Raw genomic sequence first — 62,652 nt, 5'->3', positions numbered from 1 at the left:
GAATGTCAGTTGTTTGAATACAGTGCATGGAAAGGGGTGGGCAAATGATAATTATCCCTTTCTCCCCCAACAGCCTCTCAGTGTTTTTCCCAAGCACTGGCCTGGCACAGGATGAAAAAGAAACCATCCAAATTTAGGAGTCACTTTTCATGAGCACTACTCCTGATGTGTGCACCTTTTGGCACTCTCCTTCTTTTCCATGCTCAGGTCCCCTTGCATTCAGCAGGAAATCTGGGAAGAGATTCCAGGCAGTTTAAGTCTTAGAAGAGACCTTTTCCCAACAGGACACAGTGACCTGAAAAAAAAAAAGGCTTCTCCTAGGACTAACATGGACCAATGGATACAAAAATATGGTGAAGCAGCCTTCCTCATAGGGATGTGGGGGCATTTGTGGTCAAAAGATTTAAATTTTGTAAGTAATGGTAGCAGGGGCTTGGCCTTCCAAGGTTTGTAGGGGGCAATGCAGGCTCCTAATCCCTGACAGTTGCTCACTCTGGACTAGACAAACTAAGGCTGCTGTCCAACTGCTGCTCCCCCCCCCCCCCCCCGGCCTCCTTGGAGCTCAAAGGAATTTGCTGCTAAATGGACATGTATGGGATTATATGATTTTTTTTGTCTCCCAAGATAATGGCTTTTTGTCATTCCTGTTGGCCAGCTGTCATATTTTACCCTTGTTGAATATTTTAATGTCAGTTGTTCTACAGGCTGAAATGATAAGAATGTAATTGAAAGTAAATGTTTGTGTATGATTTTAAATTTTACAGCACACGATCAAGAATGTTGCTAAACCTCTTGAGTAAAAATGTAGTGATAACATTTTATACAAAGTTGTAAGGAAGCCAAGAAAACCCTGTGATAGCTTCGCTTTTGGGTTGCCGTAAATCAGAAATAGCTTGAAGGCACACAACAACAGAAGAGGTCATACCCAAAACATGGACCATATAGAAATTTGTGGAACTCCTGTATTGCTCATGTCTGTATGATCATCCTACTTGTTCTAATGATTTTCAGATAGTCATGCATGACAATCTGCTTTTGTATCATTCATGCTCCTGGAAGTGGTTCTCTTATGTGAAGAGGTCACAAGTTCATTACATCATCTTTTATCACGTCTGCCAGGATAGAACTAAATGTTCTATCAGTTGTTTAATCCCAACTATTCCTAAGAGAATAGGAATGCAGATACTACTTGAAGAGAGAGAACAGTGAGGAGGAAGAGTATGATATATTTATTCCACATCCTGTTTTCTAGGCTATTTTCCCCAGCTGGACTCACTTCAAGCATGTGTGTGTGTGTGTGTGTGATTTAAACCATCCAAGAGAGGGTTTGCATCTGTTGCCTAGAATAAAAAAAGTTTAATAAATCAAATACACTAAATCAAGTTCCACATATTAGCATTAGAAAGCAAACAGGAGGCTGAGAAGCAAGCCTTTTCCTCTGTTGTGTTTACCACTGCCCCAGTTTCAGTTTGCAACATAATTATAAGATATTTCCTGTATAATTTTAAATGTATGCAGGATAGTTTGAATTTAACAAAAGCAAAGCCATACTGTAAAACTTCAAAACTGATAGTACCTCATGTAATCGATGTCCTGAAAAGTCTTGCTACAATAAGCTACTTCTTTGCTTTTTGTTTTTGCCACTATGGATCAAAAGCCAGCTCAGAGGGTGGGTTCCATAACTGTTTAGTGCACAGTGCCCATGGCTTTTAAGTAGATCATATTCATTTCAGCTACGCCACTATACAGTGCATGTTATGAACTGCTTTTGTAAATTCAGTGCAGAGAGCAAAGGAAAGCCCAAACAGACAGGCCAAAATAAAGCTGATTCAGGCTTAGGACTGGAGCATGGCTTTGGTGTGGCTTCCAGACTCTGAGGATGCATGCATCGTATAAATAGCAAACCTCCAAAGTGACCCAAAGCAGCTTTATTTTGGCCTATCTTTTTGGGCCCGGAGTTAACACGCTATTTGTTTGTCCTATAAGATGTTCTTAGCATGTGAACCAGCGTGGCATAGTGGCTTGAGTATTGGATTGCAACTCTGGCGACCAGAGTTTGATTCCCTGCTTGGCCATAAAACACACTGGGTGACTGTAGGCAAGTTACATACTCTCAGCCTCAGAGGAAGGCAATGGTAAACCTCATTTGAACAAAGCTTGCCAAGAATAGGCCGTGATAGGTTTGCCTTAGGGTCACCATAAGTTAGAAATGACTTGAAGGCACACACAAACAATAACATGCCTTTATTATGCATTCAGATCTAATTTGCATCTTATCAAACTACTTGAAAGCAAGCACACTTTTCTAAATGTATGAATTAATCCAAATATGAGTACTAATATGAGTACTGTCTAGGATTGGCACATAAAGGTTGGCATGCTGTTACTGACATATGCAAGCATTAAGTTAACCTTATGCCTCAGCACTGGTATGTCTATTTGGGATCACTGCAGAGGTTAGTATTCTCTTCCCACTCCCATAGCACAGAATGCTCCCCCCCAGCCAACCCCAGACCTAACTGAGCCTCTATGGCCCTAGCCAACATCCATTCTGTGCCTTATGGAAAACTGGAGGGGGGCAAATGTGCAAAAACATCTGGCTGATATCTCAACAACCCCCATGGACCTCAAGAGGATGGTTTAATTGCTTCATATCTGGCTGCAAGGAAATAGCTAGAGGCTTGTGTGATCTTCTTGGCCCCATTCTTCATTCCAAGCACAGAGTGGCCATTGGTGAGGGGGTTTAAGTGGTTCTAGGGAGGTGGCAAATGGCTCTGCATGTCATCGTTCCATACATGCAAAACATATGCTAAAGATACATTGAGTCCTGCAGGATTGAGCCCCGAAATGGTCACAGTCAGGTACTTTCTATGTAATTATAAACAGTCAGAACTGTCTTTTATAGTAATCTGTAATTCTGCAGCCAGCATAGTATAGTGGTTTCAGCATTGGACTATGACTCTGGAGACCAGGGTTCAGATCCTGGCTTGGCCATGTAAACCCACTGGGTGACCTTGGGCAAATCACACTCGCTCAGGCTCAAAAGATGGAGATGGCAAACCCCCTCTGAAGAAATTTGCCAAGAAAAACCCCATGATAGGTTTGCTTTAGGGTCACCCTAAACCAGAAATGACTTGAAAGGAAATTTTGATGCAGATTCTAAAACAAGCAACGCTACTAGCGTGTGGGAATGGTGAAGCATTCTCACAGAAACCAGATATCCTTAAGTCCTGCCTCTCTTACAGCAGCAGGAAGGGAGTAGTGGTGTTATTGCTATGCTTTTTCTTTAGCAGCTGGAGGGGGATTAATGGGAATGAATTAAACAGTTCCAGAGCTGTTGTAGATCTAGACCGTGGATCTAGCATACTTTCAATGCCTCCCAGAACACAGTTCAACATTAAGTCCAGGAGTTAAATGGAGATCAGCTCTACCACTGCCAGGGAGTGGTACGTATTATCCTGAGGCATTATCCTGATACGTATTATCCTGAGGCAGTATGCTGAAAAGGACGAAACTTCAACTCCACCAAATCTGTTGCTGTCAGAAGTATGAACAGCTAGGGCTAATGACATTACATGAAGCAAGCTTTAATCTTTGTCTCTCCTGTGAAAGAACCTGTTTGCAGATACCTGAGGTCCTATGTCTATGTGTTTGTTTCTGTCTCTCTGTTAAAAAAAAATAGTTGAAATGGGTCTAATATGCAAGTGGTGGTTTTAGGGCAGTGTGTTACTTACTGAACCCATGCAATGTCATAGTTTGGGTGTACTAGCATTTGAATCCCCACTCAGTCATGGGAACACATTAGTAGTTGATTAGTAGTCGAGGGGCAAGTCATACTCTCTGAGCTTCAGAAGGAGGCAAAGGAAAAAGTCCTCTGGATAAATCTTGCCAAGAAAACCCCATGATTGGTTGCCTTAGTCATCATAAATTGGCATAAAACAAATTGCTGCTTTTTATCAGAATTACCCCCCCCCCCGATAAATACTTCCAAAACCACCTTAAAATCGAAGCAGCCAATCCAAGACAGAAGTTTGCAGCACTGGCAAGTGGGGTGCTGAAAGATGATGCCTCCAGCTCTTCCCTGTGAGCCATAGTGTGACAAGTTGTAGCAGGATGTCCCTACCTCTGTTCATCACAGCACCACTCACTGGTGGGAGGGGGCTGGACACAGCATCCAAGTCCTGCTTACCAGCACTGCAGAATTATCCCTCACTATGGTTGTCTGGATTTGAAAAGGGTGGGTTGTGGGTCAAATCAGGAGATGGAGTGTAATCACAATGTTGCAGCTGCCTATCTGATGCAGGATCGCAAACAAAATCTTAGCTTCTTCACTCTTGTATTATTCATACTGGATAGTTCCTATGTACCATAACTGGGCACACCAGTTTTGTGTCTCCCAACACTTCTTCCAGAATCAAGATTTTTTTTCAAACATACACATATATGCATGTGTGCACACGCCTGCTTCAGGGCGTTACAGTTCCTCTACAGAGAAAAGATGCGGTGCACTATTATTTCATTATGGCTGCAACCAAAAGTATAAGTCAAATCTCTCAAACACTTTATAAATCGTAACTTTGGGATTAGAATTTTATGGCTCTAAAGTATTATTTTTTTCTTTGTTATCTAGAAAGTATAGAAGCACATTTAGTGGCCATAGTCTTAAATTCAGTGAATCTATACCAAGAGGCAAAAGTCTTGATTTCATTAGATTTTCTAAAGTGCAACAGTGAGTCAAAATTGCAGGAACTGTTTATCTGTGAGGGTCAACTCTAAGGAAAGGACAGGATAAGAAACAGGTATGGGGTGGAAATTGTCCTGGTCAGCAGATGTTGCTGAACTGCAACTCCAGGTGGATCTCGTTAACACATTCAATGGTGAGGAATCAGTTCAATAACATCTAAAGACCACACAATGTCCATCCCTGCAACAGGCCAAGACTGAAAGCCAAGTGTGTATACAGAAATCATAAAACCCATAATAATTTTTCTGGATTAATATTAGAGCTTTAATTGTTAACCCACTTAACAGACCTCTCCTCACCTCAAAAACATCTAATTGTAAGGATTTTTAAAGTCCTGTGTAACAAAAGAAATACAGAGCAGTTCACAGGACACCTGGTGCCTAAGACATAGGTACCAGAAAGGTTGATGTGGGTTGACTGGTATGCATGGAATTAACAGCTCAAAAATTCTTACCTAGGCTTACTATTTCCTTAATGAAAAAGACTCACTGCTGAACATATTGTTCTTATGCATATGTTTCAACCAGACTGTGTACATTTCTATACAGATATATGCCACTGGCATTTAGAAGTACTGGTTGTGTCCATTTGTTTAATAGAATGCATGGGATCTTTCAGTCCTTTAAAAAGCAAGCGGCTGTCTACTGAATGGATGCAAGAGAGTAATTCAAGTTTCAAACTAGGTTAATCTAGTCTGCTCTGGATGTGGACACTATCGTGCAAAGCTCCAAAGAAATATTAACCAAAGTTCTCATTCCACTTCTTAGCACAAATGGTTCGGACAACGTGGTGAGTATCAGTATAGGAAATAAATGTTTTATTATTATTATAGCATGTAATAACAGCTGTCTTTAATCATAATCTCAGAAATCGTAAACAGGTCTTCACTTCATCAAATAAAGAGAGACACATGAGTGTTTCGCAAAAGAAGTTTTTAACAATATGGTTTTGAAGCTGACTGTAGCAGAATTTGTTCCGAGACTGCAGGAGTATTAACAAAGCATTTACTTCGGAGAAGAGTTGAGATCATGATCAGGCATTTTCACTACTGCAGTTTCTGCAGTGGCCGGGGAGAACATCATGTCAAGCTATTTTAAAAAAAGAAAAGAAGAAATAACAGAAATAAAGGCTATCCAAAAACATGTATAGGGCTTCATACCTGCCATATTTTCATGCATGTCCTTTAAAATATCAAGGATGGTCAACTCAAAATCGAAAAACTCTCATAGGCACACAAGCCATTTCTTTGACGTGCAGATTCAGCATAAGCTGGAAGCTGCGTATGGTGCAGGCGCACCATAATTGTAAGCATATAAAAACAGTGGCTAGCTCTGAAAAGAGGAGACAGCCATTCCAAATAAATCAATACTGGAAATCAGACATGCCACATAAATGGATGCAAATCCAACAGTTTCCACTATATTCACTTCCCTTTGACCACTCCCTAAGCCAGCAACAAAATATAAAGTTCTCATACTGATAGCAAATCCAAGCATGGCTGAAGGGTTTCAAAAACTTTCCAGAACACCTTGCAAGAGTCAAGCCACAGAAAACATTGGTTCAAATGGTAACTGTCCAAAAAGGGGAGCAGGTTTGGGGAATATGGTGAAACCTCTTCAAATGATGGAAGTAATACTTGTGCTACCTATACAAAAGTGATGATCTTCTGGAAATGATACCAGTGACTGGAGAAATTTGCCTTTCTTTCAATCAAACCACCATTTTTGGCAGGGAAGCAATATTAAGTAAACTAACAATTTGGCTTATCACTAACCTAGATGCATTTGCTTGATAAATGTAAATGAATGTTTGATTTAAAAGAAAATGAATATTTGATTTGCCCAGGACCTGTACCAGAAGAAGGGCAACACATAAATAAAATAAAATAAATACCTGTCAATCAAAGATTCTCTCATCTTAGTAGCAATGGTACTTGGTTGTGCTTGATTGAGTTTGAAGACACTCTCAATAACAGATAGCTCTGTGCTGGTTGTATCTAGACCACAGAAGGCACACCAGTCATTCACAACCATTCCAGCTGCAATCACCTCACTACCACGGTTAACAGTTCCAGCCTGGTGAGAAAGATAGTCAGAGGCACTGCTTAAGAGGTTTTCTTTCATGCTCATTTGTGAATATAAAGAAAAATACAGTTGGCCCTCCATACCAGATTATGCATCCATACGTTCAACAATCCATGTCGTGAAAAATAAGCATTCACAGATTTTTGTATCCATGGGGTGGTGGTAGTTGTCCTGAAACCAAATGCCAGTGGATACAGAGGGCCTGTACTACTGCTCAAATATATAACTCTCTCTAATGAAGTCTAGATGCACAATGGTGAGGATTAAGTAACCTATTAATAATTGATAATTTAGTGTTTGGAATCTATTTAATGAGTTGCCTGAAGTAAGTTTTACTGGAAATACAAAACAGTTGGGCCCTCCATGTTTGCGACCTTGACTTTTGCGGCACTGATTATTCACAGATTTCATCATGTTCTCTCTAACAATCTCTAGATCCACCATTGCAGTTCTATGGTCAACATCCAGCAGATGTTGACTACAGAGTTGCCCTAGAGATTCCTCAAGAGGTGCTTTCTCAGGTAAAAAAAATTATTTGTAGTTTTCCCACTTTCATGGGGGTCCTATGCCCCCCCCCCCCCACAGACAAGAACCAAACCTTTCAGAACCAGAAGGCATATATGATCTAATTTATGATGTTCTCACATAACACAATACTGTATGTAAGAGAACCAGATCCAAATTGCTAAATGGCAATCTAAGCTCACTAAGTGCGTTTATATAAGCCACTGGGCTTCTGCAAACACTTTATAACACAAGTGCACACTTATGGGGACCAAATACCCTTTCACAAGCGTTTCTATTCCCAGAATATTGCATACACCCCACTCCACGCATACATGGATGTGTGCATCAACTCATGCTCAAACTATACAATATACTACTTTCAGCAATACTCTTCCATTTGTTTCCTTTCCTTTAAACCTAACATAGCTCTGTACTGGCTCAATCTGAGTAAGAAAGGGTTTGAGGAGAATATGGCCAAGATCATTCACCAAGCTGGCAGAACATAATGCTTCACCAGTATACCTTCCCCACCAATGCAACCAACCTTTTCAATGCCAGAGTGTGCCCTCAAGCCCATTAGTGGCAAGGGAAAAGGGGGTGGCACCTGAGCAGTGTCTGGCTGCAGTTCTACAAGAGAAGAAAGAAGAAGCCATCTTCTCAGACCTGAATATCTAAGATGATGATGTCTCTTCTCTCAGCTCTGAAATCACAGGCAGACACTACCAGCTGTCCCTTCCCTCAGCTGTAACTGACATGTTTATTCCTTACACAAAAGAGTCCTCTGTGGGTGTAGCAAGATGCTTCTCTGTAATTCTGCATGCTCCCCATCAGACATGGAATCTGGGGGAGGGGGGGGGAGAAGGCTTAGGGCATTGTGGAAGGAGGAAGGGAACAACTGCTGTAGCTCTCCCGCCCAAAACAAGATATATGTAGGCATAAGAGAAACCTACTCAAGTACAGGTACCTAACAGAAGGCTAACCTAAGTGTGAATACGCTGTCTACCCCTTCACACAAACAAGTAATGATGAGAACACTTGAAAAACTGATCTTGGAAAGTGTTTCAGAGATTATAATGAAATTGAGCATTCCAACATCTGAACAGAACACATAGTTACCACAAGTGGGACTTGCAGCAATGAGGAGAGCTCATCCTGGTCTTCAATTGAAGTCTTGGGGTGCACCAGTCCTCCTTGGTTGCTGAAAGTACAGTAACTTCCTACCAGAACCTGCTCTGCTACTGTCTGTCTGAATACTTCCACTTTTAATACATCTGCTAAAATCTCTTCTGTTTCCTATAAAAAGAACATTGAGATCATCTAAAAACAAGGCTGTAAAAACAACGAACCTTTTATCAATGATTTGGTATCAGACTTTGATTGACTGATAATCAACTGATAAACTGTAACAAATTTACATTAAAATATTTATATGAGAAGCCTTTTGAAAATTAAATTTGTTCATGTTGCATTCAAATCACCTCTGGACTTATGGAGACTCCATGAATTCCACAAGGTTTTCTTAGGCAAGAAATACCCAGAGGTTGTTTGCCATTGTCCTCTGAGATACAACCTGCAGCACCTGGTTTTCACTACTGCTCCTTTCAGGGGTTTTAGGCCAAATTAAATGTATACTTTAAAAAAACAAAACACATGGCCTAGAGTAAACAGAATAAAAAATCTTCTAGAACATGACCATATAGCCCAAAAAACCCACAAAAAAAAAAAAACATGGATGCTGGCCATGAAAGCCTTCGACTACACAGAATAAAAATATGTGCCCACACACCCTCAAACACTTTATCTCTGTGGGAGACTAAACCTATCATGAGGCTTTCTTGGCAAGGTATATTCAGAAGAGATTTGCCATGGCCTTTCCCTTAGGCTGAAAGTGTGTGACTTGCCCAAGGTCACCCACTGGGTTTCATGGAAGAGCAGGATTCGAAGCCTGGTGTCCAGAGTCCAACACCCAAACCACTACGCCACACTTGTTCTCATACTACGCTATTTATGCTCTCTCTTTTTTTGTACCTTGCTTTAAATTTTTGGTCTGCTTCATACTTCTTGAACATTTTTATTCTTTCTCACCCCAGTCTCTTAGGGGACAGGGAAATCATTTAGAGAGGCAGTATTTCTAAACAGGCAAAGCCAATAGTCACCTTTTGCCTTTGACAATTCATGGTCCACAAAATCAGCCCTATTTTTAAAAAGGAACCTTGAATAGATGAAAGAGGCCTTCCTCTGAATTGGTGCACTTGTGAAATATCTAATTAGCGATAGCAGAATGCTAAGGGCTGAAAATTTTAGATTAAAAGACGCCTTTACTCTGTCAATGTCGGGATGGACAAGTGCTACGTAATCATTGCATGTAGTGACATTTCCCAAGGCACTGAGGCGCTCTTCTATACGCTGAATTCGCACAGAGTCTGGAAGGCAGTTCCTTATGTGCTGAAGCTCCTGGTCTGTGGTGTTGCTTGGGACTAACAGTCCATGCCTATTTCCTAAAAAGAAAAGAGGAAAAATTAGGTTTTAGGAATAAAAGATCTGAATTCCTGTCTTCTTTTCCCCCCTTCGCATAAAGCTCTGTCCCACAAAGCTACCTGTGGACAAAAAAATAAGATCATAGGCTAGAAGAGAATAAAGATCATAGGCTAGAAGAGAATAAAGGTCATCAGGCATATTCTGGTAGCACCATCTTTACCCCCTTTCCCAAACAGACTATGTGATGTACCACTGTCACAATTGATAGACTATTGTTGGAATGCTGTTGATGAAAAATGCTGGCACAACCACCTACTATACCAATGTATCCACTTTTTTAATCATTGCAGATAGAAGAATACAGGCACTTTCTTGTCCAAAAACAAATAAGTGCACAAGGCAGCTTAACAGAACGTAAGTGCATCCCTACAGCCAAATAATGGGAGGAGGAAGCTGGGCATCATCTGCCTGTGTTGCATGGCCAGGAAAAGGAACAGCCATTATACACCTGGACCTCCAGTATACTCAGCATACTGTGAAACCTACTGAGTGACCTTGGACAAGTCACATGCTCTCAGCCTCAGGAGAAGACAATAGCAAACCTCCTCTGAACAAATCTTGCCAAGAAATCCCCATGATGGGTTCACCTTAGAGTTGCCATTATTTAGAAACAACTTGAAGGCACACAACGCACACACCAGTGGTGCTAACAACATTGAGACCAGTGATGTCAATTCTTCTTTCCCCAGAATTTCAATAAGTTTCTTTCTCTTTAATACAAATCACCATCACATAAGGTAAGTTACCGGGGGGAAGGCGGGGGGGAAGAATACTGAGGAGTTTCTGAACTACCTCATTCAAAATGCTCTCAATAGGACTCTGTGGTCCAAAACACACTGCAGAAATAATCCCGTTTGAGACTGCTTTAACTGCCCTATGTCAGTGCTAGGAATCCTGGGGACTGTAGTTTTATTATGGCCCCAGAACTCTCTGGCAGAGAAAGCTAAATGTCTCACACAACTAGTTCCCAGGATTCCCTAGCACTGAGATAGGCCAGTTAAAGTGGTCTCAAACTGGAATGCTGGACCTGATCCCCTCCCCCCCTCACCATTCCCTTCTCCTTTTGTGTCGTGTCTTTTTAGATTGTAAGCCTGAGGGCAGGGAACCGTCTATTATCCCCTCTGTTGTAAGCCGCCCAGATTCCCAGTGATTGGGTGGCATATAAATAAATCCTATTATTATTGTTGTTGTTGTTGTTGTTGTTATTTCTTCTGCAGTGTGTTTTGGACCCACGGTAGGTTTATATCTTACAGCTTCAATAGTAGTTTGCTCTATTCCTCTGGCTTATTAGAAAATTCTTGACAGGGTATTTCCAACACTAAAATGCTAGGAAATTTGTCTCTGAAGAAGAGCTGAAATCATCTGAGTAATACAACTTACCTACACACATTCTGCCAATGATTCGACATCCAGCGATTGAAGCGTGGACTACAGGAATGGTGTCAGAAAGCTCCCCTTCAAATACACTAAAAGAAAGCAAAAGGATATTTAAAAGTAGAACATATATAACCTGCAAGGGGCAACCTTGAGAATTTTTTCTAACAAACCCAATAGCCATTCAACTAAAGCTCCTTTCACAGAAAGACTGCCAAAATAAAGCTGCTTCGGGTCTCTTTGGAGGTATGCTATTTAAATGATGCATAGGTCCTAAGAGTCCGGAGGTTGCACCAAAGCCACACTGCATTCCTAAGCACTGGAGGGCAGCTTTTGGTGCAGCTTCCGGATTCTTAGGATGCATGCATCATTTAAGTAGCATACCCCCAAAGAGACCTGAAGCAGCTTTATTTTGGCAGTCTGTAACAGGCCTGAGATCAGTTCCAACAGTCTAACTGGATTAAAAAAAAAAGATAACAAGGAGGGAGTCTATCTAGTCTGCCAGGAATGAGGAAATGAAAATTCACTCTCAATTAGATAAAGCCACCCTCATTAACTCTCCATAGAACTGTGAATATTTTGGGGAGCTGGAGAAGAGTTTGCATTTGGTGTTTTGTTGTGTTTTCAATTAGGGTTTGGCTTTGCTAGAGCCAGAGGCCTAAAGGCACCAGATCCCAGCTAAGCAGGGCCAGCCTTGGCTAGTACTTGGATGGAGGACTGCCAACAAATACCGGGTGCTATATTTCAGAGGAAGGAATTGGCAGTATTCCTTGACTAAGAGAACTATGGATGCAACTACAGTCCAGTGGTCCCTAAACTGTGCCCTTTAAGAGATTTTGGACTTCAGTTCCCAGAAGCCTCAGCCATGTTGGCCAATAGTCTGGGATTCTGGGAGATGAAATCCAAAATCCCTTAAAGGGCACAGTTTGGGGACCACTGATTTACACTGTAGAAATAATGTGCAACTGAATACCCCCTTGATTGCCATCCTCCAGAATCCTGGGATTTGTAGTTTGGCAAAGTGCCGGCACTCTTTGGCAGAGAAGGCAAATCCCAGGATTCCACAGGATCAAGGCAAACTGACATCCTCTCCACTACGGAGGGAGAGGGCACTGCAAAATGGAGGCCCTTCGAGAAAAGCGGAGGATGTGACCAAAACGAAAATATACTCACACAAACGTAAATCTGTGCTTATTTGTCCTGCTCAAAACAGAGGACGTTTTGAAATTCCTCCCCCGACAGAGGATTGGAATATAGGACACGTCTTGGAAAAGGAGGACACTCTGCACAAAGCCACTTAAAGTGATGTCAAACTGTGTTATTTTTACAGTGTAGATGGAGCATGGTGTAGTGGTTTGAACTTTGGACTATGACTCTGGAAACCAGGGTTTGAATCCACACTCGGTCAAGGAAACCCACTGGCGACCATGGGCAAAAGTCACACTCTCTCAGCCTCAGAGGACACTCAAGGCAAACCCCTCTGAAGAAACTTGCCCAGGAAACCCCATGATATTCTCCTCCCCATGAATTTGCAGACCAGCGCCTCTTTAGACCACTTTAAGTCCAAATTAAAAACTATTCTATTCAGGGAAGCTTTCCAACTTTTGTCTTGATTTTTACGACTGTATATTTCATGATACATTGTTTGTATTAATTTACATTTTATAGTACTGTTTTAACTTTGTTATAGTTATATTTTATTAATTTTATCATCTTGTTCGTGGTTTTAGACCGTGCGCCGTAAGCAGGCTTTTGTTTGTTCTGGAGTGTTGTTTTCTCTCCTTTGTAAAGTGCCATGTACTGCCTATGGCGCTATACAAAGAAATGTAGTAGTAATAATATGAAGTCGAAGGCTTTCATGGCCGGCATTCCTCGCTTTCTGTGGGTTTTTCAGGCTGTGAGGCCATGTCCCAGAAGAGTTTATTCCCGATGTTTCTCCTGCATCTGTGTCTGGCATCTGCAGAGAATGGCTTTGCTCCTCAGTATCTTTCCCAGTTCTTCCACAGCTGCCCTTCCCATCCCTAGTCTTCTTCTTATTTCTTGACCGCAGTCTCCATTCTGGCCAATGTTTGGTCCTAACTGTGGGGATTCTTTAACTATTCCCATTCCTTTGTTGCCCAGATTGAACTTGTGTGTTTCTTCTGCTTCTGCTGCAGCCATTATTTCTGATTCCTTTGCGTTCAGCCTCAGCCAACTTTAACAGCCTAAGATATGGGGAGAGCACTTTCATGCCAGCAGAAGGCATTAAGGAACTGGGAGAGTTCATAAGGGAGGCCAGGGATAAGCTCTTCTAGATCATGGCCACGGAGCCCCAAAGAGCCACCAGAAAAGGAACCCTGATACTCCCAATGCTAAGAGCATCAGGGCCGCCTCAGGGTCGCCATATAGAGGCAACACTTCCAACATAAAGGTCCCCCGTTGCCCTTGAAGGCAGGCCTCCATTCTGTGTCCCTCCCCGCCTCCCCGCCCCTTCGCCGGCAGCAGAGCGACCTGTAGAAGCCCTCGGAGCCCCCGATGGCCACCAGGCAGTAGGCGTTGGTCAGCTTGGCGAAGCAGCCGATCTCGTTGTTGTTCTCGAAGCTGGCCCGCACCGCCATCTTGGCCCTGACTCGGAGCGAAGAAGGAGCCCCGGCCCCGGCTTCCGGGACACGCGGCGACCCCCGGAAGAAGAATTACGCCACTTCCGGTGAGACTTCGCCCTCTCTTCTGGGCGGGGCATCCGAGATGGTGGCTAGAGCGTCCCTGGTCTTCGCTTAGCGCCACCTAGTGCTGGGAAGAGGTTATTGGCACAGGGAGGGAAGTATGTTCACTTGAAGAACAGCACTGTTTCTTCTTGGGCCATTCCTCAATGAAGAAATGAAGCACAACGACAACAACAATTTAATAATAAAAGAATAATACAACAACAATAATAAATATTTATTTATAGCTCATCTCTCCCTGAAGGATCGAGGCAGATAACAACATAAAACACAACACTGACAACACTAAAACCATATAATTAAAAAATACCATAATCCCCTTACCCCCAATTAAACTGACACACACATCACTGGGCCATTGCCACACTGAAGAAATGAAGCAAATAATAACAATAACAATAACAAATGTTTATTTATAGTCCGCCTCTCCCCAAAGGATTGAGGCGGGTAACAATCATAAAACACAATACTGACAACAATAAAACCATATAATTAAAAATAGCATACTGTAATCCCCTTACCTCCCAATTAAACTGACACACACATCATAAAATACATTCAATAAATAAAATTAACAAAATTAAGCATAATTAAAATGAGGCCTCACGGGGCGAACAGGGCATCCCACATCACTATCATGGAATGATCGATCGATCAATCAGGGAAGGCAGTTTGACACCGCTTTAACTGTCGTGGCTCCATCTTGTGGGGAACCTGGGATTTGTAGTTTATTGAGGCATTTGGCCTGGTCTGACAGAGAACTTTGGTGCCTTTGTTGTTGTTCTTCTTCTGTGCCCTTCCAGTTGTTTCCAAATTTTATGGCAACTTTAAGATAACCTGTAAAAGGAGGAGTGAAGATAGGAGGAAGGAACATTAACAACTTAAGATATGTGGACAACACCATGATATTAGCAGGAGACATTAAGGATCTGGGACAGTAAATAAGGAAGGTCAAAGATGAAAGTGCAAATCTATATTTACATAGAGGCTATATCCAAAGCCCAGTACAGACGGCACAGAAGTGCCATGCTGGAGCCAATAGTAGGCTGGGGAGCGTGCAGCAACCGCATGCTCCCCAGCTCTACTACGTATGGAGGGCGCCATCCATATGCCGTGTGTGACGATGTTGTCACATGCATGCCACGTCTAAATGGACTGGCGCACGCCTGACATCATCGCACCGCTGGAGGGTGCTTAGGGTGCCCTATATGCGCCGTGAGAAGGAGCTCCGAAACAGAGCTCCATCTGGGAGGGCACCTTGTTCCTGCTGCAACTAGATTGCCACAGGAACAAAGCCAGCGGGAAAGGCACCAAACGGCCCCTTTCTCCTCTGGCTGAGCCTGTTGGGGTGTCCATGGGGCATGAAGCCCCATGGACACCCCTTTCCAGGCCACGGGGAAGCCATGCAGGGGCTGCCGGTGAGGCTGCCCTGCCTCCAACCCGGAAAGAAAAGGGGCGACTGTGGACCACGCCTTTTCTGCCATCTGTACCCCCCAAAAATCCAAAGAATTCTCAAAAAGAATCAGCATGTGTTTTATAGACTACAAGAAAGCATTTGAATGTATAGATCAAAATTTTCAAATGGAGGACACATTTTGAAAACAATGGAGGACGCTCAAAAATTGATGGTTTTTTTAAAAAAATTCTTATAAATGCATGTTTCTTAGGCATGATAAAAATGGAGGACATTTGGCATTATTCCTAGACAGATGGCAGAAATGTGTTTCCCTTTCTGGCCAAAAACCAGAAGAGGAGGAAGAGTGGAAGAAGCAGAGGAGGAGGAAGCGGAGAAGAAGAAAAGGAGGAAGAAGAGGAGGAGGAGGAGGGGTAAAGGAGGAGGAGGAAGAAGAGGAAGTAGAGGAAGAAAAAGGGGAGGAAGAGGGGAAGGATGAGGTGGAGAAGAAGAGGTGGAGAAGAAGAGGAGGAGGAGGAAGAAGAGGAAAAAGAGGAGGAGGAGAGGAGACAGAAGAAGAGGAGGAGGAGGAGAAAGAAGAAGAAAGGCTCTTTCCCCTGCCTTGAAGCCTCCCTGGCTGGCGGAGGAAGCTTCAAGGCAGAGAGGAAAGGGTCTCCCCTCACGGAGAGACCCTTCCTCCCTGCCTTGAAGCCTCCCTGGCCGGCGGAGGAAGCTTCAAGGCAGGGAGAACAGGGTCTCCCCGAGGCGAGACCCTTCGTCCCTGCCTTGAAGCCTCCGTGGCCGGCGGGGAAAGCGGCAAGGGAGGGGAAAAGGGCCTTGCCGAGGCGAGACCCTTTCCCCTGGCCCTCACAGGCCGACTCCCTGGCAAGCGGAGGAGGCCAAGCAGGGAACGAGCCTTGCTGAGGCGAGGCTCTTTTCCCTGCCTGGCGTCGGTGGGGGTGGGTGGGGGGTCCTGGGGGCGGGGCCAAACCGGGGCGGGACCATGTGGCCACGCCCCAAACCGGGAAAGTCCCGCCCCCAGGCGGGATATGGCAACCCTACCAATAGGCAAAGTGGGCAGGCAAGGCTTCATCCTCTCACCTTCCTTGTTTAATTTATATGCTGAAAACATGAGAAGAAAAGCAGACTTAGAATCAGAGAAAGGAGGAGTTAAGATAGGAGGAAGCAACATTAACAACCTAAGATTTGCAGATGACACCATATTATTAGCAGAAGACAATCAGGAATTGGAATAGTTAATAAGGAAGGTCAAAGATGAAAGGCCTAATGATGAACACAAAGAAAACAAAAATAATGACTGCAGAAGAAATACACAAATTCAATCTAGACAACGAGGGAATTGAAATAGTTAAAGAATTCTCATATCTAGGATCAAACATTTACCAGAATGGAGACTGCAATCAAGAAATAAGAAGAAGACTAGGAATGGGAAGGGCAGCTATGAAAGAACTGGAAAAGATACTGAAGAGCAAAGACATACTAGCCCTAAACCCAGAATCATCCAAGCCATTGTATTCCCAATTACCATGTACGGATGTAAGAGCTGGACAGTGGAGGAAGCAGACAGAAAGAAAATCAATTCATTTGAAATGTGGCTCTGGAGAAGAGTATTTAGGATACCATGGACAGCCAAGAAAACAAACTAATGGGTTCTTGAACAGATCAAACCAGGGCTTTCCTTGGAAGCAAAGATGATCAAGTTGAGACTATTGTACTTTGGCCACATAATGAGAAGGCATGGATCACTAGAAAAAACAATAATGCTAAGAAAGAAAGAAAGAAAGAAAGAAAGAAAGAAAGGGGATTATGGGCAAGGGCTTTCATGATCTGGGCAGGGCAGTGGAGAATAGGCATTCTTGGAGACGTCTCATCCACAGGGTCACCATGAGTTGGAGTCAACTCAGAGGCAGCTAACAACAATAATAAAGGCAACCCTATAATGCGTTTTTGGGGGAGGGGTAAAGATTTGAACAGAGGAGGTTTGCCACTACCTTCCCCTGAGGCTGAGAGAGTGTGACTTGCCCAAGACCACCCAGTGGGTTTCATAGCCAATCAGGGAATTGAACCCTGGTCTCCAGAGTCATAGTCCAACACTCAAACCACTACACCATGCTGATGTCTTACCAAACTACAAAACCCAGAATTCCACAGGACGGAGCCATGACAGTTAAAGTTGTGTCAAACTGCCTTCTTTCTGCAGTATGGATATACCCTGGGTTGTCACAAAGATTTCCAAGGGCTGGTTTACAAGGGAAATGGCTGCAGCACCTCAGCTTTCTAAGGAGTTTATCACATGTGGAAATCCCGTGCAGAAACAGGACAAGATTCTTTGAAGTGTTAGGAAGACAACATGCTCCCTCAATCCCTGCCCCTCATGGCTGGCGGCTCCGGGGATGTCGGTAACTGCGATGTTACGCTGTATAATTAATTCATCTTTCAGGGAAGGGTGCTTTTCATCTAGCCTAAAATCTGCAGTAGTAAAACAGCTGCTAAAAGAGCCCTCCCTAGACCCCCTAATTCGGAATAATTATCGGCCAGATTCGCTGCTGCCTTTTTTGGGGAAGGTGATCGAGAGAGCAGTTGCTTTCCAGCTTCAAGGGATCTTGGATGAAACAGATTTTCTAGACCCATTTCAAACCGGCTTCCGGGCGGGCTTTGGAGTTGAGATTGCCATGGTCGCCTTAGTCGATGATCTCCGTCTGAGCATGGACAGGGGAAGCGTGTCCCTGTTAGTGATTTTGGACATTAGTACAGAATATGACAGCAAGGCTGGTCACTGGATGTTCCCGGGCTAACCATATAACACCTATTCTGCAAGATCTACACTGGCTGCCCATTCGCTTCCGAGCACAATACAAGGTGTTGGTTATTACCTATAAAGCCCTAAATGGCTTGGGCCCAGGATACTTGGCGGACCACTTCTCCCCATACAATCCACCCCGCACTCTCAGGTTGGTCGGGAAGCATTTGTTGAGGGTCTCGAGAGACGAGATATACATCAACCTCACAAAGGGCATTCTCCATCTCAACCCCGCAGATTTGGAACACCCCGACGAGCTCCGTTCCGTCACTTCCCTAGACCTTTTTAGAAAAAAACTCAAGACTTTTCTTTTTCAACAAGCTTTCCCCCATGTATCCTGATATTGTTTTTCCTCGATATGCACATTGTTTTATCCATCTAGTTTGTATTGGGTTTTAATAGTCGTATGGTTTTAATAGTTTTTAATTGTAATTTTAGTAGTTTTATCATTTGATTATGATTGTAATATGTTATGTTTTATTTTGAATTGATTTGTTTTGTTCTGTTGTACACCACTTTGATCTATTTTGGAAAAGCGGTCTATAAATAAACTGTATTATTATTATTATTATTATTATTATTATTATTAAACTAGAAAAAAACTGCAAAAGCAGGTTGATTTTCACAGGACGTCATTGTTAAACTTGTGTTAACCTGAACGGAAAGTGGACAGAAAATAGACAAAAGATGCTCCTTTTTACTTTTGGAAAATGCTGAAGGTAAAATGGAGCAGCTTTTGTTTACTTTCCGTTTGGGTTAACACAGGTTTAACAATGACACGTGTGAAAATCAACCCTCTTTTGTGGGTTTTTTTCTAGTTTTTAAATCTCTTTTCTGCATGTGATGAACTCCAAAGTCACCTTGACAAGAGAGAGATCTCTCATTTTAAGTTTGGGAATGGAGCCCATTCAGCTCTTCTGATCTCCACAACTTCAGTGGCGGTTCTTGTGAGTGTCCAGGGGTGGCATTTCAGATTTCTAAGATTCTATGTTATAGTCCATTAAAGTTAAACAAAGAAGGGGTGGGGCAGTTTATTAAAAGAAGGATTTGTTTTATATAAACAGAAATCAGAAGTAGGTTATATCTTCATAAAGTCCTACCAAAATGTCACAAAAATGTGTGAATCTTTGAGTTCTCCAGAACTCTCCATCAGATTAGACCAAAATACCAAAACAAAAACAAAACCCCATACAAGTACAGAATATTTAGTTTATGGTACGGTTCAGAGGCTCAGAGGTGGATCCTACTGCATATTTAAATCAGATGAAAGTGGACACATTGCCTCTTTCTTTCTTTCTGACATCAGCTATTCTCTTTCTCTCTGTATTACCAAAAAGACTCTCTTGGGCAATTACACACTTCATTTTATTCTGTGGCACTCAAGGTAATATCTGTGAACATGATCTTAAGGTTTTGGATAGGTATATGTGGGGAAAGATGTCTGCCAAGTTAGTCTCTATGGTATGGCTCAGTACAGATGGGCAGAAAGCGCAGACCTCGGGCCAAAATTAGGGTTCGGAAGTGCGCATGCTCCCGAACCCTAGTTCGTAATGGCAACGCCATCATGGTGGCCTCCCATCCACATGGGGGCCACCATAATGATGCAAGAGCCATGCAGCATCCAGACGTCACTGGCAGGAAGTGGCATCATGGCAGTGCTCTCTCCCGTTTGCAGCTTCTTTTTGGCAGCGCGTTGATGCTGCAGCGTGCGGCTGCTGCAGCACTGACTCAGAGCAAAGACAGCTGTGGCATTGAGCTGCCCGTCTGTCAAGCCCCAATGTATTACAAGATTTAATGGTAAAAACTGGGCCCAGAAACATCACTGGAGCCAGCAGACAAACACACCAACATAATATGATCTCACTGCCTGGTTCCAGTTAGTAATTACGTATTTTGAATCAACTGTACAGTACTTTCTGAACTGTATTGCAGAATAAGCCAACTTACAGCATTACATTAGTCTCTTCTCACCTTTTTTCTCTGCGTCAGTCAGTAGCAGTGCAGAGAAAGACACACTCCTTTGCCTGAGACCACTGAAAAGCTACTGGCAAACAGAGATAACAGTACTGTATGGATAACAATTACTTGGTATAAGACAGTTTCATGTATTCCTAAAAAAGCAATCACTCCTTATTATAGGAAAGGGGATTGTTCCTGTGTTGCACTTAGTTTTTAAGATGATACTCAACCTACATTACAACTCCCAAAGAGTCTACAAACAAAAACTCTCTACTTCTAGTTTCTTATAAGGTTAAAGAGTCCAGACTGGAAGTGTTTCTGCTTCAAAGGTACAGATGAGCCATTAAGATAAGGGAAGGCTAAGTGCAAGGCCAGATTAATAATAAACCAAATACAGCCTTAGGCGTTACTTCTTTTAAAGTTCCTTGGTTTCAGGCTCAGTAACAAAGCCCACTGGGCCACCTATTCTGTTTTAGCCTTACCTATCTTACAATGTGATTGTTGTGGCAGTAGAGTGGGGAAACAAAAATCCATCTACATATGCCATTTTCAACCCCTTATTGGATTGCAACATATTTTGCTACATGCCCCTAGGTTTTACCCTCGACTTATCCATGGGTCATATCTAAATCCATAGTTCTGGGCCCAAAATCTGCCCTGTGAGCTTGACTTATATATGTGGTAGCCTGGCATCTCAGCAAAGCCTGCCTGACATGGGAGATCCTACCAGTAACACTGCTGCTGTCAGCATAACCTCTTGCCTCACAGGCGGATGCTATCCCACCACCTGCCAATCCCAGGATCCCATAGGACATTGCCATAGCAGTTAAAATGGGATATAGCTCTGTGACTGTTTAGTGAAAATGGGCCCAATGTTTATTAGGTTTAGAGAGACAGTTGGCTCTCCATATCCATGGATTCTGCATCCATCAACTCAGCCATTCATGGCTTGAAAATAATTGGGGTAGAAAATTCCAAAAAGCAAACTTTGCTGTTCACTACTTTATATAAGTGGTACTATTTCACTATGCCATTGTATATAATGGAACTTAAGAATCCATGGCTTTTGGTATCCATGGGGTGTCCTGGAACCAAACCTCAGCAGATACCAAGGGCCCACTGTACTACAGGATCAGGACATTTTTTGGATATGCCCAAGTATCCTATTCTGTGCCTCGCTACTTTACACACAGCCACCACAAACACATTCATTTGAACTTGTTAATGACAGCTCTGGTGAATGAGGTGGCCTTATGCTTAAAATACTGCCCTTACCTCAGTGTCTCTAAAAATAAGCGGTAATTGACATTGATTATGATTATGAATCTCCAGCCAGGTATGTTACACATGGAATTCTGGATATACCAATAGGAAGTAATAACCTTTCTGTTTAGATTTTTTCATAAGGCACCCAGTATTAATTAACTGAATAATTTTTTGTTCTAAAGCAATCATTCTCAAGGTTTCTTGGATTTCATCTATCAGAAGAACCATCCAGCATGGGTAATGGGTGTTTTAAGTCCAACAGCATCCAAAGCCTCCCTGGGCTGGGAACCACTGTTCTAAAGCCCCAGAATTCTGCCCCAGAATCCCAAGTTTTTAGAAAGGTTATATAAAAGAGTTCTTCTGCTTTGCTTAAGGAGAAGTTTGGTTGCTTGATGTAGTTTGCTGTGTTTTGTCTCCTAGGCTGAGTCTGCTTTGCAGAAACAATGCAGTTTAACACCACTTTAACTATCATGGCTCAGTCCTGGAATTTGTAGCTTGTAGTACCAGAGCTCTCTGACAGAGAAGGCTAAATATCTCACAAAACTACAAATCCCCATAATGAGTGATGATTTCTGCCATATCACAGATGGGGTTATGGAAAGATATGTATCTTTATTGGATAAGATAGTGTCCTAGTATTCAAAGATATCACCGTGTTAGTCTGAACAACCAGTATGCAAAGGGATCTTGCAACACCTTTGAGACTAACTGAAAGATAGAAGTTGGAGCACTGGAGCAAGGGTTCCCAATCTTTTTGACTTACGGAGCCCTTATTTCTATGGCAGAGCCCCTAAGAGGCCTACCCTTTGTCTTACAATTAATGGTATTTAGAAGTATATATAAGAATATATTCTTTTTCTTTAATTTCATTCAATTTTTATTTCTTTCATTTTCCTGGAGCTGTCATGGAGCACCTTGGAAGTTCATGTGGAGCCCTAAGGGATCATCGGAGCACAGGTTGGGAACCCCTGCACTACAGATATCTCTAGTGTACAACTCAATTGTGAGAGTCTTGACTGGTCAACAGACAAACTGAGTGGGCATAAGGAGAGGATAAAAGAGGCTGAGATAAAGTCCAATTCAGGCTGCTTTCTGCATGACAACCCTCCTGATAAACTGAAGACTAATAACTGCCCTAAAATGCTGACCTATGCTGGTACAGTTGGTCCTCCTATTCCATGGATTCTTTATCCACGGATTCAACCAATAATGGCTTGAAAATTGAACTTCAGCATCCACAGATTTTGGTATTTATGGCATGGTCCTGGAACCAAACCCCAGGGGATACCAATTTTATTTTTAACAGATTATGCGAATGCTTGTTCTACAAGTTGATACATATTGATAGAATGTGTCTTCTTGTGCTACATTTCCCTTTCATTTGCTTGCTGCCGGCACGGCACCTCACTTTGCAAGTGGCTTTTATTATTATTATTTTTGCGTGTGTGACAGCATATGCGAATGCTTGTGTTTCCTTTTAATTTTGGCAAATTGATACAATGTGTGAATGATTTTGCTACATATGTATATGTGTATGTAAGGCATTCTGGGGTGGCAATTGGAGGGAAAGCAAAGAAAGAGGATGCAGAGGTGGCATTCTGAGGTGAGGTATTATTATTATTATTATTATTATTATTATTGTGACAGATTATGCACATGCTTTGGGCTGGAAGGGAAGGGAAAAGGATGGCATGGGGGCGGGGAGGCAAGGGCTTTGGAGGTGGCATTGGGCTTGAAGGGAAGGGAACGGAAGGGAAGAGGTTCCAAAGAGGAGGAAATGCTGGGCTGGAAGCAAAGGGGAAGCTAGAGGCTGGCATTCAGAGGGAATCCTGTGGAAACCCATGACTTTGGGGGAGTCACACTCTCTCAGCCTCAGGGGAAAGGCAATGACAACTCTCCTCGGAACCAATCTTACCAAGAAACCCCAGGATGGGGTTGTTTTAGGGTTGCCATAATCTGTAATGACCCAAATACACACATCACACAGACACACAGAGACACACATGTGGAGATTTTTAAATTTGACAAGTTGACAGAATATGCACACACTGCCGCCAGTTTTTTTAAAAAAGGAGGAGGGAAAGCACCCATTCTGTTGGCCAATGGCTGTAGGATATGTCACCTTTGATGAAAGCGGAAGTGAATTTGATTGACAACAAAGGAGGCTCAATTTTAAAGCGGTACTGCAAATGTGAACTTCAGAGGGGCAAATTGCATCGATCAAGGTAAAGGGTAGTATGACCGTCTTTCTGGGCAGATTCGGTATGGGGGCAACTGGATCTGTCCAGTTCTATCCAGTGCAAATGGGCTAGTGAGAATGGGGCCTTAGTCTTTTGCTAACATAACACTTTTAAATGCAGATGAATGCCTCCTAAAGAAAGCACATATTTGGTGGTTGAATTATTACACACGGATATACATGATGCATGGGTATATATGGATATCTTCAAGTATGATTGAAGATATGCATTCACTATATATACTCTTCAGTTTAACCCTACATGAGCGAATATGGTTTCCTGTAAACAAATGTGCCAGCAAGAGGAATTTCTTCTAGATTGTACTCAACAAATAAATAAGGTATTTCTCACATGAAAAAAGATTTATATGTAGAGGTGTGCTAGAAGAGATGAACAAACCAAACATGTTTAAATAAATAAATAAATAAAACTTATGTCTGCTCAATGAGTTTTTAGAGAAGCAGCTGCACTATCTCATTCATCTTCTATATGTAGGAGGTTTACCAGTTATATAATTGCCATTGGAAAGCCGTTTGCTTATAAAAAATAAATTGTTCTGAATAGAATTGCCTTCGCCAGCCTGATGCTCTTAGATGTGTTGGACTATACCTCTCATCATTCCCTGTCAGCTTTTGAAGAGGTATGCTGTGGCTAATTGAGATCATGCATACTGAGCATATCAATAGCTGAAAAGCAGGCAAACATGAAGTATTTATTTATGCATTTATTTACATGCTTACATATTGCATTGCATGCTAATATATGCATGGTAACATCTGTTCATGTAGTGTTTGTAAGAACTTTATTGGACATTGGACTGGAGTGCCTGGTCACACTGTAGGTTAACCTGACACAGGCCTGAAGATGGTGGGAGGGTGGCGGGGGGGGGGGGGAGGGAGAGCTGGCAGTTTAACGTTAGTTGGAGTTGAATTGGAGCTGGAATGAAAGAAGGGTAAATTTCAGGGAGAGTTAAAAATGTACCAAGTAGAAAATAGTGAGCCAGGTTGGTGGTTGTCATAAATGAGACTCTTGACAATGTAGCTATTCCTTCCTGTTGTTTAACTTAGAGCTATATTGTTTCATTAATTGGACTGTCTTTATCTCAGCCATGCATCTGCAAGAACTGTGAAAACATACATGCATGTCCATGTTTGGAGTCACTTAAGGTTATTTTTAATGAATTCCAAGGGAGGCTTTAGAACAGCAGGTAAGGTAGTTGACAGGATTGCCACTGGAAAGCCTTTTGCTTATAGAAATAATAAATGAGTGATGTACAAGGCACTTACAATCTAAATTGCTATGGGCAGTGTTACCTGCTTTGGAGGTTAAAAATAATATCCTGAAATATTTAGATTGATTTTGATTGCTCTGGCCCTAAAATGCATAATCACAACCCTCCCAAAGATTCCAACAACAAGCCCAGAAAATCTTGGCTCCACTGCCTCAACACATGCTAGAAAACAAACAAACACATCCAGTTTCAATTATGAGAAATGGCATGCATCAATGGTGACAACCTGCTCCTCCCTACTAAGTGAGGGCATAAGGTAGCCAAAGCTAAACATATTTAAGTCTCACTCATTTTAGATAAGCATGTAATTAAGCTCGCAATGGAATAAAAGAGACTTTGGCTGGACTGTGCCCTAATTCTTTTTCAGTGACTCAGGTAGAAGGAGCTGTGCTAAGGCTGTGTATATCCATTATTAAAATGTTATTGACCACCCATTTGGGATAAATACACTGTGTTCCTGTAATTTAAAAAAATCCACAAGGTACACAGAACCAAGACATAATTCAGGTTATACAGTATGATCTTCAGGGCATTTCCAGTCATGTGCATCTACCCTTTGGTATGGCTTCTTACTTAACATCAATCTGCACTACCCAAAGATCTTAATTATGATTGCATTGTGAAACTAAAATGATTTATTAAACTGTGACAAACACCAATGAAATAGGAAGTGCAGTTTTTGTACAGTGCACCCTTTACATTTGCTGGGTTTAGGGGCCCAGGACCCACGCTCCCTGAAAGTGGAAAATCTGCAAATAAAAAAATATTTTTACAGCTCTTTAGGAATCTTTAGGTCCTCCGGGGCAACTCTGTGGTCAACACCTGCTGGACGTTGACCATAGAATTGCACTGGAGGACTTACAAAAGCCTTAAGAAGTGTCTTGCTAGGAATCTCTAGGTCGTCCAGTGTGATTTTTGGCAGAAGTTGATGACAGAATCAAGCTGGAGGACCTAGAGATTACATATTAATCAAATCCATGAATAATAAAATCCTCAAAAGTCAAAGCCACAAATGTGGAGGGTTGGCTGTACTATGCTTTATGCAGAGTAGTGTACATCAGACCCAGTGAGGTTTCATCTTTTGCTAAAGAGTTGTACTGAAACTAATGTACTATTTAATCTTTTAAAGTAAGTGAGTTCTTCTGTTTATATTATTTATTTATTGTTTGTAAGACAGAACATTTTCCAAGGTCATCCACACTGACCAAATAGATTTCCATAGTCCAACACTCAAACCACTGTTAATTAGTGATCTAGTTGTCACCCAAGTACTTCCAAGAACCAGTAGATATGTTCAGGAGGAAGACATGAATCATTTAGGCAGCTTTCAGAGTATTTTATCTTATAAATTAATTCTAGAATCATACCATATCAGAGTTCCTTTAGGTCTCATATGTCTCATATGGTAACTTTTCTAGATTCTTTATTAAGACATCTCAGCATTTTGGAACTATGTTTGACATGTACTCCAGTTAAAAATAAGGGATGGTGAGCTTTTATATTTTTGAATTAATTTGTGCAAATGAATAGCCTTGTATTCATCACCCATTTGACTAAGATAATTTTTTTACTAAACCCAGAATAAACATTACATTTCAAATCGACTGTGAACCTGCTTTGCTTTTGTTTTGTTATAGTTGGTAATCAAATCCAATTTACTATGACCAAGGGTCATCCTTTTTTCATCTCTGTATATGTTGCTCTTGTTTTCTCTTGTTGAATCATCAGAGAAACCAGAGGAGCTAAGAACTGGGGGTTTCGGCCCACTATTTAGTGATTTAGTTGGCTTGTAAATGAGATCTAGTTTGCTGTATCCATGAGCTGCTGTTTTTTCATCGTTCTGTATGTTGCCTTCCATTGGTTGAGTGGTATAAAGGTACTTCTTGTTGCCCTTTGTTTCAGTGTTGTCAGGCCAAAACTGCAAATCATATCCATTTCTTGTATTGTCACCTAGTATTGGTGAAGATACTGAAAGAAAAGTTGTTTTAAGTCTTGGCAGATTAGATGTGTCGTTGAATTGATACTTTAATTTAGCTGAAGTACTGCAACTAGAATCTGATAACTCCCTGGGCTGGTATTTCAAGTTACTAAGACCCAGTAAGCCTGAAATGTTATTATGTGTTTCATTTGGAGTTAGTTCTTTCTTGTTACAGAGTACCTTGGATGTTGCCTGGTTTAAATATGGTGATCTCTTTATGCTCCCCATGCTTAAATTGGAGAGGCTACTTGCGTGGCTTGTGGTTTCACTTTCATTTTGTTGAACTCCCTTTAAAACTTGCTCACAGTTCTGCAAACGTTTGTGTGAAGAGGATGTGGACCTTTCAGCGGTGGCGATACTGAGTTGATTCACAGATCTGGATTCAGCATATATGCACCGAAACTCTCGGTCAAAATGTTCAACAATTTTTCCTCTGAAGTGTATTACCAGGCCTGTGTGGACCTGGCTGCACAGCCATGTAAAACTGAAAAAGAAAAGATTCAGAGGCAGCATGAAACATCAATAAATTATTACTCTATCTTCAAATACAGTGGGCACTCCCCTTACGCAGGGGATCCAGAACCCGCCCGCCGTGTAAGGCAAAAAACGCGTATGCTCAAGCCCCATTAAAAACAATGGGGCTCGTGCACAAAGCATGGCGCAGTGCACACGCCATTCTTTTTATTACAGTCCGGCTTCAGCGTAAACTGAAAGCTGTGTATGGTGCACTGTATTGTTTGCCTTGAAAAACTATGGAAGTAGATTGGACAGGAATAGTAATTTATTTACGCGCACGTGTGTTGAAAAATGGAGCAAATTGAGGATCGGTATCTCAAAATGGGTTCACACACATTATGTCCATTAGGCAATACTAGAAGCTATTACTTGGACTTACAAACAAGCTGCTAAATGTAAGTTATTACAGAATGTGGTTTCCAAGCATCTCTACAACAAAAATGAGGAACAACCTGAAAGGTAGCTATGAATGTTCTCAGTTATATGTTCCATTAAGTGGATCCAGACTCAGGTGTGAGCATCTAGGCTGGTGGAAGCAGATTTCCCTGTCCCTTTTCCACATGGCAATTCCTCTGAAAAGGCTATAGTGCTGGGGGACCCAACTGAATGAGATGAAGGATAGGATAAGGGAAAGAGAATGAATCCCCAAAAGTGAGTGTAGCCAGTCTGTTCATGGAAGGAAGATCCTGAATCCAAAATGTCAGGGAAAATTCAGGAATCACTTAGACCCAATAAGGCCAGGACTCCTGGATTTACCTTATCTTTGTATCCCAGATTTGCCCTCTAAATTTATCTTTATAGTTCTCTGGACAGTACTGTAAGAAAAGACCACTGAAACAAGGCTAGGTCCTACCACTTGGCAACTCTAGGTGGCATGCATAGGCAGTAGATTGTAGTTGACTGCAGCTGCAGATGGGACTAGCCTGGATTTTTCCCATTCTAGTTTGAAGCATTGTTCAGAGTTAGGGGTCAGGGAAAAACAGATGATATGCTATAAGACCTGAATAACCCCTTATGAAAGTTTAGCCCATCAGCTAGTTTTCAGTACTAGGGACTAGGGCAGTGGTTCTTGAATGGTGGGATGAGAACCCCAGGTGGGGACACAAGACTTGCTCAAGGGGCACATACAAGACTTGGAGACTTTGATCCCCCTCCTTTGACTCTTCCCAAACTTTTTAATACATAAAATTTACATGTGTTGAGTTGAATATTGAATATATTGAAATAAAACCATTCTAATTTGAATCATGTTATTTCCTTATAAAATGTTAAAATATACATGAATGTGTGAATTAAAATATTTTCATTCATTTACAGTACTCTGTCAAGGAGGGGGCACAACATCCACATGTAATTGTAAAGGGGAGAGGGTCCCAAGGGTAAAAAGTTTGCATGCCACTGGACCGGGGCGGGGGGGGGGGGAGTAATAGAAAGACTGTGACCTTATGCAAGGGCCTTCCTTCTTCAGGTTATTACCAAAGCTAACCTTTATAATCAGCTAGTAGTTGTGAGGCAAGGGTAAATCAGCCACAGCTGCTGCCCATTGCAGCTGCTCACTTTGGAAGAAGACTCAGTGAACCAAGGGGCCCAACAGCTGGGCATTTCCAGAACAGAACCCCTGGCTTTTTATAATTTAGGAATGGTGTAGAAAAAGGAATTTCAGGAGTTGCAAATTTCTGCATCCATTAAAATGTTTACTGCTACAGAAATAGTAATGGTACAAATGATTTCTTCCCTTTTAATTTTTTTTAATGGAGGGAGAATGTGAAAGAAATATGTTTGGGTGGAATAAACTAAGAAGTGCTGTTCTGCCCATGAATTCTGGCATCTGCTGTATGGAAAGCTTTAAATATTTCATCAAAGGTATGCGTGGTAACGTTTGCTGGATAAACTGTTTTGTTTCCAAGTGCATTTGACAATGGCAGGTTTGACTGCCAGATTACTTGTTGACAAAGTAATATTATAATCCTTCCTGTTAAAAGGTATGCCAAAAGGAAGTGCCATTTTGGAAGGGAATCTTGATGTACACTTTAAATGTCTTCATACTGTGAGAACATTTAATGAAGTTGGTAGATTGCCTGTTAGATCAAATGGAAGGACAAGGAGAAGGCTGCTATTAAAGCTTTCCCAATAACCTGAATGCTGATGAGTCAGATTAGATTGGGTGGTTGGACAAATGACAGTGAGTGATATCAGTCAAGCAAATTTGTTTTTGTAGGTTCTTTTAGTGAAACTATTTCATATAAGCAAATCCAACAGAATGGCATGCATGGCCAAGTAACAATGGCATGCAGATACAAAGGGAGATAAGAAAGCTATACTTTGTGTGCATATGTGCCTTCAATCACCTGTTAACTTCTGGTGACTCCATGATTTCATAGAGCTTAGGCAAGGAGTACTCAGAGGTGGTTTTGCCAGTTTCTACCTATAAAATATTGCCGACAACACCTGATATTCCTTGAGTTTCCGATCCAAGTACTAACAGGGCTGACCCTGCTTAGCTTCCAAGATCGGAGAGGATGTGGTGCCTTGAAATAAAGAACAATCACATCCCAAAAGAAAGGGAGCATGTAAATGAAGAAGTTTGCATCAATCTTCTGTCTCTCCATTGTGTAGAAGTTTGGGCCACTGAACCTGGAAATATATTTTTGACTATAATTCTCAGAATTCTCAGAGTTGTACTTCCAAAAAGGAAGTGTTCCAAACTCTGTTATAGTCTATATGTACAACTGTGTATTTAAAAGTACATTGTGAAGATCCAGTTTTAGTCACAAAACTTGTGAAGATAAAAAGGAGGGACTGTGTATACAACCCTCAGTTCCTCAGAGGTAAGGTGGGACAAAATATAATGTGAAAAATAGATCCAATGACATTCAGAATTTATTCAAAATTAAATTCCAGTATGATCAATGGGGTTTATTTCTAATAAATCTGTTTAGAATTGTAGCCCTTAAGTTCTTTCACAAGAGACAAATAAATTCAGACACCTCACAGAAGTAAAGCAGTAATATGAAATAATATTATTTTTCAAAGTTGCTTTAAAAACTGCATATTAGAGGACATGTTATCTATATGCCCAGGTTTCAAAACAACATCATTAATGCTCTCTCCAAAAGATATTCTTTGCATGCAAGAGCATCCTCAGACACATTATTCATGATTTCTCACCTATATGTTCCTGCAAGGACTTGTTCACAGTCTATCAGCACAAATTTCTCAAGTGCTTGTCCTGTAAGCTTCTTGCCAGCTTTACTATAGTATGTGTCTCCGCTCACACAGCGTATGCGCATGTTCTGAAATGGGAAGCAGAAGGTGGAATAGAGATTTAAAAATTGCCAAGTCAGATGTCCTTTCCTTTCTGAAGTGAACTTATATATGTATGTAATGTATAAACAATGTGAAACCTGCAACTGGCTGCTGTTGCAATATGTATCTCAATAAATATCTAAATGAATCATAAGGAAAAGTTTCTATAAAATCCAGAATTTATGGCATTTCATCAACATTAACAATACCTGTCTGTACATCTCACTCACAGGATATATAATCACAGCCTAAGTAAACTAAATACAGGATAAGGTATAACTGTTGCTGGGGGTATGGGAGGACCAGAAACTGATCTGCTTCATGGGGCGGGGGATGTTTTGGAAATACCTTATGGATATAAAATACTGCAAAGCATTTCTAGCACCCAGACTATTTCAATCACTCCTAGCCTGTGTTTGAATACTGGAAAGTTATTGTAGCTCAAGAATACTTAGACATGATTGTACATTTATTGAAAACAGCTAGAATGCAATGAGGGCCGGTGTGGCATAGTGTTTGGAATGTTGAACTACAGAGTTTATCACATGGGAGGTATTCTGTGCAAAAATGGGATTTAAAGTGGACCCCCCCCCCCCCCGCAAAAGTGGATTTATTATCAGACAACATCCGGGTTAACACAACATTAACCCAGACAGAAAGTAGAAAAGACATGCCACGCAAAAGTGCAATTGATTTTCAGATGATGTCACTGTTAAGGTACATTCATACAACATTAACCAAGCTAGAAAGTAGACAAAACGCAATTCGTTTTACTTTCGGAAAATCCTGAAAGTAAAAAGAATCAAGTTTTGTTGATTTTCTAGCCAGTTTAATGTTGCATTAACCCCAAGGTATCTGAAAATCAATCACACTTTTCTGTGTCTTCTTGGGTTTTTTGGGGGGTTTAAATCCGTTTTAAATCCCGTTTCTGCATGGGATGCCTCCCATGTGATAAAATCCTACGACTCTGGCGACTAGGGCAGTGATGGCGAACCTATGGCACACGTGCCAGAGGTGGCACTCAGAGCCCTCTCTGTGGGCACACATGCTGTCGCCCTAGTACAGAGTTTGCCAGAGTTTCTTACTAGAAAGCCAGAGGGACATGGCACTTTACAATAAGTAAGTGGGGTCTAGGTTGCACTTTGGGCACTCGGTCTGTAAAAGGTTCACCATCACTGGACTAGGGTTTGATTCGACCTTAGCCATGAAACCCACTGGGTGACCTTAGACAAGTCACATACTCTCAGGGAAGGTAATGGCAAACCTTCTCTGAACCAACCTTGCCAAGAAAACCCTGTGATAGGGTCATCTTAGGGTCACTATAAGTCAGAAATGACTTGAAGGCACACAACAACAACAATGAAATATTGCCAAAGGAGGAGGGAACATAACATGAACCTCTCACTATAACAGAATGCTACTTTTTAGAAGAGCATGTAAGATCTGCTCAGATTGACAAAAAGAATACAGGTTAAGGAAGGTAGTCAATTTGTTTATTAAAAAAAAATTAAAATAGAAGTTGGATCAGAGGAATTAGGACTGATTCACCAGGGTAATAGCTATTTTCTAATTGCTCAAGAAGGTTATGTGGAAAATCCACACCCTTATTTATACAAGACAAAGGAAAAAATAGGCATAATGGCAGTAAGCCTTTTGTTTCAAAGTTGGATCTGCCTTAGGCGTGTATAAAGTTATGTGCTGAGTTATGTGTCTATATGTCACTTTTTTTAAGAGCAAAGAAAATGCTCTGGCAAGGGGCTGAATCACCATAGCACCTATCTTTTACTTCCCTAGTCTTTCCTCCTTGGACGCTGTTCTTCTCAGCTGAGTTCCACTAAAAGCTAAGAAGTGAGCCTGCCTAGTAGAAAAATACTTGTGGGAAAACAATGGTTCAGTTCCTCTAGCTTTGGTCCCTTTGGGTTAAAAACTAAACACCTTCTTCCACATAGAGGAAATTAGTCAAATGTTCCTAGCCACATCACATCCAATATTGTCCAACAGTGGAAGGAGAAAACCATATAGAGCTTTTCATACCCCTTTTGACTCTCACATTGCTGTCTTTTTATTGGGAAGCAAAGACTTAAAAACCTGGCAAGGAGTTTAACAGATAAGATGGTTGCCTTTTAAGTTTATGGCCTTATTTTGTTCTTCATGTCTATTTTCTTATGCTTAGCCACTTGGCAGAAAATCAGGATGTAAGAAATAAATAAATACAATTTTGTTCAATCCTATACATGTTCATTTCATGGATGACTCAGATGCCACATACCACACACATTTTTCCACATTACTTTCAACATAGTATCATTCAGCAGATCCAGTTCACATTTTAAAGTATTTGTTACTATGGTAATGTACCACAATTTGTAAATGGAGATGCCTTCATAACCTGAAAATGGCTTCCCTACTTTTCTCTGTCAGGGTTCTGTATATTTAACTGGCAAAAAGCAGGCAAAAATTAAATTCATGAGGTTTCCCCTGTCAATGCACCATCTTGAAAAAAGCCAAACCATCTGTCTGAATATCTATTTAGCATTGAGTTCCTTTAAAAAGAAAACAGTGGGTCATGAGGATGTATCTATATGATTACTGATATTATACCAGGGCATTACCACACAAGCCCCACTCTCACAGCAGTCAAACCAGTTTTTTAAAAAATGCAAACATATCACTTTCAGAGCATCAATCGCTGCACATATTCTCAGTCATGTAACTGGAACTGCTACTGTCATTGTGCTCTCTTCCCAACTCCCCCTTAACCTTGCTTCTCTTTCCAGCATGCCTTTCGGTTATTTTATTTTATTTTCACCTTTTTAATGCAAGTCCAGAACTCTGTTACTGAGAGTTTATTTTAAACTAAAATAAAAAATAAAAATAAAGGGAATCAGGCTGCTTGGGAACAGTGAGGGGAGAGAGGAAGGGACACTGACAAGACATGACTACCAATCTCACGACTGCCCTGGCAGCAACATTTGACACCTGGGGACTTGTGCCATTGAGTTTCCCCTGTCAATGAAACGGGATGCAGTAGCTACAGGTCGAGGACGGAGCAGTCATGGGTTAGAAGCATTGTTGTGCAATACATATGACCAAAGCCACTTTTTTCCTGGTCTAATTGTGGTTTTAAAGCTGCGTATTAATCATCCCGGTGTAAATGACACCCTCCTCCCACACACATCACTTCATCCATCTATCAGTCACTCCTGGGATTTGAAGTTTGATGAATTGTAGGGGGAAAGGGAGGTACTGATGAAAACAACAATTCACTTTGGCTAAATAAACAGCTTTTCCTCTCAGTCAGGGTAAATATGAACTCCAATTAGTTTCAGATATAAATGTGCTCATCTTTATTTTGCATGTTTCATCACACATTATTTTATCTTTGCCCTTAATTTCTAACAAAATCAAAAAACCTACTGGGAAGTCATCCATTGTGAGGTCCATTTTATTGCACATTTCAGAAAAGTAGCTCATGTTTTTTTCATCAAGGATCAGGTAGACAGGAACATGTCGTTTGCTTGAAGCTTCCATTAGATCACTGAGTATTTCCATATCTGTGAAGAGATCCATCATAATTGCAATCACCTACACAGATGGGAGGAAAAAGACAGCTGTTTTAGAAAGGCAAGAACTGAATTTGTGCTATTAAAATATGACACAGGAACAAACAAGAAAGACCCAGGGATTCAGGCTGCAGCCTTATTTGCCCTTACATGCTAAACCCATTGAACACTACTGCATATAAGTTATTACTATTGTCATTTATTTCTGTAGTGCCATCAATGCACATGATGCACCTCTTTCTTCCAAGTATAGTCCTGCTTTATGTATGATATTTTTGGCCTATAGGTTAAACAGATAAGGTGATAAGATGTAGCCTTGTCTGACCCCCTTGCCAATTGGAAATTCTATTCCTCCATATTCTGTCCTAATAGTAAACTCTTGTCCTGAATACAGGTTACACACAGGACAATCAAATGTTGTGGAACACCCCTTTCTTTAAGAATGATCAATAGGTTTTCATGATTTACACAATCAAAAGTTTTGCTATAATCTATGGTTGCATCTACACTGCAGAAATAATCCAGTTTGTCACCACTTTAACTGCCATGGCTCAATGCTATGGAATTCTGGGAACTGTAATTTGTTATGGCACCAGACCCCTCTGACAGTGTACATTTATTAAGAAGCATCGGTCAGTTAACTGCGGTCAGTTATCATAACTGCTTCAGCTGTGAAGGTGTTTGCCACATGTAATCTTATCTTTGATATTTGTAGTTGCACAGAATGTTGAATTCCACAATGTGTGCCTTTCTTATCCCAGTGCTAGAGTGATAAGTAACCAGACATCATTACATGTATCTATTCTTTTTCATTTTTAGGGATACATGGACCCCTTAACAAATTCTGATTATGGAAATCCTGTTGCCAAAACAAGCTTCTTTTTAGCATTGTGTTCAGTTTCCTGGATGGTTTTATAATGACAACATTCCACTGAGCAACTCTGTTACTGATCTGAACCATGCAAGTCAATTACCACGTGTATTTGTACCAAATGAGACTGTACTAGTCCTCCACCCTTTGCGTGTGTTTGCAGTTTTCTCCTAAAGGGAACACGCAGTCCTTGCCAGTTTTTCCATTTCCATTATGGACTAATGTAAGCCCAGCCTGCCCCTGCAGCAGATTAGGTAGGGAAATCCTGAGAGAAGTGAATTGTATCCCTTCAGACTTCACACAGAAGCATCATATTTTAAAACGTTTCCTCTAAACAAAACACTGCCTGCAAATAGAAAAGCAGTAAAGGGTGATGTGAAACCTTTCTTCTCTATTTAGAAGGAATGTATTATCTGGGTGGAGTAATTGAAAGTGGTATTTCACCCCTCCCTTGCAGTCTGAAGAGATGTAATAGTAGTTTTTTGCCCAGAAAATAACCCTGGCTTACCTTTCCCGGTTTGAATCCTCTTACAGGATGCAGCTGGGTATTATCACTCCAAAATTCATTGCTGATGCCACTGGCCAAGTGCAGCCCAGCTCCCAGGTGCACGTTGGCAGCCATTTTTCAAAGCTGGAAGTTTTCCAGCTTTGAAAAGCGGCATCTGGGAGCCAGACTGCAGGTGGGCGGCATTGGCACCAAATTTGGAGTTCCGTTGGTGTGATAATAAATGGCTGCATCCCGGAAGAGGATTCAAACCGAAAAAGTTAAGCTGGGTTTTTTTGATGTGTGGAAAAACTGATTTAATCTAATTAGAACTGTGCTACCTCATTCTGCTGCATAGATAGACAAAATGTATACCCTCTTCCTAAAGAAAGGTAGAGTTATTCCTGGTCTCTGGATATTTGTCCTGACAGATTTTGCTATTTTTGTCAGTAAGAGCAGCCATTCAGATAGGCATGCCTCCCTTTTGTCAGTCTATTTGTCTCGTGTGTTCCTAAGGCAGTGGTTCCCAACCTGTGGGTCGGGACCCCTTTGAGGGGTCGAAAGACCCTTTCATGGGGCTCGTCTAAGACCATTGGAAAACACCTACTGGTATTTAATTACAGTTATGAAGTAGCAACGAAAATAATTTAATGGTTTCGGGTCACCACAACATGAGGAACTGTATTAAAGGGTCACGGCATTAGGATGGTTGGGAACCACTGTCCTAAGGTATTTGTGAAACAATGCAGGAACAAAAGAGGCTTTGTAGGGTAAAACTGGTAGGAGGAGGAGTTATAAACTATTCTTGCATTAACAGATTGATCTCCCTGAAAGCCTACATCACCTGTCTTTTGGAATATTATAAAGTGTTAAGGCCAGGAGAACATCAATGTGTGGGGAAGGATCAAGCCGTCTTATCTCTGCACTTATGAGGAAAATGCAGGGTATCCCTTATCATGTATAATATCAGTTTCAGATTGTATTCATGCAATATCTGTATTTTAATACATTTGGCCCTCCTTATCCACTGATTTTTTTAGCCATGGATTCAAGCATCCACAGCTTGAAAATGTTTTTAAAAAGTGTAAATTCCAAATATCACACCTTGATTTTCCATTTTATACAAGGGACACCATTTTGCTATGCCATTATATTTAATGGGACTTGAGCATCTATGAATTTTGTTATTTATAGAGGATCCCAGCAGTTAACAAGGGCCCACTGTATTCTGTTTTGTTTGTAGAATATCCCAGATGACAAGGGACATTATCAGACAAGGGAAATTGGAAATATAATCCAATGGCAATCCAAACGCAATCATGGGGTTTAACGTTATTGTGTGATAGACTGCTACATGCAATTTCAGGCAATGGGAAGTCAGTCCGAACGCAATCATGGGGTTTCACGTTATTGTGTGAGAGGTGATCACACGTGATTTCAGGCAATGGCAAGCTATTTCTGGGCAATGGGAAGTCAGTTTGAATTCATGTAAATTCGCTGAACTAGTTCTGGCCCCACTTTCTTTTCATTCAAAATTAAGAGAAATTCCTCCCATGTGATAAACTCCAAGGTATATGATAATGCTCTGCAATCTAGACTTATTTTTATTGTATACCTCCAAATCATTTTTGACTTCGGGCGACCCTATGGCAAACCTATCATAGGGTTTTCTTAGCAGGTTTTTTCAGAGGGCGTTTGCTATTGCCATCCTCTGAGTCAGGGAGTGTGACTTCCCCAAGATTACTCTGGTTCAAAATGCAATGTAAAAATAATCCAGTCTGAGATTGCTTTAACAACCCTGGCTCAATGCTAAGGTATTCTGGAAACTAGTTTTGTGAGACATTCAGCTTTCTCTGTCAGAGACCTTTGGTGCCACAATAAACTATAATTCCCAAGATTTCCTAGCACTGAGCCAGAGTAGTTGAAGCAATCTCAAACTGGATTGTTTTTGCAGTCTGTTTTGGACCTCAGCGTTTTTTATGCTCAAGCAAGAAATCAAATCCTGATCGCCAGGGTCATAGTTCAGTGCTCACACCACTACACCTCACAGGCTCTCAGAGTCTAGACTACCTCCCTAAATATTCAGAAAAGGTTAAATAGAACTACATTATATTGAAATTTATAGGAATTATTTCTACAGAAATGTATGTGAAGATTCAATTCTATTTATAGCTCTTTTACAATTCACCATTAACTGATTTTAACAGGTACCCCAATACAAAATACCTTTGGGATTCTTCTGACATAACAAACAGACATAGAGAGGGTAATATTTTGGAATGATTCTTATGAGGGAACACACAAGAAATGTTTTACACTGGAGTGGAAAAAAATGATTATAGCTAGAGTTGTCATTTGTCCTAGAAAACTTGGAAAATCCCAGACTAAAAAATGTCCGGGTCAGTTGAAGCAGAGAATTCCGGATTTCTCCTTAATCGCAGGCCAATGAGTGGGTTAAAATGTGGTAGTGGTAATGAAGCAGGGAGCCATGCAAGAAGACTGGCATTGGCAGGAGACTCACCCTGCCCTGCAGGCTTTGGCTGCTACTGCACAAGTATAACATTGCTGTCTTATTTTCATTCCCTCTCCAACTTCTCCTGACAAGCCCAGAAGGCGGGAAAGGAAAGAGGCAAGCAGAGATGGCCTTGTGTTGTGTGCTGATTGTGTTGCAGGCTTAAGCCTAGGGCTAGACAGCATGGTGGAACTTTGCTTCCAAACAGCCTTGAGAGCGTGAAGGGCTGCTATCTGGGTCTGCCTGGAAGCCTCCCTCTCTTCACACCAGCTAGGGGGGAAATAAGGGAAAAAAAGAACTCTTGGCTAAGTACTGGTACTGAGGTTGAAACACAATAGTTGAAAAAGTGCAATGATTAATGTGTTGAATTTGCACGATCAGAATGAAAATTAATTAATATGCATAATTATAATAATTTGCATAATGTGGACATTAGATGCCCAGAAATGAGGGACTAAAATATGGCAACCCTAATTATGGCAGAAAAATGCCAGAACAGGAATCAGCAGGAATCTGAATACTACTCATAGACCTTTCCCAGAAAAGCCACATGGGTTGGTCATTGTGGTGTAACATTTTCCATACATATTCCTTGACTGACTCATTTCAAAGAACACTCCTGCTTAGAGTCTCTCTCTATTAAGCAGCAATTAAAGGATGGCCAAACAGAAGTTGCATGTGGTCCCCAAGGGCCATAATAATTATGATGGAGTACCAGTAATTATTTACTCCATACCTACATGCATATGGAAACTTCTTTTCAAAAGCTGGCAGAGAAAGTTTACATTTTAACGACCCTTCTTTGATCATGTCTTGGATATTATATGACAAATCAAACACATCTGTTGTATAATTATGAAATCCATGCTTCTCATCAGCACTGTCTTTATCATAAATATTCATATGTGAACCTAACAAATTGTGAGAGTGTCATTGTGCATCAAAGGATAATATTACTTGGATTTCTTAGAATGTTCTCAGTAATACAAGCTGGTCACTCACTGGCTGCTTATGGTCCATGCAGGAATAGTGCCTCATCGTTCCATTTCAGGGTATGAACCCCCTCAGCTTTGATCACAGGCCTCTTGCCTCAACTTGTTATTGCATACTGTTCCATACAACCCTTCATAATCAAACCATAAAGCTTAGAGTACAATGCATTCCTTCTTCCATTTATAGCTCTTCCCAAATCCCAAAATCACTTAGGATTGAAATACTAAAAAATATACAGTGCTCCCTCCTCCGCATTTGCTGGACTTAGGGGTGAAGGTGAAGGTGAAAGACCCTCGTGAATGTGAAGAAACAGCAAATAAAAAAAAAAAACACTATTCTTTTTAACCGAAGAGAACACCTCTCTAGGAATCTCTAGGTTGTGCAGTGCAACTCTGTGGTCAACATCTGTCAGAAGCTGGAGGACCTACAAATGCCTAGAGAAGTGTTTCCTCTATAATGTTTAGATTCTCCAGCATAACTCTATGGTCAGTTTCTGGCAGAACTGCATAGGAAGACCTAGAGATTTCTAGCAAGAACATATTAATCAAAACCGTGAACAATCAAAGCCGCAAAAGTCAAAGCTTCAAATGTGGAGGGCCAACTGTATAAGATATCAATATTCTGTCTAGAGTAATATGAAAAATAGTAATCAACAATACGTAAATGATGCCAGTACACTTTAATTCCCACTGGTTAGTCCTGGCTTCTCCTTTTCTATACATAAAATGTTTTACTTACTGTCTTGGCTTTGCATATAAGTGATCGAAGTATTTCCTTTACGTTATTTGACTTGTCTCTTTGAAAATACAAAGTGACTTCTTGTTGGTCAAATGCTGTGACAGGGGCTGCCTCTGGCCATCCCAGCTCCAGCTGTGGGGGATCAACATCAGACATAAGTGGAAAGTATGTCCCCGATGTGACTCCAGAGAGAAGAGAAGCTCTATCTGTACTATCCTCTCTGGTGAACCCTGATTCTCGGCCCTTAATTGGCGACTCGGTGATGCTTTGGCTGTGTTGGCTCATGTAATCCATATCTAGTGTGGAAAGAAAGGAAAGCTCCTTTTCTTTAGCAATGGCCTGTAGGTAGCCAGCTTCTCCTTGCTCCAGAAAGGCATCCACAGCCAGTCTAGCAGTCTCACTATGCTGCAACACGGAAGGACTGATTTCCTTCCGCCAAGGCTTTTTCAGATCTTCCACTCGACTTTTCAGTTGCCCTGTGGTCCCTTGGGAGTTTCCATAGCCCCTGTGAAGCCAATTCATTGCTTCGGTTATTGGGTAGCCAAACATATTAATACTTGGTATTCCTTCTGAAAGGAAATTCTTAGGCTGTGTTGCCTCTTGGTTCAGACTCTTAACTTTTCCCAGTCTTGGACAGGCCTTCTTTCTTCCACAATAAAGATCCCAAGTAGACAGCAGTCAAAAGCTGTTTCCTTTGTCCTCAGTCTAAACATCCATTTCTTCCAGCTAGAAAGCTATCTTCTGAAAAACTTCTCAGGTTGCTCTAAGCTGTCTGCCGAAGCAGAAATAGTTCTTGAAAATTATAGTTGACGTTGCCTTCTTCATGGAAATGTCAAGAAAGATTTCACCATCTTTACAGGAGCTGCTGCTTTTACACGCAGTTCCCCAAGCAATAAGACTTGGTTCTGTTCCCGCCCTGACTAACCCTAAACCAACTTCTCTCTTGCAAGCAAAGCCCTGGAACCTGTTCTGTCAGTTCTTGTGCCTGGAGAGGAAATATGATTGTTGAAACCTGTTCTAGGGTCAATATGGATTTGCATGATAATTACAAACAGACAAAACTGATAAGACAATGTAATAACACTGAACTAATCTGGAGAAGGGAAGGATGACGAGCACGGCTATGCATTTCTTAGTGGCATTTCTATTTTTGTCAGATGTTTTAAAAGAGTGGGTTCATTTGCCATAGAGTTTGCACATTTTTGTAACTATGGATAGTGGAGTATGTAGAGAGATCTTGTAGCACATTTGAGACTAACTGAAAGAAAGAAGTTTGCAGAATGAGCCTTTGTAGACTAAAGTCTACTTCATTAGATGCATAGGATATGGATAGTGAAGTGATTAATCAGGTTCTCCAGCACACTTATATTTTATACATCATCCATAAATCCATACAATTAATCTATGCATACGGTACAATAATTTAATATACAAACATTTGTCTATAGTTAAACTGTGTAATTGTGGCAGCTCTGGAGCTACTACATCTTACTACATTGCTCTGTTTCTGCTAAGAAATAAATTGAAACAAAATAAAGTTTAAAATATGATCTTCTGTTAAATTCCTGAATTGTGAGCAAAGAAATTATGACAGATAACCATCCTCAGACATATTACATCTACAAGAGTGTTTTTAAAACATTATTTGCAACTTGTATAATCCAGAATGCAAAAAAAAAGGAATGCGTTTTTAAGTGTATTAGCCATGCTCATTCCTCCCCTGCATTCAAATGTCATACATGTCAATTTATATATAAACATTGTGTACAAACAGTTATTCAACTATAAGTCCATAATGGACAATTTAGCTGTTTCTCACCATTTGGTTAAAATTTTTGCAGTAACAATCAACTATTATTATTTGTGAGTTTGGCAGCCCACAAGGATCTCATAATTTCAGTAAAAAACCAAAAACAAAACAACTACAGTCCTATTATCTATCAGGCCAAAATAATAAAAGTTTCATTATCAAATGCAATATGCTTGTATTGTATATTTATTGCTTTATCATATACCCTTATCATATACCTGCAATAGATCTGTGTTAGTGTTAGGCAAACTGTTCTTCATAATGATCAAATAGCCATGATATTTAGATTTAGGATGCTGAGGTTAGTGTTTTGTCTATGTCTAAGCCATATTAAAGCACAGAATGCATAAATAATTGTGGTTATCATTTTTTATTTATCCATCCTCATTTCATATTATTATCAGGTACAGGTACAGAAATTGCATAGAGACTTTAAAAACCATGACCATGCATGTGCCCAGGGATATTCTGTGTTCTTTATTACAATTTTCAGCCTTCAATAACAATTAAAAAACCAAGTCACCGTATTATTGTGAGGATAGAGTGGGGAAGAGGAGAGGCATGTACACTGCCTTGGCTTCATTGGAGGGAAGGCAGGATATAAATGTAGTAAACTGAATTAACAAAATAAATAAGAACAGTAATGACCTTACTTAATTGTTACTGCCTGTAATTTTTGCATTTAATTTCCCTGTGATGTCTCTCCTGACCACTACCCTCTCAACCATACTTGATCCCGTGCATCATGACGCTTCATGCATCTAATGAAGTGAATCAGTGTATAATCTCAGTTGAAGCACGTGACAGAACTGAATGTTCTGATGAACTGTATTCAGATGTTTAATGCTGAAGTCCCCCTTTTGGGAATGGTATACTAAGATGGGCCATGCTTTGGTAGATATACAGACCAGAGGGAAAATGTTTATTTGAATCAGTAGTCACAATCTTGGTCCAATAAATTGTTTATCAGTCTGAGATATGATGTTGCACCCTCTCCTCTTTTCTGTCACATGCTTTAAGGACATTTGGCAGTTTTGTTAAATTGTTTCTGGTTGTGTCAGAGACAGAAAAAAAGATAACCTTTGCCCTGACTACAAATCAATATTGCAGTTATGGTGCCTGGCTTGCAAACCATTATCGTAAACAGATTTCAGCCATCTTTCACTAGTTCAGAAGTAATGGAAAACTAGTTTAACAAAAACCCAGTAGACAAGATAAAAAACAAAATGAAGGAGGAAACAAAGGGTCACAGTGAAAGGAATCCTCTGGAAGGGGTTTGAAATTTCTGTCCAATGTAGACTTCTGTATTCTGTTCAGGACTGTGGAAGTACAAGTACACATGTGTTGTCATTGTGCATGTTCATGCACTGATGCACATTTGGTGGTACAATATAGCAGTTCACTAACAAGATGGCATTGTGCAACTTCTATGTAACTGTAAGCGTAAAGTTACAATCTGCCTCCTCAATGTAGGATCTCAACCAAGGTTGGTTCTTTTCTCATTTCCAAGATAGTTGTATCTGAATCAGGCTTTAGTATTCCAGAATAAAAATATGCTGATAACTTCCAAACTCCTCCAGCTTCAGCTGCAGCTAATGGAAAATTGTTCATGCAGTGAAACCAGGTATGAGAATTAAAGACAAAATCTCTGCTGTCAAACTCTAGTTCCTGGATTATAGATATATGTAGGAATTAGTTGCATTCCTCATCACTGAAGAAAATGAACTCTGAGTATGTTCAGAGGCACATTCTTTCTTATTTTCTTGTAGTTTCATGTGTATCTGGCCGAACTCTGGCATTCAAAAGAGGTCCTGGTGCTGAACCTGGCCTCAAATTAAGTTCTGATCAAAGCACCCTAAAATGGAAGCAGAGCATAAATTTATGTGCTGTCAGCTACATTTTGAAACTCTGAAAGCAATTAGGATTCAGGTTTACAGACTTCAGTTTACAGAATTCACTTGTAAAAACAGTTTCAGGAAATTGTCTTGGACTTTTGCTGCAAAAGTTGAGTGACGGCATTCTACTTTGTAGTTGGTTACTTTGAAGCATTGTTATGATTGTAGGGATAGCTGTGGTAGCGGCACTGCCAGTGTAGAGCTTGTGCTTGTCAGTATAAAGCCTGCCTTTGGAGCTGTACTTATTAGGGATACAAGATCACTTCCTCTTGCTGATGGATATCTTAACTGGTTACACTGTGTTTTTGCCATAGTTTATGCAAAATTAATATACCAAGCCACCCATTCCAAATGCATTCTTATTTATTTCCATAGACAAGCAAACACTCCCTAAAGACATTCCAAGTTAAGAATATGTTGTCCAATGGTGTCCAATGTGAAACAGTCCAAGGTCAGGAGCTGTAAATCAGAACTGAGTCTGAACAGCTGAGGTAGCAGAGTCAGGAAACAGTCTGAAGGTCATAAATCAAGTACTCACAGTAGCTAAGTCAGATCAAGAAGTAAATTGAAAGTTTCCTTCCAGTAATTCGACTGAAGGAAGCTCCCATTTTATAAAGCTAGCCAGCTCATCCATGGCCATAGTTCAGACAGTATTTCAAGAGCACTTGTCACAGCTGTGCACATGCAGCCTTTTGTTCCATCTACAGGGAAGGATTTGTGCTCAACATTTGACACCTTCACCTTTCCCAGGGGCTTAAAGGTCTTTTGTCCAACTCTCTTCTTACTATGAATACTGTTGACCTGGAGGAGACCTCATCTGGCTCTCAGGTGTCTGCTCTGGCTGCTTCATCTTCGAAGGAAGACAAATTCTTGGGGTGTGTGCAGGGTTAACTGTTAACTGTATTACCTGTGTACAAGTATGCTTCTATACCATTTTGGTATTTGAGTCGTAGTCTGGGAAAAGAACAGGATATAAATAAATATAATAATAATTTTGAGATTTCAAGAGGTGATATCTATTGCATGATTTAGCTACCACGCTATGGAAGCCTAAGGGTCTCTTCATAGCAAGGGCACAAAGAAATTAAAAAGACCCCAGATACTGAAGATGATCATTAAATTATATTGAGAAAAATTCAAATTTTTATATAGTGAAGAGAGAGCATACAGCAAGCCTATATAAATCCGCGTAGAACTAAACCCAGTGACTTGCATGGATTTTATTTTTAGATAAAGATTCCAGCATTGAAATTCTGAAAGAAAAAAAAACTTGATGAGACAATTAGAGAGGAGGAAAGAAAACTGTGGGAAAATTAGCAGAATGGGACTAAGTAGCATGGGTTAAAAGCTAGATCTCAATATATCTGAGAAGGTAGCTTCCTCTGATCACCTATTAAAGGAGCAGGATGAAAGCACTGAATTGTAAAGACCAATTGCATTTCAAGAACAGTTGGTGGTACTCACAATAATTTAGACTAGTGTTACACATTCTTACCCAGAAGTAATTCCTATTGAACTCAAGAGGATTTGAGTTGACCTACATTAATTACTGAGTAAAGTACTGAGTGACATAGGACTCAAAATATTAAAAACTGAAAATATTTTAATAGTGTGTAAATTTGAGCCAGTGTGGCATAGCAGTTTGAACGTTGAACTATGATTCTGCAGACCAGCGTTTGATTCCCAGCTTGGCCATGAAGCCCACTGGGTGACTTTGGGCAAATCACATGCTCTCAACCTCAGGGTAAGGCAATGGCAAGCCTCCTCTGATCAAACATTGCCACGGTTCAGTTTAGGGTCGCCATAAATCGAAAACAACTTGAAGACACACAACAACAGATTAAATTTAGAAGAAATCCAAAAATAGTGTTGAACCTGAATGGCAAGGCACAGCTGAATCTGTCGGGGAAAAGATCTTAAAGAACAAAGGAACACAATTAATATCTGGATATTTTAAAATAGCAGCAGTCTTACAGTAACAGAGTCTCAGACTGGTTTCAGTATAGCTAAGAAGGTAAGCTAGCTGTAAGATGTGCAAGTGAACTGACTCACCATCAGAATGAAAAAAAATGTTTCCTAGAAAATTAAGGATTGTAAAGTGAATGGAGTAGTCATTTTGCCTGGTTTCATGTTTAAATGGCTTTAAAGTTCCATCCTGTCTCAGTCTCTTGTATAATGAACAAATAATTTAAAGGAAAATTGTTATTTTTTAAACAAGTATTGCTTCCAAGTGGAACTAGTGGGAGCTTGAAAAGGGTGAATTCATATTCACGTGAATTGATGAAAGCAATAGTCACATATTTACTCTTCTATAGGGCTGTGGCTTCATACAGATGAGTTTTCAAATGTTAAAAATAGTCTCAACATCAGATACCTAGAATAACCTACCTAAAGGGCTGTTGCAACATTGCACAAAGACTGTAACACACTTAGCATGTAAAAGAAGATCATACAAATAACAGCAGCGAATATATGAATCCATCAAGGTGGCTGCAATTTTTGCAGAAATTCATTTCAAATATAGAAAGGTATATAATTAATAGATTTTAGGCTGTTTTTCTTCTTTTAAATTGCTTACCATAAATTGATTTTACTGCTTAATGGTGTTACAATATTGGCTGGGATGGAAATATTTCAAAATAAATAATCTTTGATCAGAACTTATTGAACTAAACTCAGCCTCACCCTCTGAGTCATCAAGAAAAGTACTGTTGCTTTAAACCAGTAGCGGCCTGTCAGTATCCTATCCTACAAAGATCCTGCTATCAGCTTAACTGCTCACTCTCTCTTAAATAGTAAGGAACTATTTAGTAGCAATTGGGACACCTAGGATTTCCCCAGCCAATACTGGCTCACAATTCAGGAAACTCTGAAGCTATTTAATCAAACAATTCTGTAGGAAGAGAGTGAGATTAAAACCAAAAGCGATATCTGTGAAACTCTGAGTAGGAAACATCCTTCTGTGGTGAAGAGAGAGGGGTGTGGTTGATTTTATTTGCTCCTGAATGCTAGAGTAAACTACACATTTGCTTCAAAAGACTTGTTTTGACAGGCCTCTTTTAGCAATAGATTACAGTTGTTTGTAGAGAAGGAGGTACATAATATGCCAAGCATATTAGAATATTTTACCTGCCCTCATGATGAACCTTATTTTCTAGTCTAATGAAATTAAGTTAGAGAGACTTGTCTAAGCAAATTCATAGTTATGCAAAGATTTGTAGTGCTTAGAATCAGTGCCCAGAATCCTTTGCTGAAGGCATTGCAAGACCTGTTGCTTAATGCCTCTTTGGAAAGAAGCATCCTTCAAAACCAGAGGTTACTTCTACAACATATAAATCTATGTACATATTGTGGTGAGGGGTGTGTGTCACTGACAAGAATAAAAGCTATTGCTTTATAGTCTGTCAGACCACTATCTCATCCAGTATAATCAACTATGATGTGAAGTGGTTCTCCAGAGTTTTCAAGCAGGATTATTTTTCCTAGCCCTGGGGCTAGGGATTGCACCAGGGACCTTAACCATGCAAAGCATATGCTCCACCAATGACTTATAGCCTATCCACAGTCATCACTGTAATCCCCCCTAAACTCCCTGGAGTATGCCACAAAATCCTGGAAATTTTTTCAGGAAACATAAGGACTTTCACATAAGGCAAGGTGAAGAGAGAGACTCAGCAACTTTTACAGCTGTTTCTAATGAGGCTGATCCTTGGATCCTCAGCCCTGGCCTTCTGTGGCATCATATCCAAGCCAACTCACACCCAGCCTTTCCTCTTTGGAACTCCTTCTGATCAGGGCAGGTTAAAAGGACACCAGAGCTTCCTGCTGAACTCCTGGGCCAAGAACGGGAACAAGGGAGCATGCCTTTAATTCAAAGTGTGACTTCTGTTCTGCCAGCATTTCCACACCAGGGCAACTCCCTCTTCCTTGTAAACTTCCTATTCCTGTGTCCTGTTTAACTCATATCATGTTTTTCTTTTCATTTTCTGTTGACCACTGTTAGCTACCTCTACCTTAGGAAAAGACAGGTGCCTGCGCCACAGCAGGAGCCCTAACATTAGATGGCTCTTGATTAAGCCTGAGCCCATATTCCTAGCCAAGAGCACAATCATGCTTCCAACTAAGCCCACAATGTGAACTCATATAGGCATCATCATAATCTCACAATTAAGTCATAAACTGATCTCTTTATATCCTTTTGTTATCCGCAGATGTACACTAAGACCACCAAATGCATCTGAGGAACTAGACCCAAGTCTACAAAAGCTCATGCTGCCAATTTCTTTCTTTCAGTTAGTCTCAAATGTTCTACAAGTGACAGCATTCTATATGCATAGTTCCCTTCTGGTAACTCAACTACTCTTCATCATTTTCTGGGGGTAGAAGACATTACCGTAGGTCCAGAACTTTTTACTTTATTTGTGGAAAAAGTGGTGCTATTGCTATCTAAAATAGGCTAAAGTCAGGGTCCTCTGGGCTCCAAATGGTTTCATGGCACCAGTCTCTTCCATGATTCTGGATCACAGGCTTTGCATATCTAGTGTATAAAGATATCTACTGGTGTATCCCAGGCCTCTATGAGGTTTACTGGTAGTGCATACTCTCAGTTATGTCTCCACTGCACTGCAGGATGACAAGAGTGTTGTGGATGCAGTGGAGTTAAGATTTAAATGAGTATTTTGAATATGAATTAATGTATGTAGCTTTGTGCCAAAATATCTACCATTACATTTTCCATCTATTCCATGAGTAGCAAGGTACACAAAGTAAAGTTTATTTTGGTCCTTGTTATACTCCATTCCCATTAAAAATAAATTAATCAGCAAATTCCTACACAGCTAAGCCTTCTTTTATGTAAATACAACACAGCTGTAATGAATTACAAGGGGTTAGTATCTCACACACACACACTGCATAATACTTCACACATAAGAGGGTTCTCTCCTTAGCTCAGCTTGCAACAAAAGCATCTTAAATAAACTGAGAAAAAAGTGTTTGGTTTGTAATGTTTTCATAGAAGGGGAATATACCTCACGCATATAAAGTTTCTTTATATGACTCATTTTATAACAAGTTAAACTGAGGAAGTTTGCTTTAGGGGAAAAATAACAAATTGAACTTTTTTGTACAAAGAAAATTAACTAGTAGCTGTTGCTAGAGCAAAGGTCTAAGGGTGCGTCCAGAGTAGCAATCCTGTTGCATTGAATTTCATTGTAGCTCTGCTTCTTACTGTCTTAGTACTAATTTTGAAATATTTCCTAGACAAACCTGCTTCTCGCTTCTGGAATTTGTATTTTAAATGCCTCCCCCTAATAATGAATTTCTTAACGATGTGGATAGAATTCAAAGACATAGTCATGTTAGTCTGGAATATCAGTATGCAAAAGGATCTTGCAGCATCTTTGAGACTAATTGTGCAAAAGAAGTTGTAGCATAAGTTTTCAGATTTCATAGACCTCCTTAGATGCACTTCACTGCATACATCTGAGGAAGTAGACCAAATCTACGAAAGCTTATGCTACTTCTTTCATACAGTTAAGTCTCATAGGTTCTACAATACCTCTTTGCATTCAAAATTATGTGTTTATATTGATCCTAATAAATTTGGTTCAGTGTGTACAAAATTTTAAAATTTCAGCATTGGATAAAGATGGAACTATAATGATAAGTTATCATTATTTAATAGGGTGTTTCCTTCCATGAGCAGACAGTTTACAGCTTAAATTTATCACTCTTGAAAACTGAAGGGAAGCAGGACACCTATCTAGGTTTAGGGCCCTCTACTTAATAATAATAATAATAATAATAATAATAATTTTTATTTATATATATCCTGCCTCTCTCTGTGGATCAAGGCGGGAGTACAACAGTAAATTTAAAATTACAATTCAGTTAAAATACACTCATATGACATAAAATCCACACAAAAAAACCCAACAGATCAATCCTATAAAAATTCCATATCAACATCTAGCTTCCAATACATGCTCAAAATGAAGTGTCCTCTTATAATTGTTATAGCAGATCAGGTGGATAGGCTCGGCGGAAGAGATCCGCCTTAAGTGCCTTCTTGAAGGTGTCTAAGGTGGTAATAAGACGGATCTCCTCCGGCAAGCCATTTCACAATTTGGGAGCCATAACAGTAAATGCCCTGTAGGAAGTTGATCTTAGTCTAGTCCAGGGGTAGGGGTAGACAACCTTTTTGAGCCGGGGCCCAGGTTGGTGTCCCCCAGACAACGGGGGGGGGGGGGGAGAGGAGGCGAAGCAAAAAAAAAAAAATTAAATAATTAAATAATATAGGACAACATTTTCAAATGTAGGACACATTTTTAAAAATGGAGGACATGCAAAAAATTTGATGATTTTAAAAAAATGTTAATATAAATGCATGTTTCTTAGGCAGGATCAAAATGGAGGACATTTGGGCATTATTCCTAGACAGATGGAAGAAATGGACTTCCCTTTCTGGCCAACCCCCCCTCTCCCCATTCCAAACAGCACATTTGGGCATTGAACATGGCTTTACTTAACATGGCCTCTTGCATATTTCAGAGGCTTATTGCATAACCAAACTCTTTGGGTTTCACACTGAACATGGGTTCACATGGCTATGCATATTGAACATGTCAAGGTGGTTTCACAGTTCTTGCACCAAGTGTACTTCTCAGAAGTGTGTACTTGGTCAAGGGACTTTGGTTTTTCTTCACTGCGCATGAGTTTGTAAAAATCACAGCAATTTACATTGGCCTTGCTTCTGAGGCTTTCTGATATCAATTAAAGAACCAAAAACGCACAGAAAAGGCACTTTGGAAAGTCACACTCTCTTGGCTTCAGAAACAGTGTGTGCATGCCTCTCAAGCTGACTCTCCATCATCATCATCATCATCATCATCATCACCACCACCACCACCACACTATCACTGTCAAAACAAGGGAGACTTGTTAGCAATAATTGTAATAAAGTTTATTCGGTCATTGACCAGTATAAAAACAAAATCACACAAGCAACATATCAATATAACAATAACAAATTAAAATATAAACTGATGGTAGACTGTACGTGTACAGTATCAAACAGTTCTTTCTACACAGTAATAAAATGACCATTTGACAGTTGAGGGCGCAGTTTATAAACAATATAACAAAATTTAGCCACCTTAAGGGATACTGTAGAATCATTGTTGTCCAATAGGAGGTGTAAATAAAAGGAGTCAGTTTTGCCTGGGAATTTACTCAGTAGTGGGCTAATCAGTTGGTGACGAATGTCTCTATAGAATTGACAGTAAAGGAAAACATGCTCATTGGTTTCAACAGCGCCCGAGCCACATGGGCAAAGACGAAATTCAAAAGGTGTTTTTTTTAAATCTACCTTCCAACATGGCTGTGGGCAACACATTGAAACATGCCAGAGTTAGAGCCCTTCTAAACTTCGGGAGGGTAACATGGAACAGATATGGAGCTGGGGAGGGGACCAAAACTTGAGCACTGAACATGACATATTTTGAGAGGGAAGTGGAGTCCATGTATCTTTCTGCCTCTAGGATTTTTTGTTTAATAGTAGATTTAGCTCTATCGGCGTTGAGCTTTAAAATTTCATTTTTATTGAGACCAAGCTCATTTAATTTCTTAAGAAGGGAAATTTCCCAAGAGGATTTAAAGGAATTCAGGAAAATTAAATTTGTCAGACCTCCAGAAGTTTTATGCAATTTTTGCCAATAGGTGAGTATTCTAATCCACAGACTAGATTTTATTTTAATAGTCCCAGCCTCCCTTCTAAGAACAGCGTTCGGAACACAATGGGCAACCTGAAAGATTCTCCTAAGGAACTTAGTTTGCACACGTTCAATTACATTTATGTTACTATATGGTCCCAATTGGGCTCCGTATAGCAATTGAGGGCGAACCTTGGCATTAAACAGTTTGATTGCGGCTGGAATAAACTGAGCACCTTTAGTGAAAAAAAATCTTAAAATAGCCATTATAGTTCTTTGGGCATTACTGATGACAAGTTCTGAATGGGCTTTTCTCCTACCAGAGGTATGAAATACAATCCCTAGATATTTGAAAGTCTTAACCTGCTCTATGTGTTGTCTATCAAGTCTCCATTGTCTCAATTTGGGGCGGTGAGCAAAAGTAAGAATCTTAGTCTTAGAGGAGTTAAAGACTTGTTAGCATTAAAAGCACCCAAAACACACTTTGGAAGGTGACACTCTCTCAGCTTAAGAAACAGTGCCTGCATGCCTCTCATATCATCATCATCATCATCATCATCACACTATCATTGTCAAACCAAGGGAGACTTGTTAGCATTAAAAGTACCCAAAATAAAAATTTAAAAAACCTTGAGGCCTCTGGCCACTCACCACCTCTTCCTTCCTCCTCCTCCTCCTTCTGCTCCCCCTCCTCTTCCTCCTCCTCCTCCTGCTCCTCCCTCCTCCTCTTCCTCCTCCTTCTCCTGCTCCCCCCTCCTCCTCTTCCTCCTCTTCTTTCTTCCTCTCCTCCATGCGCCACGTGGCCTGAGGGCGGGGCGAAGGAGGCAGAGGAGAAGGAGGTGGGCGGTGCGGGCCCGCGCGGGGTGGCAGGGAGGGTGGTGCGGGGCTTCCCCCTTTGCCTCCTCTGTCCCAGGCCACACGGCCCTCCTCTTCCTCCTCCGTGTGGTGGTGGAGGAGGAGGGCAGCGCGGTCAAGCGGCCCAGGAGGAGGTGGCGGCGGCAGGACTGGGCTGGGGCCGGTCCTGCCGCCTCCACGGGCCGGGGGTTGCCGACCCCTGGTCTAGTCTTTGGATAATCCAATAGGTTCTTCCAGTTGTTCTGAGAGTGCGGGGCAGATTGTGTATGGAGAGGCGTTCCTTCAAGTAACTTGGGCCCAAGCCATGTAGGGCTTTAAAGGTAATAACCAACACTTTGTACTGCGCCCGGAAACTAATCAGCAGCCAGTGAAGAGATTTTAGTACTGGTGTTATGTAGTCTGACCTAGGTGTTCCGGTGACCAGTTTGGCTGCCGCATTTTGCACCAATTGAAATTTCCGAACCTGGTACAAAGGTAGCCCCATGTAAAGCGCATTACAGAAATCAAGATGGGAGATTACCAGTGCAAGTACCACTGCTTCAAGGTCCTGTCGGCCCAGGTAGGGACACAGTTGGCGTATCAGCCGGAGTTGATACCAGGCACTTCTGGCCATCGCATCTACTTGAGATGATAACTGTAGAGACGGATCCAGAAGTACCCCTAAACTGTGAACTTCGTCCTTTAGGGGAAGTGTGACCTCGTCCAGGACTGGTTGACAAATCTTCATGCCTGGACTTGGAGAACCTATCGCAAGTACCTCCATTTTCTCTGGATTCAGCTTGAGTTTGCATTACTGACTTAAGACAGGCATCCAATTCTTAGTCACTGCATCAGTCAGACACATAGATTTATGTGCCATCAGCGTACTGATAACACTGTGCTCCATGTCTCCCAATGATCTCTCCCAGTGGTTTCATGTAAATGTTAAACAGCATGGGAGACAGGATGGCACCCTGAGGGACGCCAGATGTCAGCTCTCTTTTAGAAGAGCAAGTGTCCCCCAGCTTCACCATCTGGAATCTACCCGAAAGGTAGGAATGGAGCCACTGGAGCGCAGTATTCCCAATACCTAACTTTCTCAGGCGTTCCAGAAGGCTACCATGGTCTATGGTATTAAAAGCCACTGGAATGTCCAAGAGCAGCAACAAGGTCATACTTCCCTCGTCGATCCCCAGACAGAGATCATCAGCTAAGGCAATCATGGCTGTCTCAACTCCGTATCCTGTCCTAAAGTTGGTTTGAAATGGGTCCAGATAATCAGTTTCATCCAATACAGCTTGGAGTTGGTGGGCGACTGCCTTCTCAATCACTTTGCCCAAGAATGGTAAAAGGGAGACTGGTCTGTAATTGTTTCTTATCAGGGAATCTAATGAGGTTTTTTTTTTTAAAAATAGTGGTTTGACTATCGCTTGTTTCAATTCTGTTGGAAATGTTCCCTCTTTAAGGAATGTGCTAATTATGAGATGTAACAAAGTTTTTATTACATCTCTCCCGAACAGTCAACCACGATGGGGAAAGACTGAGAGAGCACGTCATCCTCTTTACACTTCCAAGAAGTTTGTCCAACTCAAAATAATCCAGTATAACCGAGGCGGGATACAGACGGGCAAAAAGGGGTGTATTCATGACGTCATGAAGGTAGAGCCTTCAGACGGGCCTTACCTGAATGCCGCCATGAACACGCCCCCCGCACGGCCCAAGCGGGAAGAAGCGGCATTAAAAAGGTGCTGCTTTTCTCCGCTTCTTTTCCGTTTGATGCGCAGCTGCGCAGCTCCGTCTGTAAGCTGCTGCACCGGTACACCACAATTGCTACGCTGCTAATTTAAGTTGCCCATTTAAAGGCTCCGTGTCTGCTGCGTCGCATAATGAGTCGGGGTCCTGGAACATGCGCAGTTTGCAGTCAGGCTTTAATTGCAGCGTCAGCTGCCATGCAGGTGTGGAAGCTGCAGCACAGCTGCAGCGCATTTTAAGACTCGTAACCCTAACCCTAACCCTAACCCTAACCCTAGAGCAACATGTACGCATGCGCTGCTTGGAAAGTTTGGACTTTAAAGTGAGCCCCTACACACATTCCTGTGCCATTTTCACCTAACAATAAAAAACGCTAAAACTGTAAATATTTACATATATACAAGGGAGGTGATGGGGGATGGCAGGGGGACAGCGGTGGCAGCGGAGACAGCTGTAGCTGTGCATTGCAGATTCAGCAGGAGCGCGGGGACCAAAGGAGAGGAGGCATCTATGATGCTGGTGACACTGGCAAAGTGCAAGCGGACAAGGATGCCAACACCAGCTGATCACCAGCTGGCAGGAGACCACCATTGTTCTTGGGCAGAGCGGGGGGAAAAGTTTTAAAGGGGCTTGGGCACTTTAAATGTGCCCATAGGCTTTCTGCCGCCGCTGCTTAGCGCTGCAGCTGCGCAGCTGCGCATCCGCCAGCCGGCAAAAGAAAAAAAAAGCCCCGTTTTTGGCCGCCCGTGAGGAAGCTGCCTCTCTCTTTGCAGCGTCCTCCGAGGCGGCGGTTTGGAAACTCTGGGTCTGAAACGGCCCCAGGTGAGGCGTCTTCACTGCCCCCCATGTGGAAGCCCCATCTCCTGAGCCACGCCCCCGGGGCGGGCGGTCTGGAGGCTCCGTATTCAGCAGAATACACCTCCAAGACGTCTTCCCCTGCCCGTCTGTATCCCGCCCGAGTCTGCCAGTGACGAAAAGATTTTCGACCTCCTAAGTAAGATACAAAGATTTTATGAAACTGTCTTAGAAGCAGTGGTGTCAGTACGGGCTGTGGGAGGTACAGACCGTACCAGGTAACACCCTAAGTGGGGTAACACCACTGCTCCCCAAAAGTGCTCAACAGAGGGAGAAAAGCTCTCCCACTCGCTGCTGGTTACTGCGAGCAAGAAAAGTCTCTTTCTCTCTCTCTCTGCCTGTTGAATCTGGATGGATGGCGTGAGGAGTCCATGGGATGGGGCTCAGGGGGCAGAGAGAGACACCCTCCTCTCTCTGAGTCACCAGCAGCGAGTAGGAGAGCCTCTTTTCATCCTCCGAGCCTGTCTGGAAGGTAGGTGTGTGTGTGTTTGTGTGTGTGTGTGTGAGAGAGAGAGAGACTCGGGGCAAAGAGACGCACTCCTCCCTCCCAGTCAGAGAAGAGAGCAATGAGGTCTTCTCTTGTTAACCTGGCTGAAAGATAGGTGTATGTTATGGAGATCAGGGTTCGAATTCTGGCTTGGACAAGTAAACCCACTGGGTGACCTTGGGCAAGTCACACACTCTCAGCCTCAGAGGACGAGAATGGTAAACCTCCTCTGAAGGCACTTGCCAGGTAAACCCCATGATAGGTTTACCATAAGTTGGAAACAATTTGAAGGCACACAACAAGAAATGATGTGGTATGTGAGGGGTCAGTGAGGGGTGTGTGAGAGACACTATGAGTTACTGCACCAGGTGACACCAAGCCTTGTGATGCCATTGCTAGGAAGGAATAAGAGCAGCATATAATGCATTTTTGTACAACCCATTTACAATTTTAAATGCATATGACAGCTTGCTTTGATGCACCCAGAAAAAAGCATCCCTTAGTCTCCCTGATCTCCAGGGATGAGACATTAACACCAATACCATCCAGTCTTTCTCTGAAAGCCACAGGAAATTTACTACTACAATTATTCTGGCTGTGATTTGGGACAGTAAAGGAACAGCTGTGAAACCTTGGTCAAATAATGAAGTGATGGAAAAATACTCTCAAATCAAAATAAAAGACATTTATATTCTTTTCAGCAGATTTATTAGGATCAAACCCCAGGTTTCTGGAGAACTATTCTCTCAATTTTTCAAGGAAGGCATTACATGGTAAAAGAAAACAAGAGGATTGTATCTCAGTTTACACTTATGACCATGACAAAGAGGGTTCTGTCTTTAAAAATGAATGATGTCCTAACTTTTATATAATGCATACAAAAATCATTTCTAAGTGATGGTATAATTTGATAAAGAAACTGGGGGCAGGGGGAACCCATTTGGTCAAATTTTTAGTTTCACAGAGATCCTGAACCACTATTTTGAAGGGAAATGACCTGAGGAAAAACAATGGAAACGTTAATTCTGCAAAACTTCGAAAGACAAAAATGGTAGGCCGAAAAGTGTTTTCTGGACACTCAAGGCCAAGCTAGACCTTGAAATTGAATATATATTGCAGTTTTTTTAAAAGTACAAAGTGCATCACTGATGGTGACAGGGAAAGAAATAGCTGATAATTAACTAGGATCACTGCAACTTAATCTTCTCACCCTCTCCTGAGAAAACACTTCCTCTGAAGGTGCTATCATTTTGGTAGAAATCCCCCACCAGCAAATACAAGCTTCAGAAAAGGGAGTCTCACAGTAGGGAAAGAAAGGATTATACTTCTCTCAACAAAGTATGATGTCATTAATTTCTTTTCCCTTAGGCAAATACTGTTTGCATTTTGTAAAACCTACACCTTACATGCACATAAATGCATTTCACCTATTATTTAGCTTTCAGGCCCTGCCTCAGATAAGGTCATTATCAAACAATTTTTATTTCTATGCTGCTAAAGCAAGGAGGAAAAATTGCCCCATACCAACTGTATCAATTTTAACCTTATCTTAAATGGGACGCCACAGGCCAGCCTTTTAACAACCTCAGCCATTTTCAGATTTTGCATAGCCTGAAACTTACAATACCTGTACAGAAAGAGTTTTCAGGTTATGCTTGTGCTTTTCACAGAAGAATAAATCGTAACATATGAGAATCTGATTCCCTCACTAGACAAAAGGCAGCTTGCTTATCACTTTGGTAAACTATTTTGCTCTCAAAAGCCAAAGGTTCCCTTTGAGAACCAGCTTGCTGGGACTTGGATAATGTAATGGTGAGGGAGTCCTTAAATTAGCAGCATTTGATGACACATATAATACTAAAAATAGCAGGTTGTTCAGATTTACTCAGGTAGAAACAACTACAAAAGAGTGGAGTTTTAATCACTCTTTCATATAGTAACTATAGCATTTATTATCTTCTCCTTTTAAAGCCCTATAGCATATATCAAGTCCCACTTCCAGGAATTGTTCCACACAATCAGCAGCAAACATTTTCCATCTGGTTGATGAAGATTTCAGAGTCCTTCATCATTGTATGTTGGTAAAGCAGGCTTCACAATGCTTTGTGCATTTGATTCCACAAGGGGGCGCCATGTCACTTCACCAGACAGCAGGAGGTCTTCCCCAGGCATAGCATCCAGGTGCTGCACCTGACATTCACAAGAGAATAATACAAGTCACTGGCAGATCAACTACAATGATGATTCCCCTAACTGGAGGTCTTATTACTATGGAACCATGAAAGAAGCAGAATGAAGATTAGAGTGCTGGTGCTTACTTAGCATGAATACCCCCCTCTTGCAAGGAGAAGAGGACCAATCCACATAAAATGAGTTATACTTGCCAGTGCCCAGAAAGAAGCAGGAATCACATGACCTGGAAGACCTTTTGTTTGAGACTTCTAGCCCCCAAAATTTCTTTTATATGGGCTGTCTGCATGACAAAAATGCTCACGGTCTCCCCAGCCTCCTGACAGACTGGATGTGGAACTAGTCCTGGTGCAGGGGAAAATGGGGTTTTGTGTGGGTCAAAATGGTCTGCTATTTGCGACGGAGTTTCCTAGACAACTCCACAGCAAATCCTAGCTGATTAGACAGCTCCTACATGCTCCTTACTTTACCTTGCCATTGCTGCTACTGAAAAGACCCCCACCGCTGTGTCTGATGTGGAAACAGAGTGCCTGTCTGCATAGGTGCAGCCAGGTGCCCCATTTCCACATCAGACACAGTGGCAGGGTCTTTTCAGCAGCAGCAATGGGAGAGTAGTATAAGGAGTGTGTCCAGTACTTGGTCCGTGGCACTGGGATGAGTGGGCAAGTCACATGCTCTCAGCTACAGGGAAGGCAATGGCAAACCTCTGAACAAATTTTGTCAACAAAACCCCAGGTTGCCTTAGGATCACCATAAGTTGGAAACAACTTGAAAGCACACAAACAACAAGAACATAAAAATATATTTTTCATATTTACAAAATATAAAGCAGATTATGACTTTTACAGCTTAGAGAAACTGAGAAACAAAACAGGGAGAAAATACCAACAACCATAGAGAAGAAAAGTAACCCAGATATAAGCAAGTGACAACGAGAATGGCATCACTCAGATGGGGACTAGTACTCTTTCCATTGAAATTCTGTGATGCACATTTACTATCATAGCCATAGCTGGAAAAGCTACAGACTAAAAACTAGTAAATAATGGCATTTCTTGCTTTGTATCCTCTGCAGTGATCTTGAGACAGAAATCTGATAATCTTATTGGCTCCTAAGACACAGACAATTACTTCCTGCTCAGACTAAGATAGCATGGTGTAGTGGTTTGTAGCGTCCCTTTTTCTAATTGTGCTAGTGTGATTCAAGCTACATAGTATCATTCATATGTTTTGTCAGATTGTTTTGTATTGCTACCAGATTTTATCACCGCTGATTTCACAGTTGTTTTCTCAGAGGTACTGAATTTCTGTAGGTTTTGGTATTTTATATTTTCTCTTTTTCCATCTTCAATTCTGCTGTCCCCAGAGACTGCCACCTCTATAATTCAAACATTCTTTTTCTCAACTATGGTTGACAAATCATATTTTAGCACAGATTACAATGTATCATTGCACACACTTTATTTTGGTGTTTGTTACAGTCTGTGCAATCGCATGGCACAAATTAATAAAGTGATCAACGGTTTCGTCCTTTTGTTTATGCAGACTACATTTACTAGCCTTAGTTATTTTTCCAGTATTTACCTTGATACCATTTATCTGAAATATCTGTTCTTGAGCTACAAATATATATAGTGCCAATCCTTTTTTTCAGTGTCCTGTTCTGTAACCATTTACAGATGCTCAATTTGTCCTTCTGTGTTTTTAATGTGGGACATGTAGTGATTTGTTTTGTCAAGCTTCAAGGTGATTTCTCATATTTTCAACTATATGCCTTTTGTTTCTTCAGTGTTCAATAAATTATCTCTATATACATCTATTAACAATTTACTTTGCTTTTTTTGATGTATTTATTCAAGGATCTTTCCGCTACTTTAATAATTTGTTTTACTTGTAATAACCCTTGGCTACTAATATTGCATGGCAGATCTAGGTCCAAAACACACTGCAGAAATAATCAAGTTTGAGATCGATTTAACTACCCTAGCTCAAGGCTAGGGAATTCTGGGAACTGTACTTCTGTGGGACATTTGGCCTTCTTTGCCAAAGAGCTCTGGCACAATAAACTACAATTCCCAGGATCCCCTAGCACTGAACCAGCGCAGTTAAAGTAGTCTCAAACTGGATTATTTCTGAAGTGTGTTTTGGACCCTAGTCAATCAATATCACTTGAAGGATTTAAACCATGATTTGGTGTTTTTTTAATCTGAGTTTTTCAGACTAATGCATATAGTTCTGTTTAGAGTCCAATCAACAATTTTAGTGCTACACTCAATAACTGGTATGACCAAGGAGTTTATTGTGTTAATTATTTTTCTGCTGTTTAGTTTTGATTATTAAACTTCCCCTGGTCAGGGAACCAAACCACTCACCTACTGGTACTTTTATACTGTGATGGGATTGCATGCTCTCATGAATCAATCATGAAATATGGTGCAAAAACAAAAGCAAAGAAAATATCTCACACCAGATCGGTCACCACCTGGTTCAACAAGGATGGTGTCAGATGTTGCAGCTCTTGGATATCAGATGGACTATAGGTCTCTATCTTTTACTAGAAAATCAGGGCTGGATATTATGAAGCTATTGGAAGACCAACCTCAGTGGAAGAAATGGACAGTAGCACAAAACAGATTAATAATGGAATGCTGTTATAAAGCAAATCCATCAGCTACACCTCCTCTGATAAAAAACAATATAGATCTAGCCCTCCTTTAGTCAATGCAAGAATTCAACAAAATTGTTCAACAAGAATGGTAACTCCTGCTTTGCTAGGTCATCTGTGTGCCCACAGAAAATGGGACCCATGCAATGATTAACAAGTATTTTCTGTTGGCACCAGCGAGTTAACAGGGAAGGACAGAGTCACTGTTCTCATGGGATTTGTAGAAACTAGAGTGTTTCCATATTGCAGAATGTAATTTCTTTCTTTCTTAGTTATTCTTAAACCCATAGCAAAGAAGGCTGTAATGATGCCTCTTTACAAATCTCCTGCCAAGGGATTTATGTGGGTGCTGTTCCCTAAATTCCCTTGAGTATACATGGAACAATCAAGTACATATCTGAGGATTTCTTTTGGAAAGACAGGTGAACCCAAATCTAATCTGAGGGTCAGATAAAATACCCAGTGATTTTCAAACAGTAACATTTTAAAGGCAATTGTTTATGGGAAATTTTTATAGCTAGTGAAATGTTGAATATTTTAACAAATTGACAGGATGTTGTCATCCTGTAACTGAGAAGGTCCTATAATACTTCTCTTTAATTAGCTACATAAGGGTCATAAGAAATTTTAAAAGAGCTAAGAAATTCAGTCCTCCTCTGATCCAGCAAACAGAAAATGAAGCTGTTTTCTATTGTTGCTACCCAAAACAAGTATTTGCTGAAGAAATAATATAAACAAACCTCCTCTCTCCCACTCTCTGTTATGTTATGCTGAAACAGACTAACACTGCTAACTCTTTGAAATTCTTCCAGTTATGATGATTTTAGAGAAAATGGTGGGAAAGTTACTCAGTCTGCAGGGATTTTTTTTTTGTTTCTTCTAAAAAGCTCATTGTTTTGCCTCTGAGGGAGGGCTATATAAAACTCTACAAGAAATTCTCTCTCCATAACAAACAGTTTACCAGGGACTTTGTTTTGTCATGTACTGTCAAGTCAGTTTCAATTTATGGCAACCCCAAGGAATGAGAAGGGCACAGTGGCAACCAGGTGAGATCCAATTTGGGTAGATTCTTTGCTGACCAGTAGTTGAGATAACTGACTACACAGCCATGGTGACAATGCCTCCTCATGAGCAGGAGACACTATTCTTGCAGATCTTATTGTTCTGTGTTTTCAAAACATTTCTGACTTATGTCAACCTTAAGGTGAACATGGGGTTTTCAAGATCTGTTCAGAGGTCTTTGCCTTCCCATGAGGCTCAGAGTGTGACTTGCCCAAGTTCAAACAGTGGGTTTTATGTAGCTCAACAGGGATTCAACCCCTGGTCTCCAGGGTCCTAGATCAAACCACTAAACCACTCTGACTCTCCATAGTGTACCATATACATCAAATCAAACTGTCTTCTAATTTGGAGGCCAAGGGAAAAAGAAAGAAAGAAAGAAAGAAAGAAAGAAAGAAAGAAAGAAAGAATAAGTGTGATCTGCATGACCTGCAGTGAGCAAACAAAATTCGTAGCAGTCTTGCCTATAATTTAAGGTCTGACATTGTCTTCAGAGTGCTCTAGAGTCTAGAGCAAGAGGGGGTGACTGTGGCCCTCCAGATGTTTTTGGACTACAAGGCACCATTTGACTGCAACTCATAACTGGAATGCTACTTACTGTGATGGCTAGAATGGATGGAAGCTGCAAGCTAAAAAATATCTGGAGAGACACAGTTACCCACCCCAGTTCTAAATCCAACTGATAGTCCTTAAAAAGAGTACATCTATTCAGTGACTTGCTGAATGGTAAATCACTGAGTTAATTTCCATTTATTTAAACTGGGACTAGCAATTAGATTTAGGCCCTGGCAAGACAAGGGCAAACCTCCTCTGAACAAATCTTGCCAAGAAAACTCCATGATAGATTCGCTTTTGGGTCACAATAACAACTTCAAGGCACACAACAATAAAGAAGGATACAAATTTGTACATCTCTTTCTTTGACCATAACCAGTAAAAGACAATTTACTTGTGTGTGGCTTGCATTTGAAGATGACTTTTGTGTGTATGCTTCTGCCTGTAAAAGGCAGCCTTGCTGAATTCTCCCAGTTTACCTGGAATAATGCTCAAATCTGTTACTCTATCCTTTGATCCTACCCAACATGTGTGAATCTCAGTTTATCACTGCCCATCTATGCAATCCTATGCATATCAATAAAGAAGTGAGGATGCATTGGACTATGGCCCAAGGAATTGTTTTTTCTGTATACCATCTATAAATGAGCTGGGTCACTGCAAGAGTTATGAAAGAACAATAATCTGAATTAAACTGGGTTTTTACACTTTAAAAAATCGCAAGCCCAGATAGTTTTGCTTTGCAGCATAAAGAGGCCGCTTAGAATCTATATAAGTGGCCTAACTGTATGGGGTGGAGTGGGGGAGAATCAAGGTGAAACTCAAGACTCAAGTTGGCCAAACCTTCTCAACTATCCATACAAGAATTTTACAATCTCTTATTCTGTTTGTCCCAGCATTTTTGTAGGCTGAATTTGCTCTCCTGTCTAAAATGCTTTTATTTAATGTTTTCTTTAGG

At 41.0% G+C, this 62,652-nt stretch overlaps 3 protein-coding genes across 4 annotated transcripts in view; all 3 read right to left on the bottom strand.

Moving 5' to 3' along the window:
• Positions 1-5,534: 5,534 nt before the first annotated feature.
• On the bottom strand, positions 5,535-13,908 carry LOC149315827 (eukaryotic translation initiation factor 6). Its single transcript, XM_089514217.1, has 6 exons — positions 13,738-13,908; positions 11,254-11,339; positions 9,658-9,833; positions 8,452-8,628; positions 6,638-6,819; positions 5,535-5,832 (listed from the first exon to the last, which is right to left on the bottom strand). Exons 1-6 carry the CDS (start codon positions 13,842-13,844, stop codon positions 5,823-5,825), a joined length of 738 nt encoding a protein of 245 aa, XP_089370343.1. The 5' UTR covers positions 13,845-13,908; the 3' UTR covers positions 5,535-5,822.
• A 12,599-nt stretch (positions 13,909-26,507) lies between these two features.
• On the bottom strand, positions 26,508-40,429 carry SACK1C (scaffolding CK1 anchoring protein C). The gene is made up of 4 exons (XM_089518550.1): positions 39,881-40,429; positions 34,137-34,304; positions 30,582-30,706; positions 26,508-27,381 (listed from the first exon to the last, which is right to left on the bottom strand). The coding sequence occupies exons 1-4, from the start codon at positions 40,427-40,429 to the stop codon at positions 26,508-26,510; spliced, it is 1,716 nt and encodes a 571-aa protein (XP_089374676.1).
• A 15,481-nt stretch (positions 40,430-55,910) lies between these two features.
• UQCC1 (ubiquinol-cytochrome c reductase complex assembly factor 1) overlaps positions 55,911-62,652 on the bottom strand; it is a 66,070-nt gene continuing 59,328 nt past the window's right edge. For both annotated transcript variants that reach the window (XM_089514215.1, XM_089514214.1), the window contains exon 10: positions 55,911-57,415. In XM_089514215.1, the coding sequence (XP_089370341.1) occupies positions 57,281-57,415 (135 nt within the window). In that variant the 3' untranslated portion in view covers positions 55,911-57,280. The remainder of the gene's footprint in view (positions 57,416-62,652) is intronic.

The sequence above is a fragment of the Sceloporus occidentalis genome, unplaced genomic scaffold (genome assembly GCF_023333645.1).
Source record: "Sceloporus occidentalis isolate IW3139 unplaced genomic scaffold, rSceOcc1.0.p SCAF_3, whole genome shotgun sequence".
Lineage (NCBI taxonomy): Eukaryota > Metazoa > Chordata > Lepidosauria > Squamata > Phrynosomatidae > Sceloporus > Sceloporus occidentalis.
This window is presented reverse-complemented; position numbering and strand designations above follow the sequence as displayed.

Bases quoted from the DNA above. Each gene is read 5' to 3' on its own strand.
- SACK1C (XM_089518550.1), bottom strand. From the start codon at position 40,429: ATGTTTGGCTACCCAATAACCGAAGCAATGAATTGGCTTCACAGGGGC. The intron at 30,707-34,136 runs GTAGGTTTTTTG...TTCCCATTTCAG, and splicing joins TCACAATGGATGACTTCCCA to AACATGCGCATACGCTGTGT. The intron at 27,382-30,581 runs GTGAGAAATCAT...TTTCTTTTTCAG, and splicing joins GTCCTTGCAGGAACATATAG to TTTTACATGGCTGTGCAGCC.
- LOC149315827 (XM_089514217.1), bottom strand. From the start codon at position 13,844: ATGGCGGTGCGGGCCAGCTTCGAGAACAACAACGAGATCGGCTGCTTC. The intron at 11,340-13,737 runs GTCGCTCTGCTG...GCTTTCTTTTAG, and splicing joins GGCTCCGAGGGCTTCTACAG to TGTATTTGAAGGGGAGCTTT. The intron at 8,629-9,657 runs GTAAAGGCGTCT...TTCTTTTTATAG, and splicing joins TCCATCCCGACATTGACAGA to GAAACAGAAGAGATTTTAGC.